The 72089-nt window shown below is 47.5% G+C and overlaps 1 protein-coding gene and 2 long non-coding RNA genes across 3 annotated transcripts; 2 read left to right on the top strand and 1 right to left on the bottom strand.

The window, feature by feature from the left end:
• The first annotated feature begins 21648 nt into the window (after window positions 1-21648).
• On the top strand, window positions 21649-33283 carry LOC138641532 (uncharacterized). Its single transcript, XR_011313909.1, has 3 exons — window positions 21649-21799; window positions 30119-30259; window positions 32974-33283. It is a non-coding gene; the product is annotated as an uncharacterized lncRNA (long non-coding RNA).
• Window positions 33284-33949: 666 nt separating this feature from the next.
• EMC7 (ER membrane protein complex subunit 7) lies at window positions 33950-45525 on the bottom strand. Its single transcript, XM_069728998.1, has 5 exons — window positions 45266-45525; window positions 43656-43775; window positions 42786-42924; window positions 35816-35896; window positions 33950-35479 (listed from the first exon to the last, which is right to left on the bottom strand). Exons 1-5 carry the CDS (start codon window positions 45472-45474, stop codon window positions 35330-35332), a joined length of 699 nt encoding a protein of 232 aa, XP_069585099.1. The 5' UTR covers window positions 45475-45525; the 3' UTR covers window positions 33950-35329.
• Window positions 45526-45533: 8 nt separating this feature from the next.
• On the top strand, window positions 45534-54929 carry LOC138641540 (uncharacterized). The gene is made up of 2 exons (XR_011313911.1): window positions 45534-45638; window positions 53756-54929. It is a non-coding gene; the product is annotated as an uncharacterized lncRNA (long non-coding RNA).
• Window positions 54930-72089: the final 17160 nt, after the last annotated feature.

Genomic DNA, 72089 nt, shown 5'->3' with positions numbered 1-72089 from the left:
GCTGGAACCAGGTGGTGGACCCCAAGGTCCACAGGAGAGGAGAGAACAGCTAGGCCGCGAGGCAGCCGCAGTTACCGAACCCCAACAGTCCTACAGGGGGAGCTGGGCCTACTGGCACTACAGAACCAGCCTTGACTACCAGTTCACGCAGCCCACATAGGAAGCTCCTAAACTGGAGGCACCCTGGAGTTGGCTAACTCGACCGCACCACGACGGGGCAAGCATAGGCGTCTCAGTGAAGTTGACACAACCCGGAAACAGCTGACGGTGCTGAAACCAGGCTTGGCACGAGGGAGTACCTGTGACAAGAACACTGCCGAGAACCAGCTGGCGGTGCTGGAACCCGGATGCGTTGCCTTGCCTATTAAAGATTGTCTTCCTAGAGCCCCAACTAGCGGTGTTGGAGCAAAGGGTAAGCAGGGGGAGATGAGTGTAGGCCGAAGCCTGCACTGGAGGCAGCTTTGTGTCTGCGTTGCGTTTGCAGGACACTTTGCCGGCTACACACTGGGGGAACAGCTGGCGTTGCTGAACCCCACTAACACAATGGCGTGTGTTTTTCTCTGTGCAGCTAGCACTTGCGGGCAAAAACTAGCGATGTTAGAGCCCGTGTTGAAGCAGGAGGAGGAGGAGAGGAGCAGAGTGTAGGCCGAAGCTTAGTTGAACCAATTTCAAAGGAAACCTTTAACCCCCCCCTCAGGTGTTACAAAGTACAAGAGACACACCTTGTGCAGTATTAATGCTGCACAAGTGAAAGGTTGCTCTATTAATTTGTCTACTTGCACACGCTGAATGAAAGACATACACAATTTACCCCATTCTACAGTCAAACTGTAGTGGATGCGTGACTTGGTTTTTTGATGAGACGCAGCACAGGTGTCCAAAATAACGCCTTGGTGCTTGGAGCAGCTTCCTGAGCGTTGTTATTTGCTGTACAGGAGTCTGCGCTCTTGTGTTATCCCTTGGCAATGCCCTGTTAGCGCTGCCCATCTTATGACATCATTTCATGTTGGCCGGTGCGGTTAACGATGGCCATAAATCCCAGACCCACAGTGTCTTTTCATAAAGCCACACTGCGGTGCTGGGATTCGTGGCCTTGAGCAGTAAATATTTTGGCCGCTCACACACGTCCTTACACCTGCTTCAGACTGGGCGGCCTCTGCTGATCCCTTCTCGCATGCCGCGGCCATGAGGCTGCACAGTCTGAAGAAGGCTGAAGGAGATGAGTTAAGACAGGCGAAGATATGCACTGCTCGTGCCCATCAATCACACCCTCGCAGTCAAAATAATTAAGACAACGAGGAGCATTTTATTCAGGCAGGGCGGACGAACAGGCGCAAGTAGCCAACCAATGATGTCAGAAGACGGGAAGCGCTACCAAGGGGGGTGCTGCGTATCATTAGAAAGGAAAGTCACACCTCAGGGACAGTGGAATGGTCTCAAAGAGACACATTTTGTACGTGTTGAGTTCCACGTGGGCAAGGAGAAAACATCAGCCACCTTGTACAAATGCAGCAGTACTGCTGTACAAGGTGGCTGTTATACATAGAAACACCTGGGGGTGGGGGCCAGGCTCCCTTCAATTTCAGTTCATGTGCCTGCGTGGCGTTTGCAGGTCACGTTGCAAGCTGCACAGCAGGGGAACAGCTGGCGGTGCTGAACCCCACTAACACATTGGCTGGTGTTTTTCTCTGTGCAGCTAGCATTTCCGGGCAAAAACTAGCGGTGTTTGAGCCCAGGGTCAGCAGGAGGAGGAGGAGAGGAGCAAAGTGTAGGCCGAAGCCTGCACTGGTGGCAGCTTTTGGTCGGTTGTGCCAGCGTGGCTTGTGCTGGACACGATGCCGGCTACACAGCGGGGGAACAGCTGGCGTTGCTGAACCCCACTAACACATTGGCTGGTGTTTTTCTCTGTGCAGCTAGCATTTCCGGGCAAAAACTAGCGTTGTTAGAGCCCAGGGTCAGCAGGAGGAGGAGAGGAGCAGAGTGTAGGCCGAAGCCTAGTTGAACCAATTTCAAAGGTTACCTTTAACCCCCCCTCAGGTGTTACAAAGAACAAGAGCCACTCCTTCTGCAGCATTAATGCTGCACAAGTAAAAGGTTGCTCTATTAATTTGTCTACTTGCACAAGCTGAATGCAACACGTAGACTATTTAGCCCATTATACTGTTTAACAGTAGTGGAGGCGTGACTTGTCTTTTTAAAGAAAAGCAGCACAGGTGTCGAAAACAACACCTTTTTGCATGGGCGCAGCTTCCTGAGCGTTGTTAGTTGCTGTACAGGAGTCTGCGCTCTTGTGATCCTTTGGCCATGCGCTGTGAGCGCTTCCTGTCTTATGACCTCATTTCATGTTGGCCGTTGCGGTTAGCGATGGACATGAATCCCAGACCCACAGTGTGTTTTTAAAAAATCACACTGCGGTGCTGGGATTCGTGCCCTGGTGCAGTAAATATGTTTGCCGCTCACACATGTCCTTACACCTGCTTCAGACTGGACGGCCTCATCTGATCCCTTATCGCCTGCCGAGGCCATGAGGACACCCAGTCTGAAGAAGGCGGAAGGAGATGAGTGAACACAGGCAAACATATGCACTGCACATGCCCATCAATCACACCCTCGCTGTCCAAAAAAATAAGACACCGAGGGCCGTTGTTTCGAGCAGGGGAGATGCACAGGCGCAGCCAGCTAACCAATGATGTCAAAAGACGGGCAGCGCTAACAAGGGTGGTGCTGCGTGTCATTACAAAGGAAAGTCACACCTCAGGGACATTGTAATGGTCTCTAATGAGACACATTTTGTACGTGTTGAGTTCCACGTGGGCAAGGAGAAAAAGTCAGCCACCTCGTACAAATGCAGCAGTACTGCTGTACAAGGTGGCTGTTATACATAGAAACACCTGTGGGTGGGGGGCAGGCTCCCTTCAATTTCAGTTCATGTGCCTGCGTGGCGTTTGCAGGTCACGTTGCAAGCTACACAGCAGGGGAACAGCTGGCGTTGCTGAACCCCACTGACACATTGACTGGTGTTTTTCTCTGTGCAGATTGCATGTCCGGGCAGAAACTGGCGTTGTTTGAGCCCAGGGTCAGCAGGAGGAGGAGAGGAGCAAAGTGTAGGCCGAAGCCTGCACTGGTGGCAGCTTTTGGTCGGTTGTGCCAGCGTGGCTTGTGCTGGACACGTTGCCGACTACACAGCAGGGGAACAGCTGGCGGTGCTGAACCCCACTAACACATTGGCTGGTGTTTTTCTCTGTGCAGCTAGCATTTCCGGGCAGAAACTGGCGTTGTTTGAGCCCAGGGTCAGCAGGAGGAGTAGAGGAGCAGAGTGTAGGCCGAAGCCTAGTTGAACCAATTTCAAAGGTTACCTTTAACCCCCCCCTCAGGTGTTGCAAGGTACAAGAGCCACACCTTGAACAGCATTAATGATGCACAAGTCAAAGGTTGCTCTATTTAATTTTGCTCCTTGCACACGCTGAATTAAACACGTACACTATTTAGCCCATTATACTGTCAAACAGTTGTGGAGGCGTGACTTGTCTTTTTAACGAGACGCAGCACAGGTGTCAAAATTTGCACCTAGGTACTGGGCGCAGATTCCTGAGCGTTGTTATTTGCTGTACAGGAGTCTGCGCTCTTGTGTTATCCCTTGGCAATACCCTGTTAGTGCAGGCCGTCTCATGACCTCATTTCATGTTGGCCGGTGCGGTTAACGATGGCCATAAATCCCAGACCCACAGTGGCTTTTCCTAAAGTCACACTGCGGTGCTGGGATTCGTGGCCTTGTGCAGTAAATATGATCGCCGCTCACACATGTCCTTACACCTGCTTCAGACTGGGCGGCCTCAGCTGATCCCTTATCGCATGCCGCGGCCATGAGGCCGCACAGTCAGAAGAAGGCGGAAGGAGGGGAGTGAAAACAGGGGAACATATGCACTGCTCGTGCCCATCAATCACACCCTCGCAGTCAAAATATATGAGACAACGGGGGGCGTTGTGTCGGGCAGGGGGGACGCACAGGCACAGCCAGCCAACCAATGATGTCAGGAGACGGGCAGCGCTAACAATGGGGGTGCTGCGTGTCATTACAAAGGAAAGTCACACCTCAGGGACATTGTAATGGTCTCTAATGAGACACATTTTGTACGTGTTGAGTTCCACGTGGGCAAGGAGAAAAAGTCAGCCACCTCGTACAAATGCAGCAGTACTGCTGTACAAGGTGGCTGATATACATAGAAACACCTGTGGGTGGGGGGCAGGCTCCCTTCAATTTCAGTTCATGTGCCTGCGTGGCGTTTGCAGGTCACGTTGCAAGCTACACAGCAGGGGAACAGCTGGCGTTGCTGAACCCCACTAACACATTGGCTGGTGTTTTTCTCTGTGCAGCTAGCATGTCCGGGCAGAAACTGGCGTTGTTTGAGCCCAGGGTCAGCAGGAGGAGGAGAGGAGCAAAGTGTAGGCCGAAGCCTGCACTGGTGGCAGCTTTTGGTCGGTTGTGCCAGCGTGGCTTGTGCTGGACACGTTGCCGACTACACAGCAGGGGAACAGCTGGCGGTGCTGAACCCCACTAACACATTGGCTGGTGTTTTTCTCTGTGCAGCTAGCATTTCCGGGCAGAAACTGGCGTTGTTTGAGCCCAGGGTCAGCAGGAGGAGTAGAGGAGCAGAGTGTAGGCCGAAGCCTAGTTGAACCAATTTCAAAGGTTACCTTTAACCCCCCCCTCAGGTGTTGCAAGGTACAAGAGCCACACCTTGAACAGCATTAATGATGCACAAGTCAAAGGTTGCTCTATTTAATTTTGCTCCTTGCACACGCTGAATTAAACACGTACACTATTTAGCCCATTATACTGTCAAACAGTTGTGGAGGCGTGACTTGTCTTTTTAACGAGACGCAGCACAGGTGTCAAAATTTGCACCTAGGTACTGGGCGCAGATTCCTGAGCGTTGTTATTTGCTGTACAGGAGTCTGCGCTCTTGTGTTATCCCTTGGCAATACCCTGTTAGTGCAGGCCGTCTCATGACCTCATTTCATGTTGGCCGGTGCGGTTAACGATGGCCATAAATCCCAGACCCACAGTGGCTTTTCCTAAAGTCACACTGCGGTGCTGGGATTCGTGGCCTTGTGCAGTAAATATGATCGCCGCTCACACATGTCCTTACACCTGCTTCAGACTGGGCGGCCTCAGCTGATCCCTTATCGCATGCCGCGGCCATGAGGCCGCACAGTCAGAAGAAGGCGGAAGGAGGGGAGTGAAAACAGGGGAACATATGCACTGCTCGTGCCCATCAATCACACCCTCGCAGTCAAAATATATGAGACAACGGGGGGCGTTGTGTCGGGCAGGGGGGACGCACAGGCACAGCCAGCCAACCAATGATGTCAGGAGACGGGCAGCGCTAACAATGGGGGTGCTGCGTGTCATTACAAAGGAAAGTCACACCTCAGGGACATTGTAATGGTCTCTAATGAGACACATTTTGTACGTGTTGAGTTCCACGTGGGCAAGGAGAAAAAGTCAGCCACCTCGTACAAATGCAGCAGTACTGCTGTACAAGGTGGCTGATATACATAGAAACACCTGTGGGTGGGGGGCAGGCTCCCTTCAATTTCAGTTCATGTGCCTGCGTGGCGTTTGCAGGTCACGTTGCAAGCTACACAGCAGGGGAACAGCTGGCGTTGCTGAACCCCACTAACACATTGGCTGGTGTTTTTCTCTGTGCAGCTAGCATGTCCGGGCAGAAACTGGCGTTGTTTGAGCCCAGGGTCAGCAGGAGGAGGAGAGGAGCAAAGTGTAGGCCGAAGCCTGCACTGGTGGCAGCTTTTGGTCGGTTGTGCCAGCGTGGCTTGTGCTGGACACGTTGCCGACTACACAGCAGGGGAACAGCTGGCGGTGCTGAACCCCACTAACACATTGGCTGGTGTTTTTCTCTGTGCAGCTAGCATTTCCGGGCAAAAACTAGCGGTGTTTGAGCCCAGGGTCAGCAGGAGGAGTAGAGGAGCAGAGTGTAGGCCGAAGCCTAGTTGAACCAATTTCAAAGGTTACCTTTAACCCCCCCCTCAGGTGTTGCAAGGTACAAGAGCCACACCTTGTGCAGCATTAATGCTGCACAAGTAAAAGGTTGCTCTATTTGTTTTGCTCCTTGCACACGCTGACTAAAACACGTACACTATTTAGCCCATTATACTGTCAAACAGTTGTGGAGGCGTGACTTGTCTTTTTAACGAGACGGAGCACAGGTGTCAAAATTTGCACCTAGGTACTGGGCGCAGATTCCTGAGCGTTCTTATTTGCTGTACAGGAGTCTGCGCTATTGTGATCCCTTGGCCATGCGCTGTGAGCGCTTCCTGTCTTCTGACCTCATTTCATGTCGGCCGTTGCGGTTAGCGATGGACATGAATCCCAGACCCACAGTGTGTTTTTAAAAAATCACACTGCGGTGCTGGGATTCGTGCCCTGGTGCACTAAATATGTTTGCCGCTCACACATGTCCTTACACCTGCTTCAGACTGGGCGGCCTCATCTGATCCCTTATCGCCTGCCGCGGCCATGAGGACACCCAGTCTGAAGAAGGCGGAAGGAGATGAGTGAACACAGGCAAACATATGCACTGCACATGCCCATCAATCACACCCTCGCTGTCCAAAAAAATAAGACACCGAGGGCCGTTGTTTCGAGCAGGGGAGATGCACAGGCGCAGCCAGCTAACCAATGATGTCAAAAGACGGGCAGCGCTAACAAGGGTGGTGCTGCGTGTCATTACAAAGGAAAGTCACACCTCAGGGACATTGTAATGGTCTCTAATGAGACACATTTTGTACGTGTTGAGTTCCACGTGGGCAAGGAGAAACAGTCAGCCACCTCGTACAAATGCAGCAGTACTGCTGTACAAGGTGGCTGATATACATAGAAACACCTGTGGGTGGGGGGCAGGCTCCCTTCAATTTCAGTTCATGTGCCTGCGTGGCGTTTGCAGGTCACGTTGCAAGCTACACAGCAGGGGAACAGCTGGCGTTGCTGAACCCCACTGACACATTGACTGGTGTTTTTCTCTGTGCAGATTGCATGTCCGGGCAAAAACTAGCGGTGTTAGAGCCCAGGGTCAGCAGGAGGAGGAGGAGAGGAGCAAAGTGTAGGCCGAAGCCTGCACTGGTGGCAGCTTTTGGTCGGTTGTGCCAGCGTGGCTTGTGCTGGACACGATGCCGGCTACACAGCGGGGGAACAGCAGGCGGTGCTGAACCCCACTAACACATTGGCTGGTGTTTTTCTCTGTGCAGCTAGCATGTCCGGGCAGAAACTGGCGTTGTTTGAGCCCAGGGTCAGCAGGAGGAGGAGAGGAGCAAAGTGTAGGCCGAAGCCTGCACTGGTGGCAGCTTTTGGTCGGTTGTGCCAGCGTGGCTTGTGCTGGACACGTTGCCGACTACACAGCAGGGGAACAGCTGGCGGTGCTGAACCCCACTAACACATTGGCTGGTGTTTTTCTCTGTGCAGCTAGCATTTCCGGGCAAAAACTAGCGGTGTTTGAGCCCAGGGTCAGCAGGAGGAGTAGAGAAGCAGAGTGTAGGCCGAAGCCTAGTTGAACCAATTTCAAAGGTTACCTTTAACCCCCCCCTCAGGTGTTGCAAGGTACAAGAGCCACACCTTGTGCAGCATTAATGCTGCACAAGTAAAAGGTTGCTCTATTTGTTTTGCTCCTTGCACACGCTGACTAAAACACGTACACTATTTAGCCCATTATACTGTCAAACAGTTGTGGAGGCGTGACTTGTCTTTTTAACGAGACGCAGCACAGGTGTAAAAATTTGCACCTAGGTACTGGGCGCAGATTCCTGAGCGTTGTTATTTGCTGTACAGGAGTCTGCGCTATTGTGATCCCTTGGCCATGCGCTGTGAGCGCTTCCTGTCTTCTGACCTCATTTCATGTCGGCCGTTGCGGTTAGCGATGGACATGAATCCCAGACCCACAGTGTGTTTTCAAAAAATCACACTGCGTGGCTGGGATTCGTGGCCTTGTGCAGTAAATAGGTTGGCCGCTTACACATGTCCTTACACCTGCTCCAGACTGGGCGGCCTCAGCTGATCCCTTATCGCCTACCACGGCCAGGAGGCCGCACAGTCTGAAGAAGGCGGAAGGAGATGAGTTAAGACAGGCGAACATATGCACTGCTCGTGCCCATAAACCACACCCTCGCTGACAAAATAAATATGACAACGAGGGGCGTTGTTTCTAGCAGGGCGGATGCACAGGCGCAGCCAGCTAACCATGATGACAAAAGACGGGAAACGCTACCAAGGGGGGTGCTGCGTATCATTACAAAGGAAAGTCACACCTCAGGGACAGTGGAATGGTCTCAATGAGACACATTTTGTACGTGTTGAGTTCCACGTGGGCAAGGAGAAAAAGTCAGCCACCTTGTACAAATGCAGCAGTACTGCTGTACTAGGTGGCTGTTATACATAGAAACACCTGGGGGGGTGGGGCCAGGTTCCCTTTTAATTTCAGTTCCTGTGCCTGCATGGCGTTTGCAGGTCACGTTGCCGGCTACACAGCAGGGGAACAGCTGGCGTTGCTGAACCCCACTAACACATTGGCTGGTGTTTTTCTCTGTGCAGCTAGCACTTCCGGGCAAAAACTAGCGGTGTTTGAGCCCAGGGTCAGCAGGAGGAGGAGAGGAGCAGAGTGTAGGCCGAAGCCTGCACTGGTGGCAGCTTTTGTTCTGTTGTGCCAGCGTGGCTTGTGCTGGACACGTTGCCGACTACACAGCAGGGGAACAGCTGGCGGTGCTGAACCCCACTGACACATCACCTAGTGTTTTTTTCTGTGTAGACAACACTTCCAGGTGGCAACTGACAGTGTTGAAACCCAGGGAATCAAAGAGGAGCAGAGTGTAGGCCGAAGCCTGCAGTGGAGCAAGTTGAAAGGGAACCTTTAACCCCCCCCCCCAGGCATTTGTTGCTGAAAGAGCCATCTTGTACAGCAGTAATACTGCACATGGAAAATGGTGGCTCCGAAAATTATGCTCCTTGCAAACGCTGAAGTACACACTCATATAATGTGTCCCCTCACACCGTCAAACCATCCCGGAAGTGGGACTTTCCTTTGTAATGTGACACAGCACAGCCGTCATTCCAACCCCCTTGGTGCCGGGCACCACCTCCTCAACGTTGTTTGGTTCTGTCACGGAGCCCGCACTGTAATGTTATCCCTTGGCCATGCACAGTTAGCGGTGCCCGTCTTCTGACATCATGTAGGTGTCAGGCTGGCAGTGCCTGTGCGTCCAAGCTGCCCGAGATCCAACCTTGCAGTGTCATCTAATGTAGTCCCACTGCGGGCCAGGGATCCATGGGCATGCGCAGTGCATATCATCGCCTCTCACTCACCTCCTTCCTGCTTCTTCAGACTGTGCGGCGTCACGGCCGTGGCATGCTATTAGGGATCAGCTGACGCCGCCTAGTCTGAAGAAGCGTGAAGAAGGGGAGTGAGAGGCTAGTATATGCACTGCGCATGGCCATGGATACCAGGCCCACTGTGGGATCACATTAGACGACACTGCGAGGTGTGATTTCGGGCAGCGTGGACGCACAGGCGCAGCCAGGACGACAACAAATGATGTCAGAGGACGGGCAGCGCAAACTGTGCATGGCCAAGGGATAACATAACAGCGCAGGGTCCATGACGGAATCAAACAACGCTAAGGAGGCAGCGCACGGTGCCAAGGGGGTAGCAATGACGGCTGTGCTGTGTCACATTACAAAGGAAAGTCCCACCTCCGGGACGGTTGGACGGTGTGAGGGGACACATTACATGAGTGTGTAGTTCAGCGTTTGCAAGGAGCATAATTTCAAGAGCGACCTTTCCCTTGTGCAGTATTAGTGCTGCACATGGTGGCTCTTTCAGTAACAAACGCCTAGGGGGGGGGGGGGACAGGTCCCCTTACATTTTAGTTGTGCCAGCGTGGCGGTCGCATGACACGTTGCCGGATACACAGCTGGGGATCAGCTGACGTTACTGAACCCCAATAACAGAGGAGCGACTGTTGACTGTGCACACAGCACTTCCAGGCACCAACTGGCGGTGTTAGAGCCCAGGGACAGCAGGAGGAGCAGATTGGAGGTATTGCCGCACACACAGCTGGGGATCAGCTGACGTTACTGAACCCCAATAACAGAGGAGCGACTGTTGACTGTGCACACAGCACTTCCAGGCACCAACTGGCGGTGTTAGAGCCCAGGGACAGCAGGAGGAGCAGAGGAACAGAGTGTAGGCCGAAGCCTGATTGGAGCAAGTTGAAAGGAAACCTTTAACCCCCCCCCCCAAGACGTTTGTAGCTGAAAGAGCCATGTTGTGCAGCACTAAGGATGCAAAAGGAAAAGGTTGCTCTTTTAATTATGCTCCTTGCAAACACCGAAGTAAACACTAAAAATGTGTCCCTTTATACCGTTAAACCGTTCCGGAGGTGCGAATTTCCTTCGTAATGGGACACAGCACAGCTGTCATTCCTATCCCCTTGATGCCGTGCGCTGCCTCCTCAGCGTTGTTTTAAGCTGCCACGGAGCCTGCGCTGTTCTGTTAGCCCTTGGCCATGCCCAATTAGCGCTGCCTGTCTTCTGACATAATTTGGTGTCAGGCTGTCAGTGCCTGTGCGTCCACGCTGCTCCAGATCCCACCTCGCAGTCTCATCTAACGTAATCCCACTGCGGGCCTTGGAACCATGGGCATGCACAGTGCATAACCTCGACTCTCACTCCCCTCCTTCCCTCTTCTTCAGACTGTGCGGTGTCACGGCCGTGGCATGCTAGGGATCAGCTGACGGCGCACAGTCTAAAGAAGGCGGAGGGAAATGAGCGAGAGCCCGAGGGGAAGATATGCACTGCGCATGCCCATGGATCCCAGGCCCGCAGTGTGACTCAATCAGAAGACACTGCGAGGCGGGATCTCGGGCAGCGCGGCCGCACAGGCGCAGCCAGCCTGACACCAAATTATGTCAGAAGACAGGCAGCGCAAATAGGGCATGCCCAAGGGATAACAGAACAGCGCAGGCTCCGTGACAGCTTAAAACAACGCTGAGGAGGCAGCGCATGGCACCAAGGGGGTAGGAATGACGGCTGTGCTGCGTCACATTACGAAGGAAAGTCCCAGCTCCGGGACGGTATAACGGTATCAGTGAACACATTTTATAAGTGTTAAGTTCTGCGTGTGCAAAGAGCTAAAAAAAAAGAGCTACCTTTTCCTTGTGCAGCATTACTGCTGCACAAGATGGCTCTTTCAGTAACAAACGACGGGGGGGGGGGGGACAGGTTCCCTTACATTTAGGTTGTTGTGCCAGCGTGGCGGTCGCAGGACACATTGCCGGCTACACAGCTGGGGATCAGCTGACGTTACTGAAACCCAATAACACTGGGTCGTATGTTTTTACTGTGCAGCCTGCACTTCTGAGCCGCAACTGGCGGTGTTGGAGCCCAGGAATAGCAGTTCAGGTGGTAGAAAGATGAACACAGCAGGAGACCTGGATGACACCCAATTACTTAATCAGGCAGAGGAGTGGCAAATTCCTGCGAGATCCAGGCCTGGTTCATTTTCAGGAAAGTAAGCCGGTCAACGTTATCGGAGGATAGTCGCATGCGACGGTCTGTTAGTACACCACCTGCGGCACTAAAGACACGTTCCGATAAGACACTAGCTGCAGGGCAAGCCAGCACCTCCAATGCATACTGGCTTAGCTCTGGCCATGTATCCAGCTTAGAGACCCAAAACTTGAACGGGGAAGAGCCGTCTGGGAGTACAGTAAGAGGGCAAGCCATGTAGTCTGTCACCATCTGACGGAACCGTTGCCTCCTGCTGACTGGAGCCGCCGGTGATGGTGTAGACATTTGGGGCGGGCACACAAAAGTGTGCCAGAGTTGTGCCATACTGGGCTTGCCTTGGGCAGAGGCACTGCTTCTGCTCCCTCTTTGGGCAGAGCCTCCCCCACTGCCTCGACGCACTGAGCTGCTTTGTAAAGCACTAGCAGCACTCCTCTCAGTTGGACAGGAGAAGATGATGGAATTCACCAGTGTGTCGTGGTACTCCCGCAATTTACGCTCCCGGGTCAACGCAGGGATGAGGTTTTGGACGTTGTCCCGGTAGCGAGGATCGAGGAGGGTGAACACCCAATAATCAGGCATGTTGAGAATGTGGTCGATGCGGCGGTCGTTTCTCAGGCACTGCAGCATGAAATCCACCATGTGCTGCAGAGTGCCAACCGGCCCAGAAACGCTGTCCCCTGCTTGAGACATGATCTCTGCCCGCTCGTCATCACCCCACCCTCGCTGTACACACTGACCACTGGACAATTGTGTCGCTCCCTCCTCTGGACGGAGCTCTTCCTCCTCCATTGACTCCTCCTCATCCTCCTCACAAATTGGCCCCTGCGTACCCCTTTGTGAGGAACCACGTGGCGCTGACTCTCCAGAAGCTGATGGAAAAGGTGACTCCTCATCCTCCACCTCTTCCACCACATCATCCCTTAACCCTTGCAAAGTTTGCTGAAGCAGGCAGATAAGGGGGACAGTCATGCTGACTAGTGCATCATCTGCACTTGCCATCCGCGTGGAATAATCAAAAGGACGCAAAACCTGGCAGACGTCCTTCATAGTGGCCCACTCTGTGGTTGTGAAGTCTGATCGGCGCTGACTGCGACTTCTTTGCGCCTGATGCAGCTGGTACTCCATAACTGCTTGCTGCTGCTCACACAACCGCTCCAACATATGTAACGTGGAATTCCACCGGGTAGGTAGGTCACATATGATGCGGTGTTCCGGAAGGCGGAATCGGCGCTGCAGAGCAGCAATGCGGGATCTGGCCAAGCTGGAACGCCGCAAGTGAGCACACTCTAGGCGGACCTTGTGCAGCAGGGCATCAAGATCCGGATAGTCCCTCAGAAAACTCTGCACAACCAAATTGAGCACATGTGCCAGACATGGGATGTGAGTGAGGTTGCCAAGGGCCAAAGCTGCCACCAGATTTCGGCCATTGTCACACACTACCATGCCTGGCTGGAGATTCGCTGGCAGTAACCACACATCGCTCTCCTGCTTTATGGCATTCCAGAGCTCCTGCGCTGTGTGGCTTCGATGCCCCAATGAAACTAGTTTCAAGACGGCCTGCTGACGTTTGGCCACGGCTGTGCTCATGTCGGTCATAGGTAAACGTTCACGGGTCCATGTGGGGGTGGACTGTGACGGATCCTGCAGAGAGGAATCAGAGGAACTGGTGTAAGAGGAGGAGTCGATGCGTACAGACTGGATTCCTGCAATCCTTGGAGTGGGCAGGACACGTCCTGCGCCACTCGCACGATCTGTACCTGGCTCAACAACATTAACCCAATGGGCAGTGAGGGAAACATATCGCCCCTGTCCATGCTGACTGGTCCACGCATCGGTGGTGAGGTGGACCTTGCTACTGACGGTGTTCAGTAGCGCATGTTTTATGTTTGCCTCAACATGCCTGTGCAGGGCAGGGACAGCCTGCCTGCTGAAGTAAAAGCGGCTGGGCACCTTGTACTGTGGGACTGCCAATGCCATCAAGTCACGGAAGCTGTCAGTCTCCACCAGCCTGAACGAGAGCATTTCCAGGGACAACAGTTTGGCAATGCCTGCATTCAGAGCCTGTGCTCGGGGGTGGTTGGCCGAGAATGCCCGCCTTTTCTCCCATGCCTGTACTACCGATGGCTGTAGAGTAGACTGGGAGTGTGAGGATGACTGGGAAGGTGGTGCTGTGGGTGGAATTACACAAGGTCTCTGGGAGGAAGCCAAACCAGCTGTGCGTGAGCTGGAGGAAGAGGCAACACGAGCTGAAGAGGTGGTAGCTGCCGCTGTTGGTTGGCCTACATCTTCAGTGTGTTTCTGTAACTCCACCGCGTGCCTGGTCCGCACATGTTTCCACATATTTGTGGTATTGAGGTTGCTGACATTTTTCCCTCTTTTTACTTTATGATGACACAGCTTGCATTTGACAAAACAAATGTCATCTGCAACTGTGTCAAAAAAGGACCAGGCACTGCAAGTCTTGGGAGCGCCCTTTTTGGCTTTGGAAAGAGACAGGCTCCTAACGGGTGCCAAAGTGGAGGCTACAGGCTCCGCAGTCTTCCCCCTCCCTCTCCCTCTTTGGCCCGTAAGAGGAAGCTCTTCCTCTGAGCTGCTCCCACCACCTTCCTGTTCCTCACGCCACGATGGGTCAAGGACCTCATCATCTCCACTACCCTCTGCCACCAACTGCTCCTCCTGGGTAGTCTCAGCAGCACAGTACGCACGAGAAAGCGGCACCTGAGTTTCATCATCAGATGCGTACTGCGCTGTGGTCACCGGAGGCACTGGCCCACCTGCCTCTTCAGAGTCAGAGAGATAAAGCTTTTGGGCATCACTGCACACTGCCTCTTCTTCCATTTCTCCAATGCTGCTTGGCTGGCCCCCTGTTTCCAAGCCAAGAGATTCAGAGAACAGAAGTAGAGACGGCTCCTGTCCTGGGCTCTCTGACTGCCTGGCCAATTTGGCAGGTGGTGAAGAGACAGATGGCTGCTCTCCAGTGCTCTGTGCCTGAGAGGATGTGGCACTAACTGAAGTCGATGCCGAGGCGTTAGCTGCCATCCACCCGACAACGGCTTCAATTTGGTCTTCACGCAGCAGCGGTGCACGGCGCTCTCCGACAAAGCTGCGCATGAAGGACTGTTCCCTGCTGAAACTGAGTGACGACGAGTCACCGGCGCCCGCAGCAGGCACAGAATCACCACGTCCTCTCCCTGCTCCTCTCCCTGCTCCGCGCCCACGCCCACGTGCCTTACTCCCTGCCCTCTTCATCTTGGTTGACAGATAAAGATAAGCAGAAAAGTACTAAGGCCTTAGTGTGCTTATTCCTGTAATGCTCCTCCTAACAGGTGTAAGAAACACTAATGTTGTAAATTGTGGACTAAACTTTATTATTTTTCAAATGTGGCCTACACAAGTGTAAGTTGTGTTTGGTGAACTTAACCTTTTTTTTGGTGCAGATCGGGCTACAGAGCTAGTTTAAATCACACGGAGACCGTGCAGACAGCCGTAAACGGCGCTGCAAGGCCAAGAAACCCTCCTCTAGGTTATCCTATATAGTGTTTTTCCACTATTTAGCTGGATACAAGTGGAAAGACACTAATAGGAATTTTTTTTTTCAAATTTTAAACTGGCTGCACTATTTGAAAAAAAGGAAATTGTTTTTCAAGGTATGAGGCAGTAACGCACCCTGAGCTGAATCCAACCGGCTATGGCTGCACACAGACTACAGGGCGAGCTGGGCTCACACGGAGACCGTGCAGACAGCCGTAAACGGCGCTGCAAGGCCAAAAAACCCTCCTCTAGGTTATCCTATATAGTGTTTTTCCACTATTTAGCTGGATACGAGTGGAAAGACACTAATAGGAATTTTTTTTTTCAAATTTTAAACAGGCTGCACTATTTGAAAAAAAGGAAAATTTTTCTCAAGGTATGAGCCAGTAACGAACCCTGAGCTGAATCCAACCGGCTATGGCTGCACACAGACTACAGGGCGAGCTGGGCTCACACGGAGACCGTGCAGACAGCCGTAAACGGCGCTGCAAGGCCAAAAAACCCTCCTCTAGGTTATCCTATATAGTGTTTTTCCACTATTTAGCTGGATACGAGTGGAAAGACACTAATAGGAATTTTTTTTTTCAAATTTTAAACAGGCTGCACTATTTGAAAAAAAGGAAAATTTTTCTCAAGGTATGAGCCAGTAACGAACCCTGAGCTGAATCCAACCGGCTATGGCTGCACACAGACTACAGGGCGAGCTGGGCTCACACGGAGACCGTGCAGACAGCCGTAAACGGCGCTGCAAGGCCCAAAAACCCCCCTCTAGGTTATCCTATGTAGTGTTTTTCCACAATAGAGCTGGAGACTGGTGGAAAAACACTAATAGGAAATTTGAGAAAAAATGTGCAGCAGGCTGCACTAAGAGCAAAAAAGAACAACTGTGTGAGGCAGTGTGAACCCCCCCTGAGCTGAATACAACCGGGTATATGGCTGCACACAGACTACAGAGTGAGCTGCACACACACACACACACAGAGACCTTGCAGAACGCTGTTAAAACAGCGCTGCAAGGCAAGAGCAAGGTGAACAGTGAAGAACACACAGCGTTTTGCTAAATTAGCCTTTGGAAAGGAAAATAAAGCAATTAGCTAGCTCAACTGGCCCTCAGTTAGAACACAGCGTCCTGTCCCTAACTGAAATCACAGCAGAGTGAGCGCAAAATGGCGGCAGCGCTTTTTTATAGTGCAGAGTGACATCATTTCAGCAGCCAATCCAAGCCTTGCCAGTACTTACATGCCCACCATGCTAAACAGGATGTGCCCACACTTTCATTCATTCCTCATTGGCTGCTGCGTTCAATTTGAATTCTGGGAACTTCCGATTCCGGTATCCGATACGCGGGAAGTATCGGAATTCGGTATCGGAATTCCGATACCGCAAATATCGGCCGATACCCGATACTTGCGGTATCGGAATGCTCAACACTAATTATGACCCATCTTAGGTTTGGGAGTTTATAGCTGCAGAGGCATGGGGGATGGATTTAGGTTCAGTCCAGAGGGCAGAAGGGGAGTGACCCAAAGGCTTAATGTAAGGCCATGTGGTCTCTCTCAGTGGGAAATGGTACACTTCGACAGTGAGGCCGCATCGACTAACATGCTGGGAAGGACCTATGAGGCTGGCAGCCTATGCCCTCTGTATCCCAGCGCACACATGAACTAACATTGAACTGATAATTAGCATGATCTATCTGCTTATATCGTTTGTTCTACCATGATCTGTATTTGCATATCTGACAATTGTAAATGTGTAACCATTATGCATATAGTGTATTGCCTAGTGTGCCCTTAAGGCGATTAAATATATAATTTAACCCTGGGCTGCTCTTTTATCTTGATAAAAAAAAAGGGAAGAAGCCAGCACTGCTTATGGTCAGAACGCAATAACTGAAGTGCAATTGCACATAAATTCTAACTGTATTTCAAATATGAGACATTTAGCAAACAATTGATCAATTCTTTTATTATCATATTTGAAATACAGTTAGAATTTATGTGCAATTGCACTTCAGTTATTGCGTTCTGACCATAAGCAGTGCTGGCTTCTTCCCTCTTTTTTGCTTTGCATTGGTATGTGGCTGACCACCACTGTTGCCGCGCACGCTGGGTTATGTACGCCATTCTTTCTGTGTTCACTGTGATTGATAGGCTGCTGTGCACACACACAGCAGCCCTGCCCCGCCTCAGGCTCAAGTTAATTGTGCACCTGTGTCTCAGCCTGTCTCACCCTTCATCTTTGGTGCGGGTTTGGCAGTGTGGAAGCCAGATCTGAAATGTCCGCACTGGACCTGATCGGCCTTTACCTGCGCTTGCCTTTCCTGGCACCAAGGGAGTGATTCTGAAAATGCTCCAGGTACAGTTCGCATTTAATGTGGTCCTTTTTTTTTTTTTTATACATTCAGGAAGCCATAATGGCACAACGTAAATAAAATACGAAGATTAGGACTGCCCCATTATGAGATTGCCGTGAAGTGGCGGGGTAGCTCAAAGAATTGATCAATTGTTTGCTAAATGTCTCATATTTGAAATACAGTTAGAATTTATGTGCAATTGCACTTCAGTTATTGCGTTCTGACCATAAGCAGTGCTGGCTTCTTCCCTTTTTCTTTTATCTTGATACATGAATCCACACGTTCATCTCTTGATGTAACTTTACATGCTATCGGGGCTGGTTTCTGGCCCGATATAATCCCGTTAATGGACAGGGCTTTTATCTAACGAGGAACTGGTGGCAAACAAATAATGTAGCACTCTGTAGTACTAAAGTATGTAAATATGAAATATGAATAGCATTACTGCTCTAGATAATAAGAAAAAATTGGAGATATTTAGCATATAATTTGGTCAGTTCTTGCATGCCCAGCAGCCAACGACAAGGTGATTTCTGGTTTTGCTGGGAACCTATTTAGTGTGAACACCTCTATAAGTCTAAAACCTAAATTTATTGGTACGTAGAATCCTGCTGCAATTAAAACTGCCAAAAGCTGGAGAGCGGAGAGATTGGTCAGAGAGCTAATATACAAATAACAAAAGACTGAGTGGCACTTCCAAATCAGGAAACTGGTGTTCACAGGTGCGAACTAAGAGTAGCCATCTCTATTCATAGCAAACAGAGTTGCACTCTGTAGTGATAAAGCATGTGAATATGTAATATATGAAATAGGAATAGCATTACTGCGCTAGATGGAGATACTTAGCACATAATTTTGCCAATTCATGCATGCCCAGCAGCCAACAATAAAGCGGTCTCCGGTGATCTTATTTGGAAGTGCCAGTCAGTTTTTTGTTATGAGGAACTGATGGCAGTTTGACCAGGCTGGCAGCGCTCTGTTTTACTGGTGCTAGTGAAAGGGGCCTCTCAGCCTGTCAGGGTTGTGAGCGAGTGATACTGAGCAAAACACTTGCAGGAATTTTTGAGGTTACTCCCACCTCCCTCACTCCCTTCCCAGTGCCCCAGTCCATTAAGGGGAGCTCCAATACCGTGGTCCATTGGTCAACTCTTCTCAGTAGGGCCCGCATGTGATCGACCCAGCTATCTGCAGGATCCCGCTGCATACTCCGAAGCTAATTTCGGTAAGTCTCAGGTCATGTTGTACTGCCGGACTAGAGCCTGCTTGATGTGCTCATAGATCAGGGTGGTCTTGCTGGGCAGGTGCCCAAAAATTTGCCTTACACCTGAGGCGGGGGGTTAAGAACCCGACCCACTTGTCCTCAGGCAGATGGTACTGATGGCAAGTTTTTTTCAAATGTCAGCAAGAAAGTGTCCAAGTCCCCTCCTTTGTCTAGCAGTGGGAAGTCCGTAGCTTTGGGACCCGGATCTCAGGGGACTCGCGACTGGCTGCGGTGTGTAGCTGGAGCTTGAGTTGGAGCTAAAGTATTTGTCGCTGGCGCTCTCGCTGACAATGATGTCCTGCAGCTTTCTCTTGACATTCTGCCATGATGGTCTCATAGGTGACCTTATCCCCAGCCTAGAGACTGGCAAGGACAGCCAAGCCTGCCTGACTGGGTGGGAGGGGTGGGTTGTGAGTGGCCCACTGCAGGACTAACTGCCAGCAACTAGTTCCTTGGAGAGCCTGGGCTGGACTCCCCCTCTGTTTGAGGAACATCGCCTTCTACCTCCTCCCCACTGTTTTTATAATCCCATGCCAAATAGGATACAGATGATTGACATGGAATTATATCTCCAATATTCTTAACATGGACCAACTAGGCATCAAAAAGTATTTATAGCTTAATGTAAATAGTGTAATCCAGTAATGACATATTTCATCACCCAGGGCCACAACCAAACTCAAAAATCCCATTAGTGAAAGGGTAAACAGATATGCAAATATCCTTACCTTCTGCAGAGTGTGGTGCTGCAGCGCCCCAGAGATCTGGTCGTTGCAGTAACGTCGCTCTGCCACTAAGGGGAATGATGGTACGTCTGATGGCACTAAAGGAGTTCTACTTACCAGGTATCACCAGCACACAGTACACTTCACAATCCGGCCACTAGGGGGAGAAAAAGGCTTTATTTATTGGGCCACTCCCCACACTGGTAAAACTAGGGGTTGGATAGGAAGTTAGATCAGAAGCTGACTGGGTTGGATTCAGGCAGCATCCCTCTGCCGGGGGTGCTGCAGGGAGAAGATTCAGGGGGTCCCTGTCAGGCGTGGGAACTTGGCAGGTACCTAGCGAACAGAACAGAACATTACGGAACCGCGCCTGCACTACCTTGCGGCGGTATCCTAAGAAAGAGACATGAAGCAAAGGATATTGTGGAACAGTGAGAAACGAGATCAAGCACAAAGGAGAGCCAGTAGGAGTCGTGCTCCGAGAACGGCAGCGTCCTACTGAGGCGCGTAGCCGGTGGCCGGGACACCGAGGAAGTAACTGACTCTACGCCTTACTTCAAACTCCGCAGGACAGTTAATTATAGGTTGGCTGTCTACCTTAAATTACCTACGCAGACATAGGGGGCAACGCGTGGAGAGGGGCATCTCTAGGGTCCCGGAAGAGCTCTGAGCCTTCCCGTCAAACGGGTGCGTCCTTGCCATAACATACCTGGGGGACGAGAAACTAGACACATCTGGAATGAAATAGAAAGAACTAGAACGAACGAAGTAGAACAGAAGTTGTGAGGACTATTCCGAATGCTCAGCAGGGTAGCACTACAACACACAGGCGCTATTGGTAGGAAATGATTTCCACCTGTAAAGGGAACTCGGGATGTGCCATCGGACCGGCCAGTCTCAGACAGCCCTGTTAACCGTGCTCTGGATTGAGGATCCTGAAGTCTTCAGTAAAGAGGTAAAGAGACTGCAACCCTGTGTCCTCGTTATTGTCTGCACCTCACACCATCACCATCCACCTTACTGGGAAGTCCTGGGGACATACTTCACCTGTGGGAAGTTATACCATCTAGCTGCCATTACATCACCCCAGTGGACCCCAAGCAGCGTCGGTCGCCCTGACCGAACACCACAGGTGGCGTCACTAAACCTTGACAGACTCCTTTCACCTTTTATTGGACGCCCCTTAGCAGGGTCACGGACCGGGTCCAGCCACCGTGACATCCCCAGAACTGAGCCAGCAGAGGACCGGTACCGAGTAACCCGCGGCCCTGCGTCTGGGGGCGCTCCAGTGCCAATTCTCAATGCGCTTTTTGATGTGAAATCTTCATCTGGAGATTGACATCACACCTGCAGACACATCTAATTAAATGCGCCCAGAAGAAATAGCATAAAGTATTATTAACTTTCCAAATGAATCACCAATTTAAATTGATCCATATGGTAATGGGGGTCGGGATTGCCACAGCCAATTGTCATTCATGCATCTCAGATCACTAAGATCCCACTGCCCTGATGTAAGGATTAGAACACCAGTTTCGCGATAACGAAAACGAAGGCGGCCTAATCCATGAGACGTGTCATGAGTGATAGTGTGGCCTTGCTACATTATGTAGTGAGCGAGCAGACTCCCTTTAAGGTCCTTTTTTAATTTAAATGCATGTATTTTTGGCTAAAATAATTTTTGTAGTAGGGTTTCATTAAAATGGTAAACTATTTGGTTTGTTCGGCTTCTGTGTATTGATGTATTTACACGAGTACAGTGTCATAAATACATTGCTGCAAAGGCTCTAGTACATCAATCTTATTTATGATCTAAGTGAACCATCTTTAACCGCACTACATATTTTGTATACCTGCACCTGACCATATGACTCCATCTGTCACCTCTACAGATGTTGTCAATATTCTCTTAATGAATCCAACTAAGCTCCCTGATAACTGGAGGGTGTAACCATGAGAACAAACAGGTTTTAAGTAATAGTTGTTATTTACATGTCATATCTTTAGTTTGTTACAGGAAGATAGGGAGTATGTAACAAGTACACAGCATATAATTTTACTTAGCAAAACATGGGTATCGGCAATTCCATGTAAATTTACCTCTGTGAAGGAATTCCAGAAAATCAGGTTTCTCCATCTCCTCCTGTGTTAAGTAATACATATTGGGAGTAGCTTTGTTAAGAATTAACATGCAGCAATGATCAGGCGACTCCTTGTTTTCCTTATTAGGGGCATATATAAAGCCGTGAAGTCACTGGGCATCAACAGCAAGATGACACGGATTGTACTGTTTACCCTGTGTGCCATCCTAGCAAACCTAACCTCCGGATTTGTTATTAGAAAACCCGAGGGTGAGCATACTACCAAGGAGGCATGCTTACATGGAGATTAGATGCTAGATTTATGAATGTGGACTATCTGGAAAATGTGCGCCATGCAGAGTCCTAGTGCATGTATGGTTAATGTTTTATGTTGTTTGCTTTGTTTTCCCTTCCATTCATTCTTGAATTTTCCTCTTGATATTTTGTATGTATTTTAGAACATTGATCTTTAAATGGTTTTCCAATGGGAGAAGGGATGTAAAGATGTGCTCAAAAGTTTACATACCCCAGCAGAACTTTTGCTTTCTTGGCCTTTTTTTCAGATAATAGGAATGATCACACCAAAACATTTTCTCCACTCATGGTTAGTGAAGCCATTTATTGTCAAACTACTGTGTTTTCTCTTTTAAAATCATAATGACAACCCAAAATATCCAAATGACCCTGATCAAAAGTTGACATACCCCATTTCTTAATACCGTGTATTGCCCCCTCTAACATCAATGAGATTTTGAAGCCTTTTATGATAGTTGTAGATGAGATTCTTTATTTGCTCAGATGGTAAAGCTGCCCACTCTTCTTGGCAAAAGGCTTCCAGTTCCTGTAAATTCCTGGGCTGTCTAGCATGAACTGCGCGCTGAAGATCTCCCCAGAGTGGCTCAGTGATGCTGAGGTCAGGAGACTGAGATGGCCACTCCTGAACCTTCACTTTGTCCTGCTGTAGCCAATGTCATGTTGTCATGTTGGAACGTCCAAGTACGTCCCATGCTCAGTTTGCAGGCTGATGATTGCAAATTTGCCTCCAGTATTTGCTGATGTGCTGCATTCATCTTTCCTTCAACTGTGACCAAGTTTCCTGTGCCTTTGTAGCTCACACATCCCCAAAGCATCAGCAATCCACCTCCGTGCTTTACAGTAGGTATTGTGTTCCATTCATCATAGGCCTTGTTGACCTCTCTCCAAATGTAACATTTATGGTTGTGGCAAAAAAGTTCAATTTTGGTCTCATCACTCCAAATTACCTTGTTCTAGAAATTTTGAGGCTTGTCTCTGTCTCTGAGATACTTTGTGACATTTGGACAGTAATGGCTTTCTTCTGGCCACTCGACCATGCAGGCCATTTTTCTTCGTTATTGTGCATTTTGGAACAGACACACCACTAGTTTTCAGAGAGTCCAGTATTTCAAATGATGTTAATTGTGGTTTTTCTTTGCATCCTGAACAATTTTCCTGGCAGTTGTGGGTGACATTTTTGTTGGTCTACTTGACCATGGTTTTCTTTCTACAGCGCCCCTCATTTTCCATTTGTTAATCACAGTTTGAACGCTGCACTAACTGGCATTATCAATTCCTTGGATATCTTTTTGTATCCCTTTCCTGTTTTATACAGTTCAACTGCCTTTTCCCATAGATCCATTGACAATTCTTTTGCTTTCCCCGTAACTCACAATCCAGAAACGTCAGTGGCTCGATGAAAGATGCAAGAGTCTGTCTGGATCCCAGAAACTCACTCAGCTTTTATGCACACACTGATTACAAGCAAACAGGTCACAGGTGAGAATGTTACCTTTAGTAGCCAGTCAAACCCATTTGTGTCATTCTGTGCATGTTATCAGACCAAAATCACCAGGGTATGTGAACTTTTGATCAGGGTCATTTGGATGTTTTGGGTTGTCATTATGATTTAAAAAGAGAAAACACAGTAGTTTAACAATAAATGACTTCACCAAACCACTAACCGTGAATGGAGAAAAAGCTTTGGTGTTATCATTCATATTCTCTGAAAAAAGGCCAAGAAAGCAAAAATTCTGCTGGGGTATGTAAACTTTTGAGCACAACGGTAGATAAAGGGAGCAAGTAGGGCAGTTGTAAGGGGGGGACAACAGGTCACTCTGCCTTGGCTTAGCTTAAGGGTACGTGTACACTATGCATTTGTAAGGCAGATTCCTCCTGGAATATGGATAAAAAAAAGCTGAAAAAACTCCAAAAAGAATAAACATGAGCACAGCAATGTAAAATTGTGAGTATAAAGCTTTAATGATTAGTAAGCCCTTACCTTGCTTTTAGAAATCTGTTTTAGAGAAATTACCGTAGTTGTGGAAATTGTATGCTAAAGAGCTACAAGTACCTTGGGGGCTGGCACTGCACTTACAGCTCTCCTGCCTCTCTCTCTTTGTCCTGCCTAACAGGTCACTTTGAACGTGCTGTAGGTGTCTCGGGTGGTGCATGCTCAGGAAGGACCTCGAGATGTCACAAGACCCAGTGCACCTGCCAGAGCATGATCCACCTGAGGCACTGGCAGTTCTTGAGAGAGGTCTGGGTAAGGCTTCTTTTGCACATACCTTTTTTTTGCAGCCCGTTATTGCGGGCCGTATCGCCGCAATTTTCAAGGTCTGCCGCAGTAACGGACTGTAAAAAACTTGTGGATCGCCGTTTTTCGGGTTTCCAATACTATGGAAATAGTATTGGGAAAAAAATGGCATTCCGCAAAACTGAAAGTCACGGTGCACCACAAAAACAATCTTCTGTTGTTTTTGCGGCCCCATTGATTTTCAATGGGGGCCGTGTCCGTAAGCCGTGAAAAAGATCGAGAAGGCTCGATCTTTTTTCACGGCCATATGGTGCACGGCGCACTGTGAAATTATTGCTGGCTGTTTTTTCGGCCCCATAGAAATCTATTGGGGCCACAAAAATGGGCCGCAAAACAACGGTATGTGTAAAAGAAGCCTAAGGGAAGGCAGCTCACTGAGACAAGAGTGACCTGTCAGTCAGAGTCAGGAGGCAGGCACTGGGCGGGGAATAGGGAGAGAGGCAGGAGATCTGTAAGAGCAATGTGACCTGTCAAAGTCAGGAGGCAGGAACTGGTCAGGAAATAGGGAGAAAGGCAGGAGGCCTGTAAGTGGAGTGCCCGCCCCCGCTGCACTTGTGACAAATTAACAGGCAATTTCATCGCTGGACATTTCTGAAACTGAGAAACGGATTACTACATGCAAGGTAAGGAATTAATCAGCATTAAAGGTCCTTTACACACATGCCATTAGGTTGGGGTATAAAATCCTGATAACATGTTACCGTTAAGGAACACAAAAATGTGGAAGATTGTAAAAGAACAAAAAAAACCTTGATTTGTGTTGCCATTTTACAAGACCCATCACGGTTTTATTTTTCGGGCGATGGAGCTGTGAGTGAGAGGGCTTATTTTTTTGCCTGTCGAGCTGACGCTTTTTGGATGCACTGCCTCCTTTTTTTAATATACAGTATATATGGAGTGGTGGCCTTTCTACTGCAGGTATTGAGCCAGAATGGAAAGCCGCAATTTAAGTAATTGTGATTCCGAAGTCTAAGGGTATATGCACACGATGCGGAAAACGCTGCGGATCCGCAGCATTTCCGCAGCAGTTTCCCATGAGTTTCCATTACAATGTAAACCTATGGGAAACAAAAAACGCTGTGCACATGCCGCGGAAAAAAACGTGCAGAAACGCAGCGGTTTACATTCCGCAGCATGTCACTCCTTTCTGCGGATTCCACAACGGTTTTACAGCTGCTCCCATAGAAAACCGCAGTTGTAAAACCGCAGCGAAATCCGCAGAAAAACCACGGTAAATCCGTGATAAATCTGCAGCAAAAACACAGCCTTTTTGCCCTGCAGATTGATCAAATCCGCTGTGGAAAAATCCGCAGTGGACCATTATACGTGTGCACATAGCCTATGGGTATGTTTCCACAGGCAGAAACCGGCAGCGCTTTGGACACAGCACATGTCCGCTCCATGCAAAGCGCTGCTGGCTTCTGAACGCTGGTGATTCTGCATGTGTTCATTGAATTGTGCGGAATCACCGCATCCTATACATTGGACATTGATATTTATCTTGCAGAGATGGAGCATCTCCGCAAGATAGACATGCTGCCGTCTAGAATGATGCTCCGCATGTGCGTCTACGCAGGGAAGCCAGAGGCGTCCATGCACGCAATGGAGATGGGATTTCATGAAATCCCATCCACTATGCTGTAACATCTGGCCGCTGCAGGTTGGACACTGCAGAGGTACGCAGCGTCCAACCCACAGCGTTTACTGTCCGTAGAAACATAGCCTTAGGCTATGTTCACATTGATTTTTTTTTTTTTGAGGATTTAAAAAACGATGAGTTTTTAAACTGGAAACAACTTAAGCAAATCTTCCCTGTTTGGGAAGTTTTTAATTGAGTTTTTCATTTCCTGAAGAGGTTTTGAAAGAGTTTTTTTCTCCTGAAGAGTTATTTTTTGCATCCTATTGATTGGACATTGTCTAATTTGGAATGGATTTTATCAGAATCATTAAAGGCGTTACACACCTTTTTTTTCCAACCGAGCGCTTTTAAAAACCTGAAGAGAGAAAAAAAAAAACCTCAAAAGTCTGAATATCGGACAGGCTAGTCGTTTTATAATAGAGATGAACAGGAAAATTCTTTCAAGTGTTTTTTTTTTAGCGATTTTCAAGGGCTATGTGCCTACAGAGTGTTTTTTATTAGTTTTGAGCAGGATACTCCTTAAATCCTTTCCCAAATCTTAAAACTCCTCCAAAAGTTTTTGCTCAGTTCCTTCTTCAAAAACTCAGCCAAAAGCCAAGCTTTTTGAAAATTTTTAAATGGACCTGCTCCAAAAAAACTCCTCTTAAAACCTCATAGGGCACATACCCCTAGGGGGTGTCTCTGATGACACATTCCCATTTAAAGGGAACCTGTCACCCCCATAATCGAAGGTGAGCTAAGCCTACCGGCATCAGGGGCTTATCTACAGCATTCTGTAATGCCTGGAAAGGTCAGAGAGGCCTGCCGCCTGCGCAATGCAGTACTTTGCTCTGCCCTCAACAGGGCAGACAAAGTACGCCTGCGCCGGAGCCACAGTGTGAAGACAAGAAGAGGATGCTATCGTAAGAAGATGGGAGGCCCCAGACCGCGACGCCCATCGGACCGGACCGCAGCGGGACCACCCCTGGTTGAGTATAATCTAACCTCTTTTTCTCATCCGCTATCTCTCAGATAACGCTCTTCTTGACCCCTTACAATCTGGTTTCCGCTCTTTACACTCCACTGAAACTGCCCTCACTAAAGTCTCTAATGACCTAATAAAGAGCTAAATCCAAAGGTCATTGCTCTCTGCAGATTCTCCTGGATCTATCTGTCACATTTGACACTGTGGATCACCAGATCCTTCTCACTATGCTCCGCTCTATAGGCCTCAAGGACACAGCCCTCTCCTGGTTCTCCTCCTACCTCTCTGACCGCTCCTTCACTGTATCTTTTGCAGGCTCCCCTTCCTCTCCTCGTCCCCTTATTATCGGGGTTCTATTATCGGGGTTCTGCAGGACTCAGTCCTAGGCCCCCTCCTCTTCTCTCTTTACAAGGCCCCTATTGGACAAACAATCAGCAGATTTGGGTTCCAGTACCATCTCTATGCTGATGACACCCAATTATACACTTCTTCCCCCGACATCACCCCTACCCTAATTCAAAATACCAAGGATTGTCTGTCTGCTCTCTCTAACATCATGTCCTCCCTCTATCTGAAACTAAATCTCTCCAAAACTGAACTACTTGTGTTTCTCCCTTCTACTAACCTCACTCTACCTAACATCGAAATTACCCTGGAGGGTTCAACCATAACTCCCAAGCAGCATGCCCGCTGTCTTGGGGTCATATTCGACACCAAACTTTCCTTTTCTCCCTATATCCGATCACTCACTCGCTATTGTCACCTGCATCTTAAAAACATCTTTTCTCACCTTTGAAACTGCTTAGACTCTTACTGTCGCTCTTATTCATTCCCGTCTGGACTACTGCAACTCTCTTCTGATCGGTCTCCCTCTTTCCAAACTTACACTACATACTTACCTACCGCTGTCTGTCCCCGGCGCTGTGCTTCTCTGCACTCCACCTGCACTGGCTGTGAGCGTCGGTCAGCCGGAAAGCAGAGCGGTGACGTCACCGCTCTGCTTTCCGGCCGCTGTGCTCACAGCCAGTGCAGGAGTGCAGAGAAGCAGAGCGCCGGGGACAGACAGCGGTAGGTAAGTATGTAGTGTTTTTTTTTACTATTACGCTGGTAACCAGGGTAAACATCGGGTTACTAAGCGCGGCCCTGCGCTTAGTAACCCGATGTTTACCCTGGTTACCAGTGAAGACATCGCTGGATCGGTGTCACACACGCCGATCCAGCGATGTCTGCAGGGAGTCCAGCGACGAAATAAAGTTCTGGACTTTCTGCAGCGACCAACGATCTCCCAGCAGGGGCCTGATCGTTGGTCGCTGTCACACATAACGATTTCATTAACGATATTGTTGCTACGTCACAAAAAGCAACGATATCGTTATGTGTGAAGGTACCTTAAATTGTAAAGTGCTGCGGAATATGTTGGCGCTATATAAATAAAATTATCATTATCTTTCAGGATACATCGGGGGGGCTTATCTATAGCATTACAGAATGCTGTAGATAAGCCCCTGATGTCGGTGAGCTTAGCGCACCTTCGATTTTGGGGGTGACAGGTTCCCTTTAAAGAGACAGAGCCCCAGTGGATTTTGCTTTAATCAAGCATTGATTGCTTGTAAGACAAGATTACACATGTAGACACTAAAGCTGGAGTGGTGACTGCTTACTAAAGATCTTCCATTGTGTGTAGCCGTGACTCATCCGGAATGCAAATGACATGGGCATGGCTCATAATTATAAATGCCAAGCCACTTTGGGTTGGGTTCTGTAATGCAACCTGTATATGCCACATAAAAAAAACAGATGGCATATTTAGCTTTACTGGAAATTTTTTTTATTTCCATTCAACTTTATCATGTACAAGGTAGATTGTGAAGCGTATTCTTCTCCAAAATCCATGTTAAAAACTGCTTCAAAAACTTTTTGCATAATTGCTCCAGACTTTAAGGCAAGTTCTCAACTTCTCAAAACATTTTTTCCAGGAAGTTTTTGGAGCAGAAACTGGGTATGTTCACAAGGAGTCTTTTTGATGAGTTTTCAGAGCAGAAACTGAATGGAAACAAGATTTTAAGTTTTTTTGAGACTTGGAAGTGGATTTGCAGAGTTTTAGCTCAGTTTCTGCTCCAAAAGCTCCTAAAAAGACTCACTCTGTACATAGTGACTGAAAAAAAAAGGAGCGACAACTCTCCAAATCTCAAAACTCCTAAAAGAAACTTTGAGTTTCTGCTTAATGACTGTGTGCACATCTTTTTCCTGGAGATTTTTTTTTTAAAGGAAACTGAACAAAACCTCCTTGTTTTTGAGGAGTTTTGCATTTTTAAAGAGGATTTTAAAAAATCTTCAAAAAATTAAATCGTACACAAAAAAATTAATCGTACACATTACATAGCGGAGAAAGGAAAGTTAGCGGAAACTCTCCAAATCCTCCTCCAAAACTCTTCAAAAAGAAGTTTCCGCTCAATGGCTATGTGCACACGGAGTCTTTTTCATTTTTTTTTTTTTTACAGCAAACTGAGGACTTCTGAGTTTGAGAATTTTAAGTTTTTTTCTCAAAAAACTCCATGTGCACATACCCAGTTTTTTTCCAAAATTTGTGGATTTTTTTTTTTTACATATGTTCAAAAACACATTAAAAAAAAAAGCAAAACAATGACAAAAACTTGCATTTTGCACGATTTACACCCCAGAAAGTGTACAAAAGAATTAAAAGCCACGTATTGGGCTGCCGTCACACTAGCAGTATTTGGTCAGTATTTTACATCAGTATTTGTAGCCAAAACCAGGAGTGGAACAATTAGAGGAAAAGTATAATAGAAACATATGCACCACTTCTGTATTTATCACCCACTCCTGGTTTTGGCTACAAATACTGATGTAAAATACTGACCAGATACTGATAGTGTGATGGCAGCCTTAAGAAAACATGGGAAAGGAAGACTTGCAGTATCGGCACATTTTCCTATTCAAATAAATGAGAAACTTGCAAGTACATTTTAAGCATGTTTAATTTGGATTTTAGCGATTCAAAAAATGTGAACGCAGACGTTATGGTTTTTGTGTTAAATGTATTTCTTTTTTAAATGTTGTCAACATTTTTCTTTCATATCACAATCTGTGTTAACAAATAAATAAATCCTGCAATTCTCACACTGGCCACTGGGGCTATTTTAGACTCCTGTTGTGTACAAAAGACTTTTCAGAAATCTAATTATCATCGGAGTCAGGATGACACTGACAGGTAACACCTCTATACACAGCTAACACAGGATCCAGATATATACAAATATTTATTTTAATAAATATTAACTTATGTTATTTTACAGGGCATGTTTTCTAACAAAAAAAAGTAAAATAAAATCTAAATAAAATATATTTCCATAGGAGAATGTCCTCCACCTCCGCCAAACATTCGCTGCCATTCTATAGCTGCACATGGTTGTGATGAAAAAATGGATACCTGCAAATGGAGCGAGAAATGCTGTTTCAATGGATGTCAATATATGTGCATGAAGGTTTCTAGAGGTAAAGGAACAAAAATTGGAAAAGTAGAAAAACCCATGACTCCGCTGCTCCCGTGCCGCTACTCTAGGGGTCCTGACCAGGCTTGTTGGCTTTTTTGATAGTGATGACACTCAATACATGACGGTTTCAATCAGTGACCTCGGGCCTCTCCACTAAGGCCAGTGATTGGATGTAGCTCCGCTCCTATTCATTTCATTAGGAGTTGAGCTGCACTACCAAAAAAGGCCACAAGACAATGTACAGACATCACAAACAGCTGATCAATGTGGGTTTTGGGAGATAGGATTGGGTCAAAGAGGAGAGGAATAAATAACGTAGATAAAAAGAATGCCCTGGAAACAGCGCCACTCATGTACACAGGCTACTTGTGGTATTTCAGCTCATCCCATAATTTAAGTAAAGGTGGACGACTGTCAATGGACAAGACTGATGCTGTTTATGAAAATGTAGACCCTTTAATAATCTAAAGAAAAAAAACAGCACCTTTCTGGCATCATTTTGAGTAATTTTCCTAGATTTTCTTGTGACAGTTTGTACTCTTGGCTATGCCTTGGGCTGTCACAAATGATGTCACCTCCTTTCTAAGGATAGGCATAGCAGGAGATATGGATGGGGTCATAAAGGGATAGAATGAGGCTGCAGTCAGAAGCGAGACGGGTGGTCTAGAGCCAGAAGTGAGATGGGTGAGCTTTAGCCAGAAGTGAGACGGGTGCGCTACACCTGGAAGTGAGACGGGTGCGGGGGAGGGGTAGGAGGAGGGGGAGGGGGAGAGGGAGAGAGAGAAAAAAAAAGAAGTTAGATTTCCCATTGACTTTGCATTGGGTTTCGGTCAATCCCCAACTTTTCGCCATAATCGGCCGATTTCACTCGACTCGACTTTTGAGATAGTCGGGTTTCGCGAAACCCGACTCGACCCTAAAAAAGTAAAAGTCGCTCAACCCTAGGGTGCGCTACACTTGGAAGTGAGACAGGGTGGACTGCAGCCAGAAGTGAGACAGGGTGGACTGCAGCCAGAAGTGAGACAGGGTGGACTGCAGCCAGAAGTGAGACAGGGTGGACTGCAGCCAGAAGTGAGACAGGGTGGACTGCAGCCAGAAGTGAGACAGGGTGGACTGCAACCGGAAGCGAGACTGGTAGGTTGCAACCGGAAGAGAGACTGGTAGGCTGCAACTGGAAGTGAGATGGGTGGGCTGCAGCCAGATGTGAGATGGGTGGGCTTTAGCCAGAAGTGAGATGGGTAGTCTGCAGCCGGAAGTGAGACGAGTGGGCTAGAGCCGGAAGTGAGAATGGTGGGCTGCAGCCAGAAGTGAGACGGATGGGCTAGAGCCGGAAGCGAGACTGGTGGGCTGCAACTGGAAGTGAGACAGGGAGGGGGGATGGTTGCAACCAGAAGCAAGATGGGTGGGCTGCAACCAGAAGTGAGACGGGTGGGCTGCAGCTGGAAGTTAGGCGAGGGGGCTGCCTCTGAGACAGGTGGGCTGCAGTCTGAAAGGAGATGGGTAGGCTTCTGCTAGATTTGAGACGGGTTGGTTGCAGCCGTAAGTTAGATGGGTGAGCTGCAGTTGGACGTGAGATGGGTGGTCTGCAGCCAAAAGTGAGACTGGTGGGCTGCCGCTGTGAGACAGGTGGGCTGCTGCTGGAAGTGAGACAGGTGAGCTGCAACAGGATTTGAGATGGGTGGGCTGCAGCCTGAAAGATGGCTATGCTGCTGCTGGATGTGAGACGGGTAGCCTGCATCTGGAAGTTAAACAGGTTGGCTACAGACGGGAGATGGGTAGTCTGCAGCCACAAGTGAGATGGGTGGGCTGCAGCCGAAAGTTAGTTATGGGGGGTTGCAGCTGGAAGTGAGACGGGTGGGCTGCAGCTGCGAGAAAGGTGGGCTGCTGCTGGAAGGGAAACCGGTGAGCTGCAACAGAATGTGAGATGGGTGGGCTGCAGCCTGAAAGGAGATGGGTAGGCTACTGCTGGAAGTGAGACGGGTGAGCTGCTTCTGGAAGTTAGACAGGTGGGCTACAGCCAGAAGGGAGACGGGTGGTCTGCAGCCACAAGTGAGATGGGTGGGCTGCAGCTGGAAGTTAGTTAGGGGGTTTGCAGCAGGAAGTGAGACGGGTGAGCTGCTTCTGGAAGTTAGACAGGTGGGCTACAGCCAGAAGGGAGACGGGTGGTCTGCAGCCACAAGTGAGATGGGTGGGCTGCAGCTGGAAGTTAGTTAGGGGGGTTGCAGCAGGAAGTGAGACGGGTGGGCTGCAGCTGGAAGTGAGACGGGTGGGCTGCAGCCGGAAGTGAATCAGGGGGGTTGCAGCTGGGAGACGGGTGGGCTGCCGCTGTGAGACAGGTGGGCTGCAGTGAGGTGGGTGAGCTGCAGCCTGAAAGGAGATGGGTAGGCTGCTGCTGGATGCGAGAGGAGTGGGCTGCAGTTGGACGTGAGACGGGTGGTCTGCAGCCACAAGTGAGCTGGGTGTGCTACCGCCAGTAGTGAGATGGGTGGGCGGGAGGTGGAAATGAGACAGGTGGGCTATTGCTGGAAGCGAGAATATTTGGTCTACAGCAGAACACAAGATAGGTGAGTGGGACCAACTTCACCAGGCTAAGGAGAAACCAGACAAGTATAACATACAGTCCCAGGGGTCTTACTGATGGGGCCGTCCAGCCTGTACCGTCTGTGGGATTTCAGGCTGTGTACTATAGTAACACCGATTTGTGCTTTTTTGCAGGGATCCAGCCGGTCCCCACAATTCCTCCTTTCTATGGACCGTTTCGCCCTCCAGTTAAACCGCGTATCCCTTTCCCATATGATCCGTATGCTATTCACCCTCCACCAGATTATGTGCCCGATTTTCCCGGAGTTTTGTATCCCGCTATAGATCCCCCCAACTATTACCCGGATAATGGTTTTCCCGGTTTCCCTGGAGGGTATAATGACTTTCCATGATAACTCATCATCATTTGTACAGAAATGTCCATAATTCATACATTAAGGTGTTCATAAACTTCCAGAATGAATAAATGACTCGATTCTCTGAATACTTTCTAATGAAATACTTGGGTGTGAATACCAATCTGCACCTCTGCAGTTACTAGAGAACTACAACTCCCAGAGTAAACTGCGTCTGCCCGCTTTTTTATCCTTATCCAGAGGAGACCACTGCAGCCATTACTGCCTCATAGAGCACATGCTCCAGGCTCAGGAATAGGACTTTCACTGCAGGTGTCACAATCCGACAAGTAGACCACCAGAAGGGGTGATGGCTGCAGCCTAATGTTTAAGGCACAACCCAATGTAAGCAATGAGAACGTCTCCCAATCAGTCCCCCAAAAACGTAAGACAGGAGTGGGGCTTCTTTCTTCTCGGCACATCCCACGCTGGGTTCTGACAACAGATCCGACAACCCACCTTCTCATAGAGCGGCTTAAGCCACACTTCTCCCAAACCCAAAAGCTATGTTTTCTTGTGCAGAAATGCTACTTACAGTTCAGGAAAAGCGGATGCAATTATTCCCTCAGGTTCCTAAAGATGGTGCTCTGCTGAGTCACATCATATAGAGGCCAATGAGCATTCTCCGTCTCAAATATCGGATTCCCCCATAGTGTAATGTGTCCTAACACCAGCCGGAGTCACAACACGCTGACATTTTCACATCAGATCTAAAGCGAATATTCAAGCAGCTCATAAAAACAACCGAAGCAAAGTTAGGGTTAAAATGGTTTCACAGTTTAATGTAGGCAGAGCGGCCATGCGCGGGTAAATAGGTACATGGCTGAGCCTCTGCTGCCGTCCATCGCCAGGTCCTTCCATAGATCAAATCAATTAGTGAAATAATCGGGGCAATTGAGCAGCGATTCACTCTGTCCCCCAGTAGTATGTACACAGAAGAGTGGAGTACAATAACAGTGGTTGTGACGGCACAGGGGCAGGAGAAGACCCCCACATCACTCACAAAATATAGGGGACCAATGATAGCCCCCTCGGCTATGTCACTACTGTGTGGTACTGGACCGGAGCCCTGAGAATGGCCTCTTACCTCTTGGCATCCGTGAGCGGCCTCCTACCTCCTGCATTTGCAGCTCTTCTTTTGACTAGCTGACCTGGCTCCACATCACATATGCGTCACGCCGCCATTACACCCTGCAAGGCTGGATAATCAAAAGATATGCAGATGCCTGGAAGTAGGAGGTTCTCAGGGCTCCCGTCCAGATGCCACAGATCAGGGATGCAGCCGATGGACTGGATCCTGCTAATCTATCCAAGCGAACTCTAATGGCACGTATTCCTACTTTTATTACTTAAACCAATTCAGGATCCTTAAAAAAAAAATAAAAAAACTTGAAAAAGAACAACCCCCTTAAAAGGATTGTATCAGATCAGAAGAACATTAGTGCTTCCTTTTAGGCTACATTACAATTTTTACACGCACGGCTTTCACATTTTTTCCCCCTTACTCCGATGGATATGAATGGCAGAGTCTAATCCACTCAATGGTCCAGAATTAGACAGGTAGTGGAGTTTTTCCATGTGTCCCCCAGAAGGACCCTTAATGTGTGTGGGTCTGATTGGATGGCTCTGCGTATTGTCAGCTTTTACAATGGAGCGCACAAGAACAGGGATAATACGTTTAGGAACGGTGCATAGGATTGCCGTTCCGCCCCGGTAAAGTGAACAGGATTGAGCCCGAAGAGCAATTTCATTGGCAGCCTACGAATTATTTATATTAAAAAAAAGGAAGAGAAGCAGCCATGTTCTTCTCATTTAATGCAATCTTTATAAAGCTTATTATCAGCGTGCAGAATGCTGCGTTTCCTGACATCATTATATTAACAACAAAATTGTGAATTTTTCTAATATAATTCATGTAAATGCTCGGGCACCAAGCGTGTTTTTCAAGGTGCATGAAACACCTCTCTGGATCTACAGGTATTGAGCCATTTTATAATCTCCTCCCAGCCCCAAACACAAAACACAGAGACAAAGGCAAAATCCATAAAGGTATACAAGAAATCGGAGCGAGTGGGTGAGTCCAGTGGGAAGAATTACACGAGCTAATGAGTGGGCATTTACACGCCCACGTATAACTATCTCCTCTTCCCAACTCCGCTCTTCCCCGATTTGCTGCCGCTGCTGGATTTGCTGGAGGACTTTGATGTGAAAAGTCTGGTCATGAATTCAGAAACATCCGGCAGCTCAGGGTTGGAGTTCAACATGTTCATGGACTGCTCCATTTCCTTAAGGAAAAAAAGAACGGTGAGGCCGGAAGGGGAAGGGCGAGGCCGGAAGGGGAAGGGCGAGGCCGGAAGGGGAAGGGCGAGGCCGGAAGGGGAAGGGCGAGGCCGGAAGGGGAAGGGCGAGGCCGGAAGGGGAAGGGCGAGGCCGGAAGGGGAAGGGCGAGGCCGGAAGGGGAAGGGCGAGGCCGGAAGGGGAAGGGCGAGGCCGGAAGGGGAAGGGCGAGGCCGGAAGGGGAAGGGCGAGGCCGGAAGGGGAAGGGCGAGGCCGGAAGGGGAACGCTCATACAAGCACGCTCTCACGCGCGCTCCTACTCACGCACGCTCGCTCTTACTCACCCGCCTCATTTCTGGGTCGCTCGTGTTCACAACTTTAGGAAGCAGTACGAAGATCAGAAGTGGCAGGACCATCATCATCACCTGTAAGGGGAACAGAAATGTCAGTTTTTTCTTAGAGAGAATTAGTGAAACAAAAAGTACAGAAATGACCAAACAGCATTAACCCCTGAATGGACAGGCATTCTTTTCCTTTTTTTTCCCTGGAGCTAAAATATTTTAACCCCCTTCTTGCCCCAACATAAGAATAACATCAAGGGGCGGGTGCTCAATTTGGTCCAATCGCTGGTGTCAACCTTTGACAGCGACATCTAAATGACAGAATCCCCCTCTCCCCATCGAGATGTAATGGCGTGGATGGGATGCCACAGCAGCCAGCTTACTCCTGCAACGGTCGACCATAAATTGTGCTACATAGAAAACCAGGATTTTCACTACATACTGCATACCCGCAGAAGTGATCTCAGGTTCTATGGAAACTAACAAATACAGAAAAAGAAAAAAAGCTTTTTTCGAAATTCAGAAAAAAAATAAAAATATCTATTATATAATTGTCTAAGGGTCACTTCCATCTGTCCCTCTGTCACGGATATTCATTGGTCGCGGCCTCTGTCTGTCATGAAATCCAAGTCGCTGATTGTTCGTGGCAAAACGCCCACGACCATTGCCACGACCAATCAGCAACGGGCGCAGTCCGGCGGTAACATGGCCGCTCCTTCTCCCCGCAGTCAGTGCCCTCTCCATACTCCCCCTCTAGTCAGCGCTCACACAGGGTTAATGGCAGTGCTAATGGACCACGTTACGCCGCGGTGTAACGCACTCCATTAACGCTGCTATTAACCCTGTGTGACCAACTTTTTTTTACTATTGAGGCTGCTTATGCAGCCTCAATAGTAAAAAGATCTAAAAATAAAAACATAAAAAAAATCATCATATACTCACATTCCGGCGCCTTTCCCACTCCTCGCGACGCTCCGGTAACCGCTCCATGCAAGCGGCAGGTTCCGGTGGCAAGGATGGTATGCGACAAGGACCTGCTATGACGTCACAGTCATGTGACCGCGACGTCATCACAGGTCCTGCGCTACCAACCCTGGGACCGGAAGCTGCCGCGTGCACCGCACACAGGGCCAGGACTTCAACGGAGGGTGAGTATATGTTTATTTTTTATTTTAAGTCTGTATACTACATGGCTCTGTGCTATATATTCCGTCGCTGTGCAATATACTACGTGGCTGGGCAATATACTACGTGGCTGGGCAATATACTACGTGGCTGGGCAATATACTACGTGGCTGGGCAATATACTACGTGGCTGGGCAATATACTACGTGGCTGGGCAATATACTACGTAGCTGGGCAATATACTACGTGGCCACCATCTAGTATATTAATATTTCTTTTGCATGTGGAAAGGGGGCAATTATAATTTTTATGACTATCTAGCTATCTATATACACACACTTGGCATCACAGCATCTGTACAAATTATATGAAATTATTTGACCCATGCAGTAATTTTTTTTTTTTTAAAGAGATTTAGACTGAAAAAAATATATACTTTTCTGGGTTGCTGCACTTTCCTACAAAACACACAATAGAAATGCCAAGTTTTTATTTTTTGGGGGGAAACGTGAATGGATTTAATCAAAAACTCCAAATCGCCCCACAGGCAAGACAGAGCCCTCTTGCGCCTATGTACAAAGAATAATAAATTAAAAAGGAACCAGATTCTTGGTGCCCACGCAGCGTCCATCAGCACCTGGCTGTGCACGACTGCACCAGGTATGTTTTCTTCCTGGCACTGCTGCAGACGATTGACACAGTGCCAGTCAGTCACCTCCAGCAGTGCTGGGAGAAGCTGGACTTTTCTACTCTCCGACTATGGCCCCTGGCTGGATCTTTAAATTATATTTTCTCTGAAACACTGGAGTGTTTGGTTGAAAACATGCACAGACAGGCTCTGATTTACGTTGCCCGCAGTCTGGGCAGCATCTATCAGGTGATGGGTTCCCTTTAACTCCTTCATGCCATGGTCAATTTCTGTTTTTTTCCCTTCCCTTCTTCCCAGAGCCATAACATTTGTTATTTTTCCATCCACATAGCCGTATGAGGACTTGTTTTTTGCGGGACGAGTTGTAATTGTAAATGTCATGTACCGGAAAGCGGGAAACAAATTCCAACTGAATTGAAACTGCAAAAAAAAAAAAAAATACAATTCCACAATTGTTTTTTATTTACCGTGTTCAGTGTAGGTAAAGCTGATGGGCAGCATGATTAACAAATACCAAACATGTATAGTCTTGTAAAAAAATAAAAAATGTTTGCTTGTGCAGTCATTTGGTCAGACCGGTAACATTTTCAATTTTCGGCATCTAGGGCAGCATGAGGGCTTATCTTTTGTGCTCCGAGCTGATGTTTTTACTGATACCATGTTAAGGTAGATGTTTTGATCTCCTCTTATTGCAGTGGCCCCAAAAAATGTAATTTGGGCATTTATATATTTTTTTCGCATTACAATGTTTACTGATCGGATTAATTTACTTTATTTTTATATATCAGACTTTTACAAAAGCAGTGATAAACGCTTTTTGCATTGATTTTTAGTGGGATAAAAGATGAGAGATTTAAATTTATATTTTTAAAAACATTTTTTCACTTTTTACTGTATTTCTTAGTTGTGAGGCTGCAATTATCAGCACTGCTATGAATTGTGATAATCACATTTTCTTATCTGGGCTGTGGAGTCGGTGTCTATTTTGGTAGAGTTGAAGTTGGTATAAAATGGACTCCTATTATATATAATACATTGGTTACAGTAGTACAATGCAGGATGTGCTGAATATGTTTTCAGAATAATTTGGGAATGAAACTTCCTATAAATGTCTGTTCCTCATATAAGGATCTCAGCTTTTAGGTGAGATGAATCTGTGCTGCACTTTATATACATGCTCAGTAGTGACCAGTGCTGTGGGGTCATAGCTGAGATGAATCTGTGCTGCACTTTATGTACATGTTCAGTAGTGACCAGTGATGTGGAGTCGTAGATGAGATGAATCTGTGCTGCACTTTATGTACATGCTCAGTAGTGACCAGTGCTGTGGAGTCGTAGCTGAGATGAATCAGTGCTGTACTTTATATACATGCTCAGTAGTGACCAGTGCTGTGGAGTCGTAGATGGGATGAATCTGTGCTGCACTTTATGTACATGCTCAGTAGTGACCAGTGCTGTGGAGTAGATGAGATGAGTCTGTGCTGCTCAGTAGTGACCAGTGCTGTGTAGTAGATGAGATGAATCTGTGCTGCACTTTATGTACATGCTCAGTAGTGACCAGTGCTGTGGAGTAGATGAGATGAGTCTGTGCTGCTCAGTAGTGACCAGTACTGTGGAGTCGTAGATGAGATGAATCTGTTTTGCACTTTATGTACATGCTCAGTAGTGACCAGTGCTGTGGAGTCGCAGATGAGATGAATCTGTGCTGCACTTTATGTACATGCTCAGTAGTGACCAGTGCTCTGGAGTCGTAGATGAGATGAATCTGTGCTGCTCAGTAGTGACCAGTGCTGTGTAGTAGATGAGATGAATCTGTGCTGCAATTTATGTAGATGCTCAGTCATGAACAGTGCTGGGGAGTCATAGATGAGATGAATCTGTGCTGTACTTTATGTACATACCCAGTAGTGACCAGTGCTGGGGAGTCAGAGAAATTAAGGAATGGGAGGTTTGGCTTACCGACACCACAGCCCTGTCTCCCAAGAATGTCAGCTAAATGCTGTGTCATAAGCATGAGGGTCTCCAATAGACCCCCAGGCTGTAATGACAACCCATCGGCACCCCGTGATCATGTCACTGGCATGCCAGTGGGCAAATTTAATGGTGCACCCCCTGACGGCACATGTTAATTGCTGCTGTCAGAGACTGAGGAAAAATACAAACTAGCAAAAAAGAGAACTGGATGTGTTAACCACAGATTTAAAAGGGCTTGTTCCCTTTTAGAAAAGTCACTGGGTGCAGTGTAATATAACAGAAAAGAGATGTTGCTTTACTTATCATCCCCAGGTCCCGAGTGGCGCTTCTGCCACTGCTCCCAGTCTCTGTAATTGGCTGCAATGCTAGTGTCAGGTGGGCAGCCAATTAGTTAGCTAAGTGGCTCTATCAGGGTAGAGGGAACACTCATCTCCGAGTTGTGGTCATGAGCACGGAGCAGCGGAGATTTGTTGATGGACGTGGGGATGGTGAGAAAAACATTGTATTTTTTTTTATATACCAAATTGAGCTATACCTTTATTAGATAACTAGATGGTGGCCCGATTCTAACGCATCGGATATTCTAGAATATGCATGTCTATGTAGTATATTGCCCAGCCACGTAGTATATTGCCCAGCGACGTAGTATACAGCACAGAGCCACGTAGTATATTGCCCAGTCACATAGTATATTGCCCAGTCACATAGTATATTGCCCAGTCACATAGTATATTGCCCAGTCACATAGTATATTGCCCAGTCACGTAGTATATTGCCCAGTCACGTAGTATATTGCCTTGCAACGTAGTATACAGCACAGAGCCACGTAGTATATTGCACAGTGACGTAGTATACAGCACAGAGCCACGTAGTATATTGCCCAGCGACGTAGTATACAGCACAGAGCCACGTAGTATATTGCCCAGCCACGTAGTATACAGCACAGAGCCACGTAGTATATTGCCCAGCCATGTAGTATATTGCATAGGCAGCATCAATAGTAAAAACTTGGTCACACAGGGTTAATAGCGGCGGTAACGGAGTGAGTTACCCGCGACACAACGCAGTCCGTTACCGCCGGCATTAATCCTGTGTGAGCGGTGACCGGAGGGGAGTATGCGGGCGCCGGGCGCTGACTGCGGGGAGTAAGGAGCGGCCATTTTCTTCCGGACTGTGCCAGTCGCTGATTGGTCGTGGCTGTTTTGCCGCGACCAATCAGCGACTTGGATTTCCTTGACAGACAGAGGCCGCGACCAATGAATATCCGTGACAGACAGAAGGACAGACAGACAGAAGGACAGGCAGATGGAAGTGACCCTTAGACAATTATACAGTCATGGCCAAAAGTATTGACACCCCTGCAATTCTGTCAGATAATACTCATTTTCTTCCTGAAAATGATTGCAATCACAAATTCTTTGGTATTATTATCTTCATTTAATTTCTCTTAAATGAAAAAACACAAAAGAGAATGAAGCAAAAAGCAAAACATTGATCATTTCACACAAAACTCCAAAAATGGGCCAGACAAAAGTATTGGCACCCTCAGCCTAATACTTGGTTGCACAACCTTTAGCCAAAATAACTGCGACCAACCGCTTCCAGTAACCATCAATGAGTTTCTTACAATGCTCTGCTGGAATTTTAGACCATTCTTCTTTGGCAAACTGCTCCAGGTCCCTGATATTTGAAGGGTGCCTTCTCCAAACTGCCATTTTTAGATCTCTCCACAGGAGTTCTATGGGATTCAGGTCTGGACTCATTGCTGGCCACCTTAGAAGTCTCCAGTGCTTTCTCCCAAACCATTTTCTAGTGCTTTTTGAAGTGTGTTTTGGGTCATTGTCCTGCTGGAAGACCCATGACCTCTGAGGGAGACCCAGCTTTCTCACACTGGGCCCTACATTATGCTGTAAAATTTGTTGGTAGTCTTCAGACTTCATAATGCCATGCACACGGTCAAGCAGTCCAGTGCCAGAGGCAGCAAAGCAACCCCAAAACATCAGGGAACCTCCGCCATGTTTGACTGTAGGGACCGTGTTCTTTTCTTTGAATGCCTCTTTTTTTCTCCTGTAAACTCTATGTTGATGCCTTTGCCCAAAAAGCTCTACTTTTGTCTCATCTGACCAGAGAACATTCTTCCAAAACGTTTTAGGCTTTTTCAGGTAAGTTTTGGCAAACTCCAGCCTGGCTTTTTATGTCTCGGGGTAAGAAGTGGGGTCTTCCTGGGTCTCCTACCATACAGTCCCTTTTCATTCAGATGCCGATGGATAGTACGGGGTGACACTGTTGTACCCTCGGACTGCAGGGCAGCTTGAACTTGTTTGGATGTTAGTCGAGGTTCTTTATCCAACATCGGCACAATCTTGCGTTGAAATCTCTTGTCAATTTTTCTTTTCCGTTAACATCTAGGGAGGTTAGCCACAGTGCCATGGGCTTTAAACTTCTTGATGACACTGCGCACGGTAGACACAGGAACATTCAGGTCTTTGGAGATGGACTTGTAGCCTTGAGATTGCTCATGCTTCCTCACAATTTGGTTTCTCAAGTCCTCAGACAGTTCTTTGGTCTTCTTTCTTTTCTCCATGCTCAATGTGGTACATACAAGGACACAGGACAGAGGTTGAGTCAACTTTAATCCATGTCAACTGGCTGCAAGTGTGATTTAGTTATTGCCAACACCTGTTAGGTGCCACAGGTAAGTTACAGGTGCTGATAATTACACAAATTAGAGAAGCATCACATGATTTTTCGAACAGTGCCAATACTTTTGTCCACCCCCTTTTTTATGTTTGGTGTGGAATTATATCCAATTTGGCTCTAGGACAATTCTTTTTGTGTTTTTTCATTTAAGACAAATTAAATGAAGATAATAATACCAAATAATTTGTGATTGCAATAATTGTCAGGAAGAAACTGAGTATTATCTGACAGAATTGCAGGGGTGTTAATACTTTTGGCCATGACTGTATAGTAGACAGGCTGTATGCAGCCATCACCAGGGAAAGCTCCCTGCATACATGGTGGAATTGGCTCCCTCTAGTGGCAATTTCAAGTCACGGATTGTGATCTTATCTCTATGCAGGGAATTTGGAGTCCTGGTCCTGTTATAACAAGATCCCCCCCCACATCCCCGAGGATATATGATGATATTAATCAGTACTGATCGTAAACTACGTGACATTAGTTGTAATCTGTGCTGCACAGACTTATCCACTCAGCACGTACCATGGGGTTCATAAGGAAGTCGGTCCATCCCCAGGTCTCTCGCTTGATGAAGTAGGATGGGGGTCCGGACGATTTCATCTGTAGAGGGTACGGCAGGCGGACCACTTCTGAGGTCTTGATGTGATTTAGGTATCTTGCCCTTGAGAAAGGAATGAAAAAGTCAGAAAATCAAAGCAGTATCTGCACCTGATAAAAAGAGGTAGATTTTGATAGATAAAATATTAAAGGTGATTCAGTACGCCCCCTTAATATATAGCTACGGCAAAAATTAAGAGACCACTGCAAAATGCTCAGTTTGTCTGATTTTTCTCTTTATAGGTATATTTTTGAGTAAAATGGAAATTGTTCTTTTATTCTATAAACTTCTGACAACATGTCTCCGAAGTTCCAAGCAATAAATTTTGTACTTTATTTCTGAAAAAAAAAAAATGGTCAAAATAATTAAAAAAAAAACAACCAATTCTTTCAGACCTCAAATAATGCAAAGAAAACAAACAAGTTCATAATCGTTTAGAAACAACAATACTAATGTTTTAACTCAGGAAGATTCAGAAATCAATATTTTGTGGAATAACCATGATTTTTAATCACAGCTTTTATGCCTCTTGGTATGCTTTCCACCAGTCTTTCACGCTGCTTTTGGCACAAAAATGTGAGCAGTTCTTCTTTGTTTGATGGCGTGTGACTATTCATCTTCCTCTTGATTACATTCCAGAGGTTTTCAATGGGGTTCAGGTCTGCAGATTGGGCTGCCCATGACAGGGATTTGATGTGGTGGTCTCTTAATTTTTGCCAGAGCTGTATGTCTCCCCAATATCTGGTGCCGCACCTCCTCCTTTATAGCGGATACTCATTGTCGTGGTTCCATACCTCATTTTCCCCTTGGATGTGATGTCGACACGGACAGGCTCGAATCGGTGCGCCGGAGACACAACTTCTACCACGTAGGAGCCAGAAGGAACATCATGGACCATAAAGCTGCCGTCAGTCCTACACACAGGAAGGAAGTGGAAGACACTGAGAAATGTCTGGCTGATAGGAGTCTGCACGCAGCAGCAAAGAAAGCTGTTAGGCCCCTAGCTGACAGGGCAGCCCGTGGGCACTCCGCAAGGGGGTCGCAGAGGGACAGTGGGAACCGTCTTTTTCTGACTGTTTAGATGCTGTGACAGCATCATATAAGGTGATAAGCAGGCAGGATCCGAGATCTCTGATCCCAGCCGTTACAATGGGGTTTCATCTGTGCAGTACAGCTGGCACCTGCGAATCAATCGTGCTCTGGAAAAAGTATAACTCGGGACACACTGCAGATGTGAGAATACTTGACACATGCCGAGGACTGCACCCACTTACTCCTTCCCAGTAAGTACTATGACATCATGGAGTGGGGTCCCACTGTCAATCACAGCTTCACTCTAGTGGCACAATCATGGTAGAGGAGCCCTCAGGACCCCAGGTAGAGGAGCCCTCGGGACCCCCGGTAGAGGAGCCCTTGGGACCCCCAGGTAGAGCCCTCGGGACCCCAGGTAGAGGGGACCCCAGGTAGAGGAGCCCTCGGGACCCCAGGTAGAGGGGACCCCAGGTAGAGGAGCCCTCGGGACCCCAGGTAGAGGAGCCCTCGGGACCCCAGGTAGAGGGGACCCCAGGTAGAGGAGCCCTCGGGACCCCAGTATATAATACACCATCGCAGGGTGTCAATAGGTCACCAAGGCAGATGGAAGTTTGCAGACGTCCACTGTGACCGCTGCCAGATCGGTGCTCCTAGAAAGCTGAGTATCGCATGATAGCACATATATATATTTTGCAATTATTGCATATATCCAGGAATATATAAACGCTAGTAAACTTCTAAAACCAAAACACCAGAGCTGAGGTTATTAGTGACACTTCCCCCCCCAGAACTGCAACAAAAAGTAATTAACAGACCATATGTACCCAAAGTCTTGAGATAAGGACCCCAAAAGGTCCATCGCTGGGAAGCTACAGACCCCAGAAGACGGTGACACAAAACTGCTGAGATTAGTGCGGCCGCTCTCCCCCGGGGGACTCAGGTTTCCAGATCCTTTTTTACAACAGAAAAACAAACCCAAGAAGCCAGGAGGTTTTTTGTTTTCACTTTTCCCCGATTTCTCTCATTTGCATTTTTTCCATCGGGTTTTCAGCACATTATATGGGAACACAAATGGCGTCCTTCACTTCCACAACTCGTCCTGCAAAACATGAGCTTCTGTGCGGCTCTGCAGACGGAAGAATGACAAAGTGGCGGCTTTCGGAAGGGAAGGAAAAAAAAAGGAAAACTGTCCGATGGGGAAATGGTTAAGAGTAACGGTGGCATCCGCTGTGGTTGGGTATATATATATGCTTCAGAGATGCTGAAAATACGATTTAATTTCAAGGAATTTTCCACAGATAAATGTGTACATTTAAAGGGCCAGTGCCGCTATTCTCAGCCCATGGTGGGCAGCAAAGGGTTAATATCTCACCTGAGGAAACCGACATGTTCCTCTCCGTCCACCAGGACCCGGGCACCGCTCACCCAGTCTTGGGGTCTGACTCCCGGGACCACGGCCCGCCCTTCCACCTTAAACCTGTCAGAGCCGGAGCTGATGATGTCCGTGTCCGCCCGGCACAGAGCCAGGAGGGGCAGAAAAATGAAGCTCCATCTGGACAGAGGAGGCAGAAACCCCGACATGATGGGACCGGAAGGGTAAATGCTAGAGTGTATGGGCTCCTTCCAGGTGTGACGTCATTTCCGGGGGCGTGTCCTATCGGGAGGGGGCGTGTTTTCAGTCACATCATGAAGGCGGCAAAGCAAAGCAGCATGATTCTAGCTTGTGGACGCCATGACACATGGAGGTTAGTGGTGTCAGGGTGAAAAAATGCTGCTTGCTATTGGGGGAGGCTCTGTGGTGGGCGACCTGCTTGTCTGTGTGGGGGGCACCGCTGCTGCTGTGGGGGACCCCCGTGGTGGGCTTTGTGGGGGGGGCACCGCTGCTGCCGGCCGGCTGTTGTGGGGGGGGCCACCTCTGCTGCTGTGGGGGACACCTGTGGGCTTTGTGGAGGGGGCACCGCTGCTGCTGTGGGGGACCCCTGTGGTGGGCTTTGTGGGGGACACCCGTGGTGGGCTATGTGGGGGGCACCGCTGCTGCTGTGGGGGACCGCCGTGGCGGGCTTTTTTGGGGGGGGTCACCGCTCTTGTTGTGGGGGACCCCTGTGGTGGGCTTTTTTTGGGGGGGCACCGCTGCTGCTGGCTGTTGTGGGGGACCCCCGTGGTGGGCTTTTTGAGGGGGCACCGCTGCTGCTGGCTGTTGTGGGGGACCCCCGTGGTGGGCTTTTTGGGGGGGCACTGCTGTTGCTGGCTGTTGTGGGAGACCCCCATGGTGAGCTTTTTGGGGGGGCACCGCTGCTGCTGGCTGTTGTGGGGAACCCCCGTGGTGGGCTTTTGGGGGGGCGCTGCTGCTGGATGTTGTGGGGGACCCCTGTGGTGGGCTTTTTGGGGGAGACCGCTGCTGCTGGCTGTTGTGGGGGACCCCTGTGGTGGGCTTTTGGAGGGGCACCGCTGCTGCTGGCTGTTGTGGGGGACCGCTGTGGTGGGCTTTTTGGGTGGGCACCGCTGCTGCTGGCTGTTGTGGGGGACCCCCGTGGTGGGCTGTGGGGGACCCCAATGGGCTTTCTGGGGGGGGCACCGCTGCTGCTGTGGGGGACCCCTGTGGGCTTTTGGGGGGCACTGCTGCTGCTGTAAGGAACCCCTGTGGTGGGCTTTTTGGGGGGTGGCACCGCTGTTGTTTTGGGGATCCCCGTGGTGGGCTCTTCAGGGGGGCACCGCTGCTGCTGGCTGTTGTGGGGGACCCCCGTGGTGGGCTTTTTGGGGGGGACCTGCTGCTGGCTATTGTGGGGGGACCCCTGTGGTGGGATGTTGTGGGGGGACCCCTGTGGTGAGATTTGGGGGGGGGCACCTACTGCTGCTGGCTGTTGTGGGGGGCACCTGCTGCTGCTGGCTGTTGTGGTGGGACCCCTGTGGTGGGATTTTGGGGGGCACCTGCTGGCTGTTGGGGGGGACCTGTTGTGAATTCTGTGGCTGAATTCACTCCTGTGGTCACAAGTGGTACTGCAGCTTCTGAGCTTCCTCCCTCAGGTGTTCTGGTGAGCTCGTTAACTGCTTCATTACTTAACTCCGCCTGATGCTGCTATCCTTGCTCCTTGTCAATGTTTCAGTGTTGGATCTGAGCTTCTCCTGATTGTTCCTGTGACCTGCTGCTCTGTATAGCTAAGTGCTTTTTGCTTTTTTGTTGCTTTTTTTCTGTCCAGCTTGTCTTTTGTTTTGCTGGAAGCTCTGAGACGCAAGGGGTGTACCGCCGTGCCGTTAGTTCGGCACGGTGGTTTTTTTTTGCCCCTTTGCGTGGTTTTGCTTTAGGGTTTTTTGTAGACTGCAAAGTTCGCTTTACTATCCTCGCTCTGTCCTAGAATATCGGGCCCCACTTTGCTGAATCTATTTCATCCCTACGTTTTGTCTTTTCATCTTACTCACAGTCATTATATGTGGGGGCTGCCTTTTCCTTTGGGGAATTTCTCTGGGGCAAGTCAGGCCTATTTTTCTATCTTCAGGCTAGCTAGTTTCTTAGGCTGTGCCGAGTTGCCTAGGTAGTTGTTAGGCGCAATCCACAGCCGCTTTTAGTTGTGTTTAGGATAGGATCAGGTGTGCAGTCTACAGAGTTTCCACGTCTCAGAGCTCGTTCTTGTATTTTTGGGTATTTGTCAGATCACTGTGTGCGCTTTGATCGCTAAGCACACTGTGTTTCTGGATTGCCTTCATAACACCTGTCATTAGCAAACATAACAGTACAAGGAGCCAAACTAATGATTCTCAATAGAGGGAAAGAAAAAGTTCTGACATCCTTTTTTTTTTTTTTTCTGCTCTGTGTTCACTTTTTTTTTCCCCTAGACATTTGGGTGATTCTGGACACAGGTGTGGACATGGATATTCAGGGTCTGTGCTCTTCAATGGATAATCTCGTTATAAATGTACAAAAAATTCAAGATACTATTGATCAGAAATCTATGTTAGAACCAAGAATTCCTATTCCTGATTTGTTTTTTGGAGATAGAACTAAGTTTCAAAAATAATTGTAAGCTATTTCTGGCCTTGAAACCTCATTCTTCTGGTAATCCTATTCAACAGGTTTTGATTATTATTTCTTTTTTGCGCGGCGACCCTCAAGACTGGGCATTTTCTCTTGCGCCAGGAGACCCTGCATTGAGTAGTGTCGATGCGTTTTTCCTGGCGCTCGGATTGCTGTACGATGAGCCTAATTCAGTGGATCAGGCTGAGAAAAATTTGCTGGCTTTGTGCCAGGGTCAGGATGATATAGAAGTATATTGTCAGAAATTTAGGAAATGGTCAGTACTCACTCAGTGGAATGAATCTGCGCTGGCAGCTTTGTTCAGAAAGGGTCTTTCTGAGGCTCTTAAGGATGTCATGGTGGGATTTCCTATGCCTGCTGGTTTGAATGAGTCTTTGTCTTTGGCCATTCAGATCGGTCGACGCTTGCGCGAGCGTAAATCTGTGCACCATTTGGCGGTACTGCCTGAGGTTAAACCTGAGCCTATGCAGTGCGATAGGACTATGACTAGAGTTGAACGGCAGGAATACAGACGTCTGAATGGTCTGTGTTTCTACTGTGGTGATTCCACTCATGCTATTTCTGATTGTCCTAAGCGCACTAAGCGGTCCGCTAGGTCTGCCGTCATTGGTACTGTACAGTCCAAATTCCTTCTGTCCATTACCTTGATATGCTCTTTGTCGTCGTTTTCTGTCATGGCGTTTGTGGATTCGGGCGCTGCCCTGAATCTGATGGATTTGGATTATGCTAAACGTTGTGGGTTTTTCTTGGAGCCTTTGCGGTGTCCTATTCCATTGAGAGGAATTGATGCTACACCTTTGGCCAAGAATAAACCTCAATACTGGGCCCAGCTGACCATGTGCATGGCTCCTGCACATCAGGAAGTTATTCGCTTTCTGGTGTTGCATAATCTGCATGATGTGGTCGTGTTGGGGTTGCCATGGCTACAAACCCATAATCCAGTATTGGATTGGAATTCCATGTCGGTATCCAGCTGGGGTTGTCAGGGGGTACATGGTGATGTTCCATTTTTGTCGATTTCGTCATCCACCCCTTCTGAGGTCCCAGAGTTCTTGTCTGATTATCAGGATGTATTTGAAGAGCCCAAGTCCGATGCTCTACCTCCGCATAGGGATTGTGATTGTGCTATCAATTTGATTCCTGGTAGTAAATTCCCTAAAGGTCGATTATTTAATTTATCCGTGCCCGAACACGCCGCTATGCGCAGTTATGTGAAGGAATCCCTGGAGAAGGGACATATTCGCCCATCGTCATCACCACTGGGAGCAGGGTTCTTCTTTGTAGCCAAGAAGGATGGTTCGCTGAGACCGTGTATTGATTACCGCCTTCTTAATAAGATTACTGTTAAATTTCAGTATCCCTTGCCATTGTTATCTGACTTGTTTGCTCGGATTAAGGGGGCTAGTTGGTTCACTAAGAGAGATCTTCGTGGTGCGTATAATCTGGTGAGAGTCAGGCAAGGAGATGAATGGAAAACTGCATTCAATACGCCCGAGGGTCATTTTGAGTATCTAGTGATGCCGTTCGGACTTGCCAATGCTCCATCTGTGTTTGTCTTTTATGCATGACATCTTCCGTGAGTATCTGGATAAATTCCTGATTGTTTACTTGGATGACATTTTGATCTTCTCAGATGATTGGGAGTCTCATGTGAAGCAGGTCAGAATGGTTTTTCAGGTCCTGCGTGCTAACTCTTTGTTTGTGAAGGGATCAAAGTGTCTCTTCGGTGTGCAGAAAGTTTCATTTTTGGGGTTCATCTTTACCCCTTCTACTATCGAGATGGATCCAGTTAAGGTCCAAGCCATCCAGGATTGGATTCAGCCGACATCTCTGAAAAGTCTGCAAAAGTTCCTGGGCTTTGCTAATTTTTATCGTCGCTTCATCTGTAATTTTTCTAGCGTTGCCACACCATTGACCGATTTGACCAAGAAGGGTGCTGATTTGGTTAATTGGTCTTCTGCTGCTGTGGAAGCTTTTCAGGAGTTGAAGCGTCGTTTTTGTTCTGCCCCTGTGTTGTCAGCCAGATGTTTCTCTTCCGTTCCAGGTCGAGGTTGATGCTTCTGAGATTGGAGCAGGGGCGGTTTTGTCACAGAGAGGTTCTGATTGCTCAGTGATGAAACCATGTGCTTTCTTTTCCAGGAAGTTTTCGCCCGCTGAGCGTAATTATGATGTGGGCAATCGAGAGTTGCTGGCCATGAAGTGGGCATTCGAGGAGTGGCGTCATTGGCTTGAAGGAGCAAAGCATCGCGTGGTGGTATTGACTGATCATAAGAACTTGACTTATCTCGAGTCTGCCAAGCGCTTGAATCCTAGACAGGCCCGTTGGTCGTTATTTTTTGCCCGCTTCGACTTTGTGATTTCGTACCTTCCGGGCTCTAAAAATGTGAAGGCGGATGCTCTGTCTAGGAATTTTGTGCCCGACTCTCCGGGTTTATCTGAGCCAGCGGGTATCCTCAAGGAAGGAGTCATTGTGTCTGCCATCTCCCCTGATTTGCGGCGGGTGCTGCAAAAATTTCAGGCGAATAAACCTGATCGTTGTCCAGCAGAGAAACTGTTCGTCCCTGATAGGTGGACTAATAAACTTATCTCTGAACTTCATTGTTCGGTGTTGGCTGGTCATCCTGGAATCTTTGGTACCAGAGAGTTAGTGGCTAGATCCTTCTGGTGGCCATCTCTGTCACGGGATGTACGTACTTTTGTGCAGTCCTGTGGGATTTGTGCTAGGGCTAAGCCCTGCTGTTCTCGTGCCAGTGGGTTGCTTTTGCCCTTGCCGGTCCCAAAGAGGCCTTGGACACATTTCGATGGATTTCATTTCTGACCTTCCCGTTTCTCAAAAGATGTCAGTCATTTGGGTGGTCTGTGATCGCTTTTCTAAAATGGTCCATCTGGTGCCCTTGGCTAAATTGCCTTCCTCCTCTGATTTGGTACCTTTGTTCTTTCAGCATGTGGTTCGGTTGCATGGCATTCCTGAGAATATTGTTTCTGACAGAGGTTCCCAGTTTGTTTCAAGGTTTTGGCGAGCCTTTTGTGGTAGGATGGGCATTGACCTATCCTTTTCCTCGGCTTTCCATCCTCAGACTAATGGCCAGACCGAACGAACCAATCAGACCTTGGAAACATATCTGAGATGTTTTGTTTCTGCAGACCAGGATGATTGGGTGTCCTTTTTGCCGTTGGCTGAGTTCGCCCTTAATAATCGGGCCAGCTCGGCTACCTTGGTTTCTCCATTTTTTTGCAATTCTGGGTTCCATCCTCGTTTCTCTTCAGGACAGGTTGAGTCTTCGGACTGTCCTGGTGTGGATTCTGTGGTGGATAGCTTGCAGCAGATCTGGACTCAGGTAGTGGACAATTTGATCTTGTCCCAGGAGAAAGCTCAACTTTTCGCTAATCGCAGACGCCGTGTGGGTCCCCGACTTCGTGTTGGGGATCTGGTTTGGTTATCTTCTCGTCATATTCCTATGAAGGTTTCCTCTCCTAAATTTAAACCTCGTTTTATTGGTCCGTATAGGATTTCTGAGGTTCTCAATCCTGTGTCTTTTCGTTTGACCCTCCCAGACTCCTTTTCCATACATAATGTATTCCATAGGTCGTTGTTGCGGAGATACGTGGCACCTATGGTTCCATCTGTTGAGCCTCCTGCCCCGGTTTTGGTGGAGGGGGAATTGGAGTATATTGTGGAGAAGATTTTGGATTCTTGTGTTTCTAGACGGAAACTCCAGTATCTGGTTAAATGGAAGGGTTATGCTCAGGAAGATAATTCCTGGGTTTTTGCCTCTGATGTTCATGCTTCCGATCTTGTTCGTGCCTTTCATGCGGCTCATCCTGGTCGGCCTGGGGGCTCTGGTGAGGGTTCGGTGACCCCTCCTCAAGGGGGGGGTACTGTTGTGAATTCTGTGGCTGAATTCACTCCTGTGGTCACAAGTGGTACTGCAGCTTCTGAGCTTCCTCCCTCAGGTGTTCTGGTGAGCTCGTTAACTGCTTCATTACTTAACTCCGCCTGATGCTGCTATCCTTGCTTCTTGTCAATGTTTCAGTGTTGGATCTGAGCTTCTCCTGATTGTTCCTGTGACCTGCTTCTCTGTATAGCTAAGTGCTTTTTGCTTTTTTGTTGCTTTTTTTTCTGTCCAGCTTGTCTTTTGTTTTGCTGGAAGCTCTGAGACGCAAGGGGTGTACCGCCGTGCCGTTAGTTCGGCACGGTGGTTTTTTTTTTGCCCCTTTGCGTGGTTTTGCTCTAGGGTTTTTTGTAGACTGCAAAGTTCGCTTTACTATCCTCGCTCTGTCCTAGAATATCGGGCCCCACTTTGCTGAATCTATTTCATCCCTACGTTTTGTCTTTTCATCTTACTCAGTCATTATATGTGGGGGGCTGCCTTTTCCTTTGGGGAATTTCTCTGGGGCAAGTCAGGCCTATTTTTCTATCTTCAGGCTAGCTAGTTTCTTAGGCTGTGCCGAGTTGCCTAGGTAGTTGTTAGGCGCAATCCACAGCCGCTTTTAGTTGTGTTTAGGATAGGATCAGGTGTGCAGTCTACAGAGTTTCCACGTCTCAGAGCTCGTTCTTGTATTTTTGGGTATTTGTCAGATCACTGTGTGCGCTCTGATCGCTAAGCACACTGTGTTTCTGGATTGCCTTCATAACACCTGTCATTAGCAAACATAACAGGGACCCCTGTGGTGGGGTTTGGAGGTGACCTGCTGCTTACGAGGTGGACCCCTTTTAGTGGGGGAGACCTGTGGTGGTGGGGTTTCAGGGTGACATGCTTGTGGTTCGGTTTGGGGGGGTGTGACCTGTCTATTGGGGGGGACCCCTGTTGTGGGATTTGAGGGCTATCTGCTTGTGGGATGTGGGGGGAGACCTGCAGGCTATTGCGGGACCCCTGTGGTGGGACGTGGGTAGGCGACCTGCCTGTGGTGGGACGTGGGTAGGCGACCTGCCTGTGGTGGGACGTGGGTAGGCGACCTGCCTGTGGTGGGACGTGGGGAGGCGACCTGCCTGTGGTGGGACGTGGGGAGGCGACCTGCCTGTGGTGGGACGTGGGGAGGCGACCTGCCTGTGGTGGGACGTGGGGGAGGCGACCTACCGCTTACGGAGGGATCCCCTTTATTGGGGGGCGACCTGCTTATGGGTTGGGTTTGGGGGGCTGAGGGCTTAGGCTGGGTGGAGTGGACGTCCGATAAGAGTTTAGGCTGGGTCGGGGGTGGACGTCCGATGGGGGGTTTGTGCTGGGTGGGGTGTCCGCGTCTGATGGGGGTGTGTGCTGGATGGGGGGGTCCACGTCCTGTGGGGGTTTGGCCCTCCGGTGGGGGTTTATTGGGTGGGCGTGGTGTACGATGGGAGTAATGCTTGGAGGAGGGGTGGACGTCCGATGGGGGTTTATGCTGGGGGGCTAAGCTGGGGTGGCATCCGATTGGGGGGGTGTCTGATGGGATTTATGGTTGGGGGCGTCATATGGGGATTTACGCTTGTGGGAGGGAATGTCTGGTGGGCTGTGGGTTTATCCTGTGGGGTACGCTGGTTAATGTGAGGTGGAGGTTTCTGACTGGGGGAGCGAGGTTATACTGTGTGGCCTTCTGGTTGATGTGGGGAAGCTAATGCTTCATTGGGGTACACAAAAAAAAAATGGGTGTATGCTGCTTATGCTATGCAAAAAATTTTTTTAAGGTATTTCCTGTAGAGGAGGGTACACCACCAACTAGCACGAAGCTAATCCGTTTTAACTTGATGTCAGTAGGAGGAAGACATGGGTCTGGACCGCCCAGCCCAGTTTAGGCCTTAGGTTTTGGGAGGTTTTTTTATTAACGATTTTTCTTTTTCATTTTTTTTTTTCTTCCCAGATATGGCTTTTGAGGGCGACAGTGGAATTGTCACTCTAATCTCCCACCTAGAATTGTCACTACCATATCATCTGTGCTCTACGAGGCAAGGCCCTAACACATCAAGAGTGTTTGGGGTTCCCCGGAGGACCGTTTATGCCACGAATCGCCCTACCCTCTCGCCTCTCTGCGTCCAGGTTATTCCATGCCCATCTTCATCATCGCTCTGCGAAAAAGGATTTGTGATCTTAAGTACTGGTATATCCTATGAGGCAGTAAGGGGGCTACTTTAAAAAAAAAAAAAAAAAAAAACACAGAACAAATGTCCTAGTTTTCCCCTGAGCAATGTGGACGTCTCCTGAGGAAACCTTCCTATTCATGCAGCCTCCACGTTTTCCAGAGGCTCCTGTGACCTTGCTCTTAAAATATCCAGGCTTTGGTCTAGGCCTTCTCTGGTGGCTGGTCCACACCGCCAGCGCCCTGAACAATCATGCACGCCAACTTTCTAGTGCGTTCTACTCTGCGCCTATCAGTTTAAGAGTACTTCGCTTCTGCAACAGAGGACTAAAGTCTGCCTCCCAAGAGATCTGTTCAAATTTGGTTGTTTTGGAAATGTTCTGTCCAAAAAAAAAAAAGACGGGACAACTCTCTGACCCACCAGGAAAAGACGAGACCTTCCTTTAGGCCAGCTCCCTCCTGGCATCCATGAACCCACTAGCACTGGTCTGCTAGGCCTGGATCTAGCAGACTCTCTTCGACATGATGGGGCATTCCCACCTTGGATGTTTCTCAGGATCGGCTGCCGTGTCCTTCACAATTCAAGGCCGGTATTATGATCTCTGGTCCGGGACACCGAAACCTCAGACACCGGAGGCAGGCCTGAGGGGGAGGGGGGGGGGGGGGGTGCTTCAGAGCCGCATACCCTACCGACAGTCCTGCCCGCATGCACCAACAGCATATTACATTTTTACAATACTTTAGAAATGCATAAAATGAAACAAGCAAAGGCATAAAGTTTTTCTATGCAAAAAAGGCAGTTTTATAAAATTAAAAATATTTCTATATCTAATGTTAAAATGATATTTATCCAGTATTTCTATAAGTAAAAGTCTGAGATTTCTGTGAGAAATGGTAATTGTTTACCTCTTAAACCAGTTCTGAATGTAAATAAAACATTGTTCTGATTATTTCTCCACATTGTATTTGTCTTTCATTTCATGCGTAGGGCAGGACAAGCCCATGTTGTATCTGTGTAAAGCTAGGTTCACATTGCGTTAATGGGTTAACGCTAACGGACTGCGTTGCACGGCAAAAATGTCGAAATTAACGCCGTGCAACGGGTCCGTTAGCGCACCCATTGACAGCAATGTTACTTTTAGCTGAAGCGCATCACTAGCGCATGCCATTTTCGGCACGCGCTAGCGATGTGCCGTTCTTTTGTGACGGACCTCGGACGCTGCTTGCAGCGTCCGAGGTGTGTCCGAGGCCCGTTCCTTGCTACCGCAGATCGGGGATCTGCGCAAGCGGGGAGGGTGAACGCCGACCCTCTAGAAACATTCCGTTAGCGCAATCCGCTAGCGCTATGCGCTTAACGGATTGCACTAACGCAATGTGAACCTAGCGTAAGACATAAGGTGCTATAATAACAGCCTTGGGCTGGTTTCACACCAGCATTCGGCAGGGCTGCGGATGGCAGCCTTCCTCCGTTAAGCCCCGTCCAATGCCGCACCTCTTCCTTCAGTTCCGCCTACGTCTGCATGCGTCCTGCATACCCTATCTTTAACATTGGGTACGCAGGCCAAGCGGATGCTGCTGCATGCGTTGTTTTAACGCTGAGCCGACCGCAACAAAATGCAACATGTTGCGTTCGACGCAGTTCAGCGCATCGTCAAAACGATACGTGCCTGTGTACCCAATGTTAAAGATAGGGGATGCATGTAGGCGGAGCTGAAAGAAGAGGTGTAGCAGTGGGTGGGGCTTAACGGAGGAAGAAGGCTGCCGAACGCTGGTGTGAAACAAGTCTTAGGTAAACCACTTTTGAAACAATGTTCACTTGTACAAGCATTTAACCCCTCAGTGACGGGGCCAATTTTTTAAAAATCTGACCAGTGTAACTTTATGTAGTAATAACTCTGGAATGCTTCAACATATTCCATTGATTTTGAGGTTGTTTTTTTTCCTGACATATTAGACTTTGATAATGGTAAACTTGGGCTAATGATAAACGTGGGTTAATATGTTTTGCTTTATTTTGTAAAAATATCAGAAATTTTAAATAGAAATTTTCAAATTTTGAATGATTTTCCCTTTAAGGCTGGAGTCACACTAGAGAGGAATACGGACGAGTGCTATGCGAGAAAAAAAAAAATTGCATACCACTCAGACCAATGTTAATCTGTTGGGCAGCTCCCATCACTTTTTTTTTTTTCACGGCCGTATTATGTGCGAGTGAAATTGCACTATGCTGCGATTTGCACCGTATATCAGCCGAGAATCCCCAATGAAAGTCTGTTTATGCAAGAAAAACTCACACCACACGGACCATCAGTGTGACTTGCCCTTAATCTGGTAGACTGGGACAATATCCTCAGAAATGAGAATACAGATAATAAATGGGAAATGTTTAAGAACATCCTAAATAGGCAGTGTAAGCGGTTTATACCTTGTGGGAATAAAAGGACTAGAAATAGGAAAAACCCAATGTGGCTAAACAAAGAAGTAAGACAGGCAATTAACAGTAAAAAGAAAGCATTTGCACTACTAAAGCAGGATGGCACCATTGAAGCTCTAAAAAACTATAGGGAGAAAAATACTTTATCTAAAAAACTAATTAAAGCTGCCAAAAAGGAAACAGAGAAGCACATTGCTAAGGAGAGTAAAACTAATCCCAAACTGTTCTTCAACTATATCAATAGTAAAAGAATAAAAACTGAAAATGTAGGCCCCTTAAAAAATAGTGAGGAAAGAATGGTTGTAGATGACGAGGAAAAAGCTAACATATTAAACACCTTCTTCTCCACGGTATTCACGGTGGAAAATGAAATGCTAGGTGAAATCCCAAGAAACAATGAAAACCCTATATTAAGGGTCACCAATCTAACCCAAGAAGAGGTGCGAAACCGGCTAAATAAGATTAAAATAGATAAATCTCCGGGTCCGGATGGCATACACCCACGAGTACTAAGAGAACTAAGTAATGTAATAGATAAACCATTATTTCTTATTTTTAGTGACTCTATAGCGACAGGGTCTGTTCCGCAGGACTGGCGCATAGCAAATGTGGTGCCAATATTCAAAAAGGGCTCTAAAAGTGAACCTGGAAATTATAGGCCAGTAAGTCTAACCTCTATTGTTGGTAAAATATTTGAAGGGTTTCTGAGGGATGTTATTCTGGATTATCTCAATGAGAATAACTGTTTAACTCCATATCAGCATGGGTTTATGAGAAATCGCTCCTGTCAAACCAATCTAATCAGTTTTTATGAAGAGGTAAGCTATAGACTGGACCACGGTGAGTCATTGGACGTGGTATATCTCGATTTTTCCAAAGCGTTTGATACCGTGCCGCACAAGAGGTTGGTACACAAAATGAGAATGCTTGGTCTGGGGGAAAATGTGTGTAAATGGGTTAGTAACTGGCTTAGTGATAGAAAGCAGAGGGTGGTATAGTCTCTAACTGGGTCGCTGTGACCAGTGGGGTACCGCAGGGGTCAGTATTGGGACCTGTTCTCTTCAACATATTCATTAATGATCTGGTAGAAGGTTTACACAGTAAAATATCGATATTTGCAGATGATACAAAACTATGTAAAGCAGTTAATACAAGAGAAGATAGTATTCTGCTACAGATGGATCTGGATAAGTTGGAAACTTGGGCTGAAAGGTGGCAGATGAGGTTTAACAATGATAAATGTAAGGTTATACACATGGGAAGAGGGAATCAATATCACCATTACACACTGAATGGGAAACCACTGGGTAAATCTGACAGGGAGAAGGACTTGGGGATCCTAGTTAATGATAAACTTACCTGGAGCAGCCAGTGCCAGGCAGCAGCTGCCAAGGCAAACAGGATCATGGGGTGCATTAAAAGAGGTCTGGATACACATGATGAGAGCATTATACTGCCTCTGTACAAATCCCTAGTTAGACCGCACATGGAGTACTGTGTCCAGTTTTGGGCACCGGTGCTCAGGAAGGATATAATGGAACTAGAGAGAGTACAAAGGAGGGCAACAAAATTAATAAAGGGGATGGGAGAACTACAATACCCAGATAGATTAGCGAAATTAGGATTATTTAGTCTAGAAAAAAGACGACTGAGGGGCGATCTAATAACCATGTATAAGTATATAAGGGGACAATACAAATATCTCGCTGAGGATCTGTTTATACCAAGGAAGGTGACGGGCACAAGGGGGCATTCTTTGCGTCTGGAGGAGAGAAGGTTTTTCCACCAACATAGAAGAGGATTCTTTACTGTTAGGGCAGTGAGAATCTGGAATTGCTTGCCTGAGGAGGTGGTGATGGCGAACTCAGTCGAGGGGTTCAAGAGAGGCCTGGATGTCTTCCTGGAGCAGAACAATATTGTATCATACAATTATTAGGTTCGGTAGAAGGACGTAGATCTGGATATTTATTATGATGGAATATAGGCTGAACTGGATGGACAAATGTCTTTTTTCGGCCTTACTAACTATGTTACTATGTTACTTGCAAGAAATACGCAACGGTGTCCTTTTTAAAGGCTTGCAATTCAGGTGCAGTGTACAGTAAAATCACACTGACAGCTTACAATATTTACAAATAGTTAATTTGTCGGCTTCTGTCAAATCATTGCAGGATAGGAGACATGGTTTACATACAGTAAACCATTGCAGAACAGTTAGATTTATATAGGTCAGTGACTAATACGGTTAGTAGTATGTGTGTGTAAAATTTGGGACCTGTATGTATTTAATAAAAATGTTTTCACTGAAATAACTGGCGTGGGCTCCCACACAATTTTCTGTGCCACAGAGGGAAAGTCAGTGACTGAGGACATATTATAGCCTAGAGAGGGACCATGGTTATTGCCACCCCAGAAAAGGTGCATCTGTAAGATGCGCCAATTCTGGCACTCAGCCTCTGTTCTCACTGCCCTGTAACGGTGGCATATGGGGTAATAAGGGGTTAATGTCACCTTTGTATTGTAAGGTGACAGTAGGCCAGCTTACTAATGGAGAGGTGTCTGATAGATGCCTCTCCATTACTAACCTGTGGGCTTGATGTTACTTGACAATAAAATGGTGACATCAACCCCACAAATCTGAGCCCCTCTGCTACAGGGCAAGTGGGAAGAGCGAGGCTAAGTACCAGAATTGGCAGATCTACAGGTCCTTCTCAAATAATTAGCATATAGTGTTAAATTTCATTATTTACCATAATGTAATGATTACAATTAAACTTTCATATATTATAGATTCATTATCCACCAACTGAAATTTGTCAGGTCTTTTATTGTTTTAATACTGATGATTTTGGCATACAACTCCTGATAACCCAAAAAACCTGTCTCAATAAATTAGCATATCAAGAAAAGGTTCTCTAAACGACTTATTACCCTAATCTTCTGAATCAACTAATTAACTCTAAACACATGCAAAAGATACCTAAGGCTTTTATAAACTCCCTGCCTGGTTCATTACTCAAAACCCCCATCATGGGTAAGACTAGCGACCTGACAGATGTCAAGAAGGCCATCATTGACACCCTCAAGCAAGAGGGTAAGACCCAGAAAGAAATTTCTCAACAAATAGGCTGTTCCCAGAGTGCTGTATCAAGGCACCTCAATGGTAAGTCTGTTGGAAGGAAACAATGTGGCAGAAAACGCTGTACAACGAGAAGAGGAGACCGGACCCTGAGGAAGATTGTGGAGAAGGACCGATTCCAGACCTTGGGGAACCTGAGGAAGCAGTGGACTGAGTCTGGTGTGGAAACATCCAGAGCCACCGTGCACAGGCGTGTGCAGGAAATGGGCTACAGGTGCCGCATTCCCCAGGTAAAGCCACTTTTGAACCATAAACAGCGGCAGAGGCGCCTGACCTGGGCTACAGAGAAGCAGCACTGGACTGTTGCTAAGTGGTCCCAAGTACTTTTTTCTGATGAAAGCAAATTTTGCATGTCATTCGGAAATCAAGGTGCCAGAGTCTGGAGGAAGACTGGGGAGAAGGAAATGCCAAAATGCCTGAAGTCCAGTGTCAAGTACCCACAGTCAGTGATGGTGTGGGGTGCCATGTCAGCTGCTGGTGTTGGTCCACTGTGTTTCATCAAGGGCAGGGTCAATGCAGCTAGCTATCAGGAGATTTTGGAGCACTTCATGCTTCCATCGGCTGAAATGCTTTATGGAGATGAAGATTTCATTTTTCAGCACGACCTGGCACCTGCTCACAGTGCCAAAACCACTGGTAAATGATTTACTGACCATGGTATTACTGTGTTCAATTGGCCTGCCAACTCTCCTGACCTGAACCCCATAGAGAATCTGTGGGATATTGTGAAGAGAAAGTTGAGAGACGCAAGACCCAACACTCTGGATGAGCTTAAGGCCGCTATTGAAGCATCCTGGGCCTCCATAACATCTCAGCAGTGTCACAGGCTGATTGCCTCCATGCCACGCCGCATTGAAGCAGTCATTTCTGCCAAAGGATTCCCGACCAAGTATTGAGTGCATAACTGAACATTATTATTTGTTGGTTTTTTTGTTTGTTATTAAAAAACACTTTTATTTGATTGGATGGGTGAAATATGCTAATTTATTGAGACAGGTTTTTTGGGTTATCAGGAGTTGTATGCCAAAATCATCAGTATTAAAACAATAAAAGACCTGACAAATTTCAGTTGGTGGATAATGAATCTATAATATATGAAAGTTTAATTGTAATCATTACATTATGGTAAATAATGAAACTTAACACTATATGCTAATTTTTTGAGAAGGACCTGTATAAGATGCGCCATTTCTGGGATGGCTGAGAGCTGATGGTTTTTAGCCTCTGGGGCTGCCAATATCCATGGCCTCTTCACAGACTATTAATATCAGCCTACAGCTTTTATAGGGGGACCCCATGTCAATATTTTGTGTCCCACTGTAAAATAGCCAGTAAAGGCTAAGCAAACAGCTGTGAGCTGATATTAATAGCCTGGGAACCTTTATGGTTATTGGCTCCTTTCCAGAATATTAACATCAGCTGTCAGCTTTCCCTCTGCTGGTTATGAAAATTATGCCGTGCTAGATATAGACACTGACATTCACAGCAGCGCGTCCGCCCCGATGCTCTTTTCTGACTCCTTTCTCAGGCCCCCAAAAAAGTGTTAACTAAGTACCCTTTATTTTCTTGCACTGTAGCCGTTCACTTACTACAGGGTATTCAATCATTGTTTCTGTCCCCCCCCCCCCTCCACATAAAGTACGACCACTATCTATATGCCTTTATATACAGCATTCTAGAATGCTGTGTATATATAGTAGGCCCACTGCCTGTATACCCTTATATACAGCATTTTATAAAGCACAACCACTATCTGTATGCCCTTAAGACTTGCCTAGCCCCATACAATGGGCTTTGCTAGTCTTAATCCGGGGCCTTCTCCTCTTCTATCACCGTCCTTCTTTCTTTGAGTCGATGACGCGTCCTATGTCATCCACACGGTGTCTTCCATCGTGCTCCTGTGCATCGCACTTCTTTCTGCCCGTTGCAGTACTTTGCTTTGTGCTCGGCAGAGAAGTGTTCCTGCACAGAAGCGTGATGAGGGAGGTTGTGTGGATGATGTAGAACACATCATCCACGGGAAGGACTGCCGGATGAAGACCAGCGCCAAACATAACACCGGACCGCCCCGTAGGTGAGTATAAGAAGTTATTTACATTATGCACATTGGCTTAGGGACATACCGTATATACTCGAGTAGAAGCCGACCATCCCCCCTAATTTTGCGACAAAAAACTGGGAAAACTTAATGACTCGAGTATAACCCTTAGGGTGGAAAATGCAGCAGCTACTGGTAAATGTCAAAAATAAAAATAGATACCAATAAAAGTAAAATTAATTGAGACATCAGTAGGTTAAGTGTTTTTGAATATCCATATTGAATGAGGAGCCCCATATAATGCTCCATAAAGTTTATGATGGCCCCATAAGATGCTCCATATTAAAATATGCCCCATATAATGCTGCACAAATGTTAATAATGGCCCCATAAGATGCTTCATAGAAACTTTTGCCCCATACAATGCTGCATAAAGGTTGATGGCCCCATAAGATGCTCCATAGATTTTACTCCATAGATTATGCCCCATGAGATGCTCCACACATTATGCCCCATGAGATGCTCCACACATTATGCCCCATTTGCTGTTGCTGCGAATAAAATAAAAACACATACTCGCCTCTCTTCGCTCAGGCCCCCGGCACTTTCCACTGCTGCGCGCTGCTCTGTCTTCCATCCTCTGCACTGACTGTTCAGGCAGAGGGCGGCGCGCACACTAATTACGTCATCGTGCCCTCTGACCTAAACAGTCACAGCCAGAGGACAGAGCGGCCCGCAGCTGTGGAAAGGGGAGAGGTGAATATCGCGCAATGCTCACCTTCCCCGTCATACTTACCTGCTCCCGACGCGGTCCCTGGCAGCTTCTCACTGTCAGATGGTCTCCGGGAGTCGGCAGCGTCTTCCTATGTTCAGCTGTCACGAACAGCTCATTAAAGTAATGAATATGCATCCATATTCATTAATGAGCGGTTCCACGTGACCGTTGAACAAAGGAAGAGCTGCCCGGAGACCATCGGACATGCAGGGACCGCGCCGGGAGCAGGTGAGTATGTGACAGCCGCCGCTCCCCCTCCCCCGCTGACAATGACTTGAGTATAAGCCGAGAGGGTCACTTTCAGCCCAAAAAAGTGGGCTGAAAATCTCGGCTTATACTCGAGTATATACGGTATGTATGGTACAGCACTGTAGAAGGGTGTGTATAAGGGCATATAGGTTCTGGTGGTACTATATATGGAGAAAACCTGGTGACAGGTTCCCTTTAAGAAACCTATGGAACTAGGTAAAAAATAGCATTTTTTTGGATGGTGAAAAACTTGTAATTTAAATATTGATGAAGGCTGAGCTGCAGGTGGTCTGTGTCTCTTCATAAGTTTAAGGCCGGGGTCACACTAGCGTAGAATACGGACGAGCGCTATGTGAGAAAACATCGCATGGCACTCGGACCAGTGTTAATCTATGGGGCAGATCACATCTGTGATTATTTTTTCATGCCGAATCGGCATACGAGAACAATCGCAGCATATATACCTGACGGGCCCATACATTCTGATATCACTAATATATACCTGACCGGAGCCCATACATTCTGATACCATCAATAATATATATATATATATATATATATATATTTCTGACAGGAGCCCATACCTTCTTATATCATCACTAATATATACCTGACAGGAGCCCGTACATTCTGATATCATCAGTAATATATACCTGACAGGGGCCCATACATTCTGATATCATCACTAATATATACCTGACAGGAGCCCGTACATTCTGATATCATCAGTAATATATACCTGACAGGGGCCCATACATTCTGATATCATCACTAATATATACCTGACAGGAACCCATACATTCTGATATCATCAATAATATATACCTGACAGGGGCCCATACATTCTGATACCATCATTAATATATACCTGACAGGGGCCCATACATTCTGATATCATCAATAATATATACCTGACAGGGGCCCATACATTCTGATATCATCAATAATATATACCTGACAGGGGCCCATACATTCTGATACCATCACTAATATATACCTGACAGGGGCCCGTACATTCTGATATCATCACTAATATATACCTGACAGGAGACCGTACATTCTGATATCATCACTAATATATACCTGACAGGAGCCCATACATTCTGATACCATCATTAATATATACCTGACAGGAGACCGTACATTCTGATATCATCACTAATATATACCTGACAGGGGCCCATACATTCTGATACCATCATTAATATATACCTGACAGGAGCCCATACATTCTGATATCATCACTAATATATACCTGACAGGGGCCCATACATTCTGATACCATCATTAATATATACCTGACAGGAGCCCGTACATTCTGATATCATCACTAATATATACCTGACAGGGGCCCATACATTCTGATACCATCATTAATATATACCTGACAGGAGCCCATACATTCTGATATCATCACTAATATATACCTGACAGGGGCCCATACATTCTGATACCATCATTAATATATACCTGACAGGGGCCCATACATTCTGATATCATCAATAATATATACCTGACAGGGGCCCATACATTCTGATATCATCACTAATATATACCTGACAGGGGCCCATACATTCTGATATCATCACTAATATATACCTGACAGGGGCCCATACATTCTGATACCATCATTAATATATACCTGACAGGAGCCCATACATTCTGATATCATCACTAATATATACCTGACAGGGGCCCATACATTCTGATACCATCATTAATATATACCTGACAGGGGCCCATACATTCTGATATCATCAATAATATATACCTGACAGGAGCCCATACATTCTGATATCATCACTAATATATACCTGACAGGGGCCCATACATTCTGATATCATCACTAATATATACCTGACAGGGGCCCATACATTCTGATACCATCATTAATATATACCTGACAGGGGCCCATACATTCTGATATCATCAATAATATATACCTGACAGGGGCCCATACATTCTGATATCATCAGTAATATATACCTGACAGGGGCCCATACATTCTGATATCATCACTAATATATACCTGACAGGGGCCCATACATTCTGATACCATCATTAATATATACCTGACAGGAGCCCGTACAGTCTGTATCTACAATATATACCTGACAGGAGCCCATACAGTCTAGTGTCTTCACCAGTGAGCTGACTAGACTGTATGGGCTGCAGTCAGGACCTGGCAGGAGCCCATATATTCTGCTGGTTTTAATAATTTATACCTTGAAGGAGCACATACAGTCTAGTGTCATGTATGGGCTGCAGTCAGGGCCAGGCAGCCGCCCATAAAGTCTGCTATCTTCAATAATATATACCTGACTGCAGCCCATACACTCTAGCATCTTCAGTAGTGAGCCAGCTACACTGTATGGGCTGCAGTCAGGACCTGGAAGGAGCCCATACACTCTAGCATCTTCACAGTGAGCCGCCTAGACTGTATGGGCTGAAGTCAGGTGACCTGGAAAGAGCCCATACACTCTAGCGTCTTCAGTACTGAGCCGGCTAGAGTGTATGGGCTGCAGTCAGGAAACCAGGAAGGAGCCCATACACTCTAGCATCTTCACCAGTGAGCCGGCTAGAGTGTATGGGCTGCAGTCAGGACCTGGAAGGAGCCCATACACTCTAGGCTCAACCGGCAGGAAGACACAATCACCCTGGACGCTTCCTCTTCCGTCATGGACGCCGGAGACAGAGGAGCAGCGGTTGTACTATGTTGTACTAGGAGTCATCCGAGCGCTACACATGTCTCCAGTGTCAGGACTACAACAAAATGGCCGCCATGCAATGTTTACCTCACAAATGGCGTGACGTCTGGTTGCTATGTCTCATTAGTAACCAGTTTGTGCTCAGTTTACTGGACTCATGAGCTGCTTCACATGTAATGATGTTAGGTAGTTCATATAAATATACTATATATACTATATATAAATATATATATACTAGATTGTGGCCCGATTCTAACGCATCGGGTATTCTAGAATATGCATGTCCCCGTAGTATATGGACAATGATGATTCCAGAATTCGCAGCAGACTGTGCCCGTCGCTGATTGGTCGAGGCAACCTTTATGACATCATCGTCGCCATGGCAACCATTATGACATCTACGTCGATACTGTGCCCGTCGCTGAATCAGAAACGTGAGATGTCTACGTCCTTTATGACATCATCGTCGCTGTGCCCGTTGCTGATTGGTCGAGGCCTGGCGGCCTCGACCAATCAGAGACGCGGGATTTCTACATCGATGCTGTGCCGGTCTCTGATTGGTCGAGGCCTGGCGGCCTCGACCAATCAGAGACGCGGGATTTCCAGGACAGACAGACAGACAGAAAGACAGACAGACAGACAGACGGAAAAACCCTTAGACAATTATATATATAGATATAGATATATATCTATATATATATATATATACACACACACACAGTGTGTCTGTAAAGTCATGGTGCACTTTTGACCAGTCACTGGAAAGCAAGAAATGACAATTGAAATCTGAAATCTGCTCCAAATAAAAGAAAAACTCTCCCAGTTCCATACCCATTCAGTGCAGTTTGATGTGGGCACCATTTGTTGCCCTACAGACATCCAAATGATAGAGAAATTCTTGCCACACATGGGTAAGGATGTCTGGTATAACCATACCTCCAAACTTTTAAAGATGGGGAAGAGGGACAAAGTTTGCGGCGCGCAACGTGCGCCACTGCAAATTTTAGGCCACGCCTCTGACCACACCCATTCATAACTAGTCACACCCATATCCACGCCCCAACCATACCCATTTAGCACTGCTGATCACACTGTTCCATATACAATAATTATAAACAAAAAAATATGGCCACACAGTGCTCCATACTGTATAATGGCCACACACGATGCTCCATACTGTATAATGGCCTCACAATGCTCCATACTGTATAATGGCCACACATAGTGCTCCATACTGTATAATGGCCACACATGATGCTCCATACTGTATAATGGCCCCACAATGCTCCATACTGTATAATGACCACACATGATGCTACATACTGTATAATGACCCCACATGACGCTCCATACTGTATAATGACCGCACTGATGCTCCATACTGTATAATGACCCCACGTGATGCTCCATACTGTATAATGACCGCACATGATGCTCCATACTGTATAATGGCTGCACATGATGCTCCATACTGTATAATGGCCCCACATGATGCTCCATACTGTATAATGACCGCACATGATGCTCCATACTGTATAATGACTGCACATGATGCTCCATACTGTATAATGACTGCACATGATGCTCCATACCGTATACTGGCTGCACATGATGCTCCATACTGTATAATGACCCCACGTGATGCTCCATACTGTATAATGACCCCACATGATGCACCATAATGTATAATGACCGCAAATGATGCTCCATACTGTATAATGACCCCACATGACGCCCCATACTGTATAATGACCCCACATGATGCTCAATAGTGTATAATGACCGCACATGATGCTCCATACTGTATAATGGCCCCACATGATGCTCCATACTGTATAATGACCCCACATGATGCTCCATACTGTATATTGGACGCTCATGATACTTCGTACCGCATAATGGCCACACATAGCTACTCCTACACACGCGGCTGCGCTCCGTACACTTTGCACACACGGCTCCGCTCCATACACACGCTCTCCGCTCCATACACCTCGTACACACGCGGCTCCGCTCTGTATACCTCGTACACACGCGGCTCCTCTCCCTACACCTCGTACACATTTAGCTCCACTCCATACACCTCATACACACGGCTCCGCTCCATACACCTCATACACACACGGCTCTGCTCCATACACCTCGTACACATTCAGTGTTGGGGTCGTCACGACAATACCCTTCCTTCACCAGTCATTCCAAATCAGAATAAGAGCATTGGTACCGGATAAGAATGAGTCAGACAAAGGCTGGTTCAAACTCATTGCATGCTCGTGTGTCTACAAGGTGTAGCAACGTCACAGCAACTGACTTTATTTCCTGATACACCTACCTTCTTGAGGGGGGGGCATACTTAGGGATCTCCCCTGGATCAGTGCCATCGTACTCTGGTGAGTCTACTTCTTGGTTGAGGAAGGTGCCAGTCGGAGTTGCCTCCGCAATAACCTTTTTATACAGGGGAATGACACAACAGAGAATTATTGATCCAACTACAAGGAGGGCAATCAGTACTAGACAAGCTTGTTGAAGGAATCCTTTGAGCCCACCCAACCAGCTGGAAAAGAAAGATGTGTCTACTCCAGCATTAATTTTTAATTCTGCTGCTAACCCATTTATCTTTTTAAGAGCTGTCATGGTCTTTCCATTTACCCCAGAGTTCTGAGGGATATAGGTACAACACTCCTCTCCCACCATCCCACAGACTCCTCCTTTCTCAGCTAAGATCATATCAAGGGCTAATCGGTTTTGGAGGGTCATTCTAGTGTTAGGGCCCAATTCCTCAACTATACCCTGGAAAGCATCACAGGTAAAATTGACAAACCTTTGTTCACTGTAATATATGTAATTGATCCAATCAACATTTTTGTTAATCTGCACCTGTGGGATTATGGAAGCAAAGCCAGCATAGATCTGGTTCTGGGCTTTAAATTGGTCAGGCGCTCCCCTTGGCACTCCAATGGCATCGACATATACCAATGGATCTTCTTCATAACTCATGTGGAGCTGATCGAGACTTCTCCTCTTTCTGGTATATTCATCAGGTGTCTCTGGATCCCAAGGTAAAATCTTGAACTGCATGGCCAATTTAACAAGGGTACATTGACCTGTCCAGGTATTAGGCAACCTAGGACGGAGCTTACCATCTCCACATAACCAATAAATGTCGTACATGTACTGTGTATGATTAGCTAGCAAGTCAGTATCTAGGGAACTATTCTCTTTGCAGAAACCTGTCTCGAAGACCCCTACTGGTGTACCTGTAGTGTCGTGGGAATTATAGCAGGTATAATTATCAGCTAATACGGTTATCCCTCCTGGGACCTTTAGTTTAGGTGCTCCATGCATTAGTGGGACATAATCTGAGCAATCAGTGGGCTTTAAACCCTTCAACAGATTCATAACACAGGCAGTGGTATTGTCATCAGGAAAAGACAATGCATGTGTGTATAGATGTGTATTCGCTGCAGCACAAGCAACACATCCTACAGAGATATTCTGGACTCTTACATTATATCTTACCCATTCTAACCATAAATTTTTCCTTGGGGCTGTTTGTGTTTCTATGGAGAAGACTTCTAACACATATATAATACTGGATGATTCCCTCTACCACCCGCTGAGTCTCGGGGCACTTGACTACATCGCAGAAATCAAATCGCCAGATATTTACCGGGGCCGTTAGGTTTACCCAGAGAATAATTATAAAGGCACGGATGATTGGCCTCGGGGAGACCAAAACATCCAACACCGCGGAGACACCATCACGTGTTTCTCAACGCAGTGATTCCAGAACACTGCCCCCATCCCTTATGGGAAATATGCAGATGCATGTAAAGAAGCTGCGGAGACAGCATCACGTGTTTCTCGACGCAAGCAGTGAATAGCCAGGCCTTTCCCCGGGAAGGAACAACCACGGGAAGGGCCTTTTTACTAAGCACTGCTCCTAATAGCCAGATTCCTACTCCACACTGATGAGGGGCAAAAACCCCAAAACAGCTGTCTGTGGATGGATACCATGCTTGGCATAGGTGGCTTTCCTTCATAGGATGCTGCCCTTCCCATGGTTGTTCCTTCCCGGGGAAAGGCCTGGCTATTCACTGCTTGCGTCGAGAAACACATGATGGTGTCTCCGCAGCTTCTTTACATGCATCTGCATATTTCCCATAAGGGATGGGGTAGTGTTATGGAATCACTGCATTGAGAAACACGTGATGGTGTGTTAGGTCTCGAGTTCCCGCTTCTGCACGGGGGGAATCTCGAGCCATCTCCGCTGCGGTCTCCCATTCTCATCCAGCCGCAGTGGAGTCTGCTCAGCAAGGACGTCGGTCCCAGCGTCTTGCTCAGTCTCACTCTGTACAGAGAGTTACTGCTGCTTCTTCAGCTTCTGCCATTAAAGCCAGTGCTGGTCAGCAGCGAGTGGACTTCTCTGGGACTAAGTCCTTGTCTGCACACACTGAGCATGCCCAGGGCAAGATCTCCCGTTGGAGATCGAGGGTCATGTGCTCAGGCTCTGCAGCACATTCCATTGGTCCTCTTGGCAGGTCTTGGAAGGTCAAAGTTTCTGTGGCCACTTCCTGTGCTGCAACTATATAAACTGCGCATGACCGCACGGCCATGCGCTAGTGTACAATTGTTAATTTGTGTATGTTGTGAGTGCAAGTCGTCCTTGGATACCCCTACCCTATTGAATGTCTGTTCGCGGAAGGAGTATGGTTGCTATCTAGCGCCCGACTTAGCCTACAGCACTAATCACACATTACAGCGTCCAGTTGCTGTGACCGCCAGTACGGCGCCGTGCACTTCCTCTGTGCTTTCCTTACCCAAGCCTGGGTGGTTAGTGGCGTTCGTCAGTGCGGCACCGCATGCACTCTTGTGCCTTAAAATTGTTATTTAGTTTCTTTACACACCCAGTTGCGGTGTTGTGCCAGCAAGGGTCTAATCGGACTTCAATCCTAGTTGGGGTTGAGTTCGCTGACTACTTGCTCGCGTTCTATGTGCGGTACCGCGGTCCTGTGACGCAACAGGATCGCTTCCTTCTCGCTGGGTGAAGTTTAACCCACGTGTGTATACTTATGAGTACCGCCATATAGTCCGTCATTACTTGGCAGCAGGTTCCATCTCTGCACGGTGGACCCCGGGCTGCGAACGCACCATACTCTATCTGTCTTATTATTTGGTGCGTTCCACTAGCCCTAACATGGTGTCTCCGCGGTGTTGGATGTTTTGGTCTCCCCGAGGCCAATCATCCGTGCCTTTATAGCCTTTTTACTAGGCACTGCTCCTAATAGCCAGATTCCTACTCCACACTGATGAGGGGCAAAAACCCCGAAACAGCTGTCTGTGGATGGATACCATGCTTGGCATACGTGGCTTTCCTTCATAGGATGCTGCCCTTCCCGTGGTTGTTCCTTCCCGGGGAAAGGCCTGGCTATTCACTGCTTGCGTCGAGAAACACGTGATGGTGTCTCCGCAGCTTCTTTACATGCATCTGCATATTTCCCATAAGGGATGGGGGCAGTGTTCTGGAATCACTGCGTTGAGTAACACGTGATGGTGTCTCCGTGGTGTTGGATGTTTTGTTCTCCCCGAGGCCAATCATCCGTGCCTTTATAGCCTTTTTACTAGGCACTGCTCCTAATAGCCAGATTCCTACTCCACACTGATGAGGGGCAAAAACCCCGAAACAGCTGTCTGTGGATGGATACCATGCTTGGCATAGATGGCTTTCCTTCATAGGATGCTGCCCTTCCCGTGGTTGTTCCTTCCCGAAGAAAGGCCTGGCTATTCACTGCTTGCGTCGAGAAACACGTGATGGTGTCTCCGCAGCTTCTTTACATGCATACCCAGAGAATAGTGGCACCAGAATTCTTATTTACAATAGGGGCCGAGGAGGTAGGGGCGAGGATAGCCCCTGGCCCCAGGACTAAAAACAACAACATCTCCCTTCAATCACTGCTGTGACTAAGCGCTGGTCCGGTCTCTTTTACAGTGTGAAGCATGGATCCAGGTGCTCTTTCCTTCAAGTTTTACTGACATAGGAGTGATGAGGAGGACCTGGTAGGGACCGTTGTACAAGGGTTCTAGTCCGTGTTTCCTGACATGGCTTTTCACGACCATAAGACCACCAGGCTTCAAATTGTGACAAGTGTCGGTTTCTGCTGAATCTGGAAGGGAAGAAGAAACTAAAACATAGGTATTAGCAACATTTTTACTAAGCTGAATAACATATTGAACAGCACGGTCAGTTTCTTCTGACAACTACTGAGACTGAAATTTGCAACTAAGAACCTAGCACCAAACAATATCTCCTATGGGGACAGGCCATGTTTTGCAATAGGGGTAGTACAAATATATAAGAGCCCTGGCCATGGAGCCGTAGTCTCCTGCATCATTTTGGTCAATTGTCCCTTCAGTGTGCCGTTCAGCCTCTTAACTTTCCCACTAGATTGTGGATGGTACAGAGTATGAAGGGCTACAGTGGATCCAAGCATTGTCAGAACCTCCTGATACACATGAGAAGAAAAGGCCGGGCCTTGGTCACTTTCGTCAACTTCTGGAACACCATATCTGCATATAACTTCCATCACCAGTTTTTTTGCTGTGGTCTTTTTGCAGTCATGTTGGTAACGGGGAATGCTTCTGGCCAACTGGAGAACATGTCGACAACCACCAGACAATATTCATACCTTCCAGACTTAGGCAACGTGATATGGTCCACCTGGAGCCTTTGGAAAGGACAGTCGGGCTTAGCAAGATGCTTCAGGGGTACACGTTG

This window comes from Ranitomeya imitator, chromosome 1, assembly GCF_032444005.1.
Source record: "Ranitomeya imitator isolate aRanImi1 chromosome 1, aRanImi1.pri, whole genome shotgun sequence".
Classification (NCBI taxonomy): Eukaryota; Metazoa; Chordata; class Amphibia; order Anura; family Dendrobatidae; genus Ranitomeya; species Ranitomeya imitator.
This window is presented reverse-complemented; position numbering and strand designations above follow the sequence as displayed.

Bases quoted from the DNA above. Each gene is read 5' to 3' on its own strand.
- EMC7 (XM_069728998.1), bottom strand. From the start codon at position 45,474: ATGTCGGGGTTTCTGCCTCCTCTGTCCAGATGGAGCTTCATTTTTCTG. The intron at 43,776-45,265 runs GTGAGATATTAA...TCCTGTGTGTAG, and splicing joins GAACATGTCGGTTTCCTCAG to GACTGACGGCAGCTTTATGG. The intron at 35,897-42,785 runs GTACGTGCTGAG...TTCCCCTTACAG, and splicing joins ACTTCCTTATGAACCCCATG to GTGATGATGATGGTCCTGCC.